The sequence below is a fragment of the Rana temporaria genome, chromosome 3 (assembly GCF_905171775.1).
Source record: "Rana temporaria chromosome 3, aRanTem1.1, whole genome shotgun sequence".
Lineage (NCBI taxonomy): Eukaryota > Metazoa > Chordata > Amphibia > Anura > Ranidae > Rana > Rana temporaria.
This window is the reverse complement of record NC_053491.1, coordinates 48,594,402-48,666,490: the sequence shown is the minus strand read 5'-3', so window position 1 is coordinate 48,666,490 and position 72,089 is coordinate 48,594,402. Positions and strand designations below refer to the sequence as shown.

Genomic DNA, 72,089 nt, shown 5'->3' with positions numbered 1-72,089 from the left:
AAAAAACACACTTTCTTTATTACATAATAACAATGATAAAAAAAAACATGCAAGATGGTGAATGAATGAATGAATGAAAAAACTTATATAGCGCGGCACATGCGAACTGAATCGCTTCTGGGCGCTTGATGTTTCGTGTCTCATGACAATTCAATATTAAAAGTCCATATAATACACTACAAACATTTTCCATGTTTTAGAGGTTGTATGAAGCTCTCTCTAAGGAATGGCAATTTAACATATAGAAGGACCCAACACGTTTCGAACACTTGTCTTCTTCAGGGGTATATGTGATAGCTTATATATATTAGGGAACATGAAGAATCTTGACCATGTGAATTAAAAAATGTATACACTGTCGCCTTAATGATCCACCACAGAGCCCCCAAATCCTTAACCACTGGGGGACAGCTACACGGGCTGCTAATGATGCCAACAATTGGACTCAAGATATCAATCCAAGGGATCCAATATTCTATAAATGTCAGTTATAAATTGAAGGCTAGCACATTTGATCATATGAGAAGGGTAGACACAAGCTCATATGACTAAGATAAAATACTTGTTTCGTCAGTCCACATCAACAAGGGTGCCTTGTCCAAAGATCATTAAGGTGACAGTTCACACATTGCTTTATTCACATGGTCAAGATTCTTCATGGTCCCTATGTAATACATCACATATACCCCTGAAGAAGACAAGTGTTTGAAAGCCGTTGCGTCCTTCCATGTGAAATTATCATTCCGTAGCAAGAGCTATTTACAACCTATATGATATAGAAAATACTTGTGGTATTATGTATGGACTTTTTATGTTGAATTGACCAAGCTGAATGTTTTTATTATTATTATGATGATATAAAGAAATTGCATTTTAGGCTTATTTTTTTTTAATATTGTTATCAAATTCATTGTTTATGTGCCCCCAAAAAATAATGGTTATATTTATGGGCATTTAGAATTCTTAGATATTAATGGAGCACACTTGCATTGACGTCACAGTGCTTGTCGTCCATAGAATACTTCATCCAACCCCATAACCAAAGGTGCATGTCTCTGTATGGACTTGGGGCCAGAGGAATAGTCTGCAGGAGTCCATGCATTGCACCCATAATGCATTAATTGCAGTTGCAATGTTTTGCATGCTTCAATTTAAATAAAAAAAATAAAAAAATGTTTTTTATATAGTTGCATTTATTTATCTTTATTTTTTGCAAAATGTGGGATATGCCTCTAAAAGGTGTGCTTAGAAAGCAGTTCTAACCCTTGCAAAGTGTTCCTCACACGCGCCTGCTAATATGTACTCAGCCAAATGGCTCAACTGCTGAGGGGTTCCCCAGCAAGGACTGAGATTAACAATAACACAGTGGGGACAACCCCATTTCCATAGCTGACCTAGTTTACTGTAACATGCAACTGCATTAAATTACACTTAGAGCTCCACCTACAGGTGAAATTTGGTATTCTGACAATATTCACAAATAATGTTACCATATGGGCCAAATTATATATGAACAGTCAGACTTCAGTCTGTCAAACATTGTAAACTACAGGGTGGGTTGTCTAAAGTTGCAAGGAGGCTATGGGGGACAAAAATAGTGAGAAGATTTTTGCTTTGCCTGTGCCTTTTAACACTCACCGAGAAGCCCACAATACGTTTATGGAATGCCGAAATTACCTTCACAGCTACTGAAATTTGAAGCAGGCTTGGAAATTCCAGAACGCTTGCCAGTTATGTAAGCGCTGATAAAATGAGAGCTCCCTTGTACTCTTCCTGGACAGAAAACTCCCTTGATATACTTAGTGTTAGTTTCCAACTCGGATCATAGAAATATAAAAACCTATCAAGAAAGAACATCACATTAATCAGCATTCTTTAGTCAAAATTTAGCGTTATTATGAAATCCGTTAAATTTTAATTTTTAAATTTTTTAATAGATATTGAAAAAAAAATGATTTTGTTATATACTGCTGCGTTGGCCCCTATCAATGAAAGACGATATACATTGGAAATATTCCCGTTTTCTTACAAATCGCAAGATCCCCCATGAGCATCTATACCAGACCCTCATCTAGGGTAACCATCTGCTATAGATGAAGAGAATCCCCTGCATTGTTTACAAAAAGAAGAAAGCAGCTGGAAAATGTCATTTAACACCAATTTAACCACTTAAGCCCCGGACCTTTAGGCAGCTAAATGCCCAGGCCAGGTTTTGCGATTCGGCACTGCGTCGCTTTAACAGACAATTGCGCGGTCGTGCGACGTGGCTCCACAACAAAATTGGCGTCCTTTTTTCCCCACAAATAGAGCTTTCTTTTGGTGGTATTTGATCACCTCTGCGGTTTTTATTTTTTGCGCTATAAACAAAAATAGAGCGTCAATTTTGAAAAAAAATCAATATTTTTTACTTTTTGTTATAATAAATATCACCCAAAAACATATCTAAAATTTTTTTTTCCTCAGTTTAGGCCGATACGTATTCTTCGACCTATTTTTAGTAAAAAAAATCGCAATAAGCGTTTATCGATTGGTTTGCGCAAAATTTATAGCGTTTACAAAATAGGGGATAGTTTTATTGCATTTTTATAAAAAAAATTTTTTTAGTACTAATGGCGGCGATCAGCGATTTTTTTCATGACTGCGACATTATGTTGGACACTTCGGACAATTTTGACACATTTTTGGGACCATTGTCATTTTCACAGCAAAAAATGCATTTAAATTGCATTGTTTATTGTGAAAATGACAGTTGCCGTTTGGGAGTTAACCACAGGGGGCGCTGTAGGAGTTAGGGTTCACCTAGTGTGTGTTTACAACTGTAGGGGGGTGTGGCTGTAGGACTGACGTCATCGATCGAGTCTCCCTTATATGAGGGATCACTCGATCGATACGCCGCCACAGTGAAGCACGGGGAAGCCATGTTTACACACGGCTCTCCCCGTTCTTCAGCTCCGAGGGAACCCGACCGCCGCATGTAGCGGGGGGGGTCCCGATCGGACCCCCCACCCGCTAGAAGGCAAGGACGTACATGTACGCCCATTTGCCTGTACGTGCCATTCTGTGGATGTACATATACATGCGGCGGTCGGGAAGTGGTTAAACACACATTTTTTCTTTGTAAATATCAGTTTTCCCCCAGGCACATTATTTAACCATTTCCCGAGCACGCTATAGCTGAATGGCAGCTACAGCGTGGTCGGCCAGTTCTGGGAGGGCGTCATATGACATCCTCCAGTGATCGCATCCACTGTGGCACGCTCTGTGATCACTGTGTCCTAGGGACACAGCTGATCACAGATGAGGGTAAAGAGCCAATTACAGCAGCCCTTTACCATGTGGTCAGCTGTGTTCAATCACAGCTGATCATGCTGTAAACACAAGCCGGTTATCGGCATTCCTTTCCTCACGCTGACTGACTTGTGTGAAAGTGACATCTACTGTACACTGATAATCAAGGCACTGATTATTAGTGTCTTGATTATCAGTGCAGCCCCAACAATGCCCATAAGTGCTGCCTATCAGTGCCTCCTTATCAGTGTCACCTATCAGTGCCGCCTACCAGTACCCTTCAGTGCCACCTATCAGTGCCCATCAGTCCAGCCTCATCAGCGCACATTATTGAAGGAGAAAAATTACCTGTTTGCAAAATTTTATAACAAACTACAGTATGAAAAACATATTTTTTTTTACATTTTCTGTCTTTTTTTTAGTTTATTTAGAAAATAATAAAAAGCCCAGTGGTGATTAAAGTGGAGGTTCCATAAAAAAAAAATACATTTTTTTTTTACTCATCTGGAAATGCCTGTTGCTATGCGGTCCCATGAAATCTGCCTTTGAAACCACCTAGGATTCTGACATCATCTCCCTCTAATGCTCCTGGGAAATGTGTGTCATCATTTCCCAGGATGCAGTGCGCTACCCAATTATCACTCCCCATCCAAGACTTCCAGGAAGTAAGTGCCTGTAGGCTTCACAATGCCCACAAGCAAAATGACAACGATGTAGATATAGTTTTATAAACTATCTTTTTTGAATATCTATGTGGATCGGCGGCGGATTGTAAAATAGTAAGTGACCAGATTTATATTATAGAAACGCAGGATGAAAGGACATACATTTAAAAAATGCTAATTGTGGTTGGAACTCCGCTTTAAAGCGAAGTTCTACCCAAAAGTGGAACTTCCACTCATTTGTCTTCTCCCCCCTCTGTCACCTCTCGGGGGGGGGGGGGGGGGGTGGAGCAGATACCTGCCTTTGACAGGTGGCAGTAGCATCCAACAGCTGATGGAAACTCCAGCTGTGGTGCTGACATTGCTTGACTCCAGGACAGATAAGTGTCCTACTATTAAAAGTCAGCAGCTACAGTATGTGTAGCTGCTGGTTTTTAATTTTTGCAGCGATGGGCACACCTCCACTTTAAATACCAACAAAAAAAGCTCTATTTGTGTGAATAATAAAAAAATCATCACTTTTTTTTTATGATTGCGCAATTGTCATTCAAAGTTTGGCAGTTCTGAAAGCTAAAAATTGGCCTGTGCAGGAAGGGGGGTAAAAGTGCCCAGTAGGCAAGTAGTTAAAGGAATTTAACACTGCCCTTTAAGCAATATTAACCACTTCCATACAGGGCACGTATACACCTTCCCGCCCAAGCCAATTTTCAGCTTTCAGCACTGTCGCACTTTGAATGGCAATTGCGCGGTCATGCTACACTGTACCCAAACAAAATTGGCGTCCTTTTTTCCCCACAAATAGAGCTTTCTTTTGGTGGTATTTGATCACCTCTGCGATTTTTTTTTTTTGCGCAACAACTAAAAAAAGACTGAAAATTTAGAAAAAAAATTACGTTTTAATTTTTTTCTGTTAATTTTTTTGTAAATAAGTACGTTTTCTCTTTCAATTACGGGCACTGATATGGCGGCACTGATGAGATGGCACTGATGGACATCGATGAGGTAGCACTGATGGGCACAGATAAGGTGGCACTGATTGGCGGCGCTGGTATGCGGCACTGATGGGCACACATAGGCGGCACTGATGGGCACATAGGCGGCACTGATGGGCACATAGGCGGCACTGATGGGCACTCAGGCGGCACTGATGGGCACACATAGGCGGCACAGATGGGCACTCATGGGTGGCACTTATGGGTGGCACTGATGGATACTTATGGTTGGCACAGATGGGCACTGATAGGTGGGCACTGGGCATGGATGGGCACTGTGGGGTGGCACTGATGGACACTGTGGGGTGGCACTGATGGACACTGTGGGGCGGCACTTATTTTTCCTATGTTGCCAGTCAGTGCCCATTTGTGGGCACTGATTGGCATCTTTTTTTATTTTTAATGGGTTTTTTTTTTTTAACTTTTTTTTTTTTGAGACTTTTTTTTTTTTTTTGCCCTTCCCTGGTGGTCCAGGGTGGGCTTCCCTGGTGGTCCATGTGGCAATCCGAGGGGGGGATGCGCTGATAAACAATCAGCGCGAACCCCCCCTGTCAGGAGAGCCGCCGATCGGCTCTCCTCTACTCGCGTCTGTCAGACGCGAGTGAGGAAGAGCCGTCGACGGCTCTTCCTGTTTACATCGTGATCAGCCGTGGTTGGACACGGCTGATCACGTGGTAAAGAGTCTCCGTGGACTCTTTACCGAGATCGGTGTTGCGGGGTGTCAGACTGACACCCCGCAACAACGATCGCCGCGATGCGCGCCCCCGGGGGCGCGCAGCGGCTTAGAATCCTGAGGACGTCATATGACGTCCAGTCAGGATTCTACAACCACTTTGCCGACGTCAATTTGTCATTGGCGGGCGGCAAGTGGTTAAGCTCAGTGCTCCCTGACATACAGATTTTTAAAAAGAAAATGTATGCTGTCCCCCAATGCAGTGCCCAGCCCCCCATTTCATTTGTTTGACAATACTTGCCTAATAGCCAAAAAAACAGTCATTTGATGACCTAGACTTCAAATTGTTATACTGGGACGCTGGATTGCTTTTACATGCAGCGGGTGGGGACGCCCCCCTCCTGTCACCTTCTGCAGGTGATCACAGAGACCAACAAAGACTGAAACCGCTTTGTTCATCTCTATGATTTAGGGAACCGTAAAAGATGAGCTTACATCACTTCCAGTTTACCCAGATGTAAACGGTGCCATTTTTAACCGGACCCGGACCAATATGCAGGTTAAGGACCTGGCCCCTTTTTGCAATACGGCACTGCGTCGCTTTAACTGACAATTGCGCGGTCGTGCGACGTGGCTCTCAAACAAAATTGACGTCCTTTTTTCCCCACAAATAGAGCTTTCTTTTGGTGGTATTTGATCACCTCTGTGGTTTTTATTTTTTGCGCTATAAACAAAAATATAGCGACAATTTTGAAAAAAATGCAATATTTTTTACTTTTTGCTATAATAAATATCCCCCAAAAATATATATAAAAAATATTTTTTCCTCAGTTTAGGCCGATATGTATTCTTCAACATATTTTTGGTAAAAAAAAATCACAATAAGTGTTTATTGATTGGTTTGCGCAAAAGTTATTGCGTCTACAAAAAAGGGGATAGTTTTATGGCATTTTTATTAATATTTTTTTTTTTACTAGTAATGGCGGCGATCATCAATTTTTATCGTGACTGCAACATTATGGCGGACACATCGGACACTTTTGACACAATTTTGGTACCATTCAGTGCTATAAAAATGTACTGATTACTGTAAAAATAGGATTTTTTGTACTCACCGTAAAATCCTTTTCTCTGTCGTCCCTGGACGGACACAGCTCCTTAAATCTTGACAAGTGGGTTATGTTGCTGTTCACAGGAGATGACTAGTCCTCTCCTGTGAACAGCAACATAACCCACTTGTCAAGACTTGAGAAGGCTGTGTCTGTTCATGGACGATAAGAGAAAATAGGATTTTTTGTACTCACCATAAAATCCTTTTCTCTGTCGTCCATGGACGGACACAGCCTTCTCAAGTCTTGACAAGTGGGCTATGTTCCTGTTCACAGGAGAGGACTAGTCCGCTCCTGTGAACAGGAGCATAACCCACTTGTCAAGATTTAAGGAGCTGTGTCCGTCCATGGACGATAAGAGAAAATGACACTGGCAGTGAAGGGGTTAACCACTAGGTGGCGCTGTAGGGGTTAAGTGTGACCGGGTGAGTGATGCTTACTGTAGGGGGAATAGGCTGTGTGTGACATGGCACTGATCTCCGCTCCGATTACATGGATCGGAGATTAGTGTCATTGTTACTAGGCAGAGCGGGGAGATGCTAATGTAAACAAGCTCTATCTCTCGTGGCAGGGTCGGCACGCTCGCTACTACACGGTGGCATCTTAACTACCCCGGCTATTGTCTAATGACGGCCACAAGGTGGCTCTACAGGGGCGGGAGGCCGTCATATTGCGTCCTCTGGCCTCTGGCCACTGGGGGTACCCACCGCGTCACTCAGGTGCCAATGCGCATGCTTGGCGGCCGCGATGTCCTCCAGTTACCCACGATTGGCAGTCACAGAGCCAGGGACGTGGATCTCTGTGTCCTGTTAGGGAGAGGAGACCGATGGTGTGTCCCTTGTACATAGGGACACCCATCGGTCACCTCCCCCAGTCAGTCCCCTCCCCCCACAGTAAGAATCACCTAGCAGGGTACACATTTAACCCCTTGATCGCCCCTAGTGTTAACCCCTTCCCTGCCAGTCACATTTATACAGTAATCAGTGCATATTTAGAGCACTGTTCGCTGAATAAATGTGAATGGTCCCAAAAATGTGTCAAAAGTGTCCGATGTGTCTGCCGTAATATCGCAGTCCTGACAAAAATCGCAGATAACCGCCATTACTAGTAAAAAAAATAAAAATAAAATGTCATAATTCTATCCCCTATTTTGTTGGCGCTATAATTTTGCGCAAACCAAACACTATACGCTTTTTTCGATTTTTTTTACCAAAAATATGTAGAAGAATACGTATCGGCCTAAACTGAGGAAAATAAATAAATATTGGGATATTTATTATAGCAAAAAGTAAAAAATAGAGTTTTTAAAAAAAAAATTGTCGCTCTTTTTTTTTCTAGCGCAAAAAATAAAAACCGCAGAGATTATTAAGTACCACCAAAAGAAATCTCTATTTGTAGGGGGAAAAAAGGACATCAATTTTGTTTGGGAGCCACATCGCACGACCGCGCAATTGTCATTCAAAGCGTAACAGTGCTGAAAGCTGAAATTTTGCCTGGGCAGGAAGGGGGTATATGTGCCCAGTAAGCAAGCGGTTAAAGGGGGCGTACCTGTACGCCCATATGCCTGTCCGTGCCATTCTGCCGACGTAAATAGGCGTGCTGCGGTCCTTAATAGGTTAAAGTGAAGGTGCGTGTTATATGCCGATAAATACGGTATACCCAAATAACACGCCTGAGCTCATACTTAGTGCTGAGCAGCGCCAGGGGATTTGTATTCGTTGGGGGCCACAATATATATATATATATATATATATATATATATATATATATATCCAAATAACACACCCAAGACCATCTCTTCACCTCACGCATGTTCAATTCATCAAATCTGGCTTCTCTTTGAAAAAAAGTTTGGACACCCCTGGCCGTGCATAGGCCATTCAAGTACCTCATGAATCCTGACTGGAATACCCCCAGAACGTTGCTGAGTGAGGCCTAGTCATTACTGCTCACCTCAATCACAGAAGTGAGCTCTCAAACTCGGAACTCAGAGCCACTGCATCAGGGAATAGAGAGAGCATGTGAGGGGGTTTGAATCAGAGAAAAATCTCGCTCTGGAGATGGTGATGGTGGGCAGTAACAACTAGGCCTCACTTAGCAACGCCCTGGGAGTATTCCAGTCAGGCTATGGGAGATATGTAAATGGCCTACACCTATAGCAAGGACATTATTCGACTTTAGTCAGAGCTGCACAGTTTGTTTATATCTTCAGATGTCCCTTATCTGTGTAGGCAGATTTTTGGTTACATTTTGATGATGCACATGATTTACAGCTGAACGCTAGACAAATATACTGTAAAAGACACAATTTAATGTGATACGATCATTTTCCTGTGTTAAAATAAACAAGAGGTTATACTTACCTGCTCTGATATTACACAGGGCAGTCCCTTACCTCCTCTTTCGCAGACCCCCGCTGGTGTTGTCTACTCCTCTTTTCTCCGGGTTCCTCCTCAGTAAGCCGGGTGATATGGGAGAAGTGAGAGACACCAGGGAGTGACAGGAGAGCGGTGCTGCAGCCGGGACAGCACTGGAGCGGTGAGAGGAGCCAGGTAAGTGTTTAGCGGATGGGTGTGAGGTGGAGGGGAAGAGGGGGTTGATTAGAACAGGTAGTGGGACGTATTTAACCTTCATGCAGGGCATATCGCATTAACCACTCCAGAAGATTTTTTTCGATAGGACACTGAGTTACTTTAACCTCTTCCCGCACGGTCAGGGCCGCTGATAGGGGGGACCACCAGTCCTCCTGTAGGGGGCCCGGGCACACAGGGGGGCCCAAACAGCAGGAGGAATTAGTGTGGTTTGGCGAAGGGGCAGTAGTATGCCCTGTGCAGCTCTCTGCAGCAGCTGAAAGCCAATTTCTCCCCCTCCTGCCGGCTTTCAGCTGCTGGCACAGGGCATCATTCCTGTAATTGCTTCCCCGACACTGATTCCCATCCCTGTTCTGCTTGCTTCTGATACCCCCCGTGTGTCCTCACAAATAAAAAATGTCTAATTCACACACGTTCTCTGCTACGTTTGTGTCTACTAATAATGATTTTAGTGTATTTTTTGAGAAAATATGGTCTTGATATATTGGGGGGGGGCCCTGCCATGTAGGCTGTACGGGGCCCCGTGATTTCTAACAGCAGCCCTGCGCACGGTCAATAGCAAATTGACGTCCGGGAAGTGGTTCTGTTATCCTGACTGGAGGTCTATTGACGTCCAGCAGGATAACATGTCGGCGCGCGCTCGTGGGGGTGCGCAGCGTGGCGATCAGTGGTGCGGGGTGTCAGTCTGACACCCTGCATCTCCGATCTCGGTAAAGAGCCATGTCCAATCACGGTTGATCACGATGTAAACAGGAAGAGCCTTTGATCGGCTCTTCCTCACTCTCGTCTGACAGACGCGAGTAGAGGAGAGCCGATCGGCGGCTCTCCTGATAGGGGGGTATACGCTGATTGTTTATCAGCGCAGCCCCCTGCGGATGCCTACACTGGACCACCAGGGAAGCCTCCAGGACCACCAGGGAAGGGGGCAACATGTGGATGGCCAGGTATATACCCCATGGCCATCCACATATTAAAAAATATTCACAGTAGATGCCAATCAGTGCCCACAAATGGGCACTAATTGGCAACATGGGCACTGACTGTCAAAAATATAAAACAAGTGATGCCCAGCAATGCCACCATCAGTATTATCAGTGCCCATCTGTGCCACCCATCAGTGCTACCCATAAGTACCCATCAGTGCCACCCATAAGTACCCATCAGTGCCGCCTATAAGTGCCCATTAGTGCCGCCTATAAGTGCCCATCAGTGCCGCCTATGAGTGCCCATCAGTGCCGCATACCAGCGCTGCCTATCAGTGCCCATCAGTGCTGCCTATCAGTGACCATCATCAGTGCCACCTCATTGGTGCCACATCATCGGTGCCTATCAGTGCAGCCATATCAGTGTCCGTAATTGAAGAAGAAAACTTACTTATTTACAAAAAATAAATAAAAAATCGCAGAGGTGATCAAATATCACCAAAAGAAAGCTCTATTTGTGGGAACAAAATGATAAAAAAATTGTTTGAGTACAGTGTTGCATGATCGCGCAATTGTCATTCAAATTGCGACAGCCCTGATAGCTAAAAATTGGCTTGGGCAGGAAGGTGCGTAAGTCCCCGGTATTGAGTGGTTAACTGACATTTGCGCGGTTTTAGGCATTTTAGCGCTAGAAATAGCACCTGTAAAGCGCCTGAAAACCGCCTCCCATTCATTTCAGTGTGACTTTTCACACTCGGCCGGAGCGCTTGCGGGATATTATGAAAAAGTCCAGCAATCAGCATCGCTGGGGCGGTTTGGGAGCGCTGTATTTAGCACTCCCAAAATGCCCTGCCCATGGAAATGAATGGTAAGCACCTAAAACAGCGCTTCAGGAGGTGCCGCAACACGGATGCTTTTAACCACTTCTTTGGCCGCTAGCGGGGGTTAAAAGCGCCCTGCTAGCGACAAAAAAGCAGTAAAACAACGCTCGTTTTAGCGCTAACGCATGGCAAAAATACACATATAATATAATACATCCAAAGATAAGCAGAATCATTGTTGGAAAGATTGTTAGGGAAGGAATATAATAAAATAGGACACAGGGCACTAGGTGTGGGTATGAAATCTGCTGGGCACAAAGCAGAATGATGGTGGAGCCGAGTTTAGAATGTTTTCAATGACAAGGAGAATTGCTCTTGTGTTTGTAAAGCTCCTAAGGCTCCTATGACAACGGTGACGTGTTGGGACATGATCAGAAGAAGTGTGATTTTCTGCCCCCTGCTGGAAAGTGACTGGAAATTCATCTTCTACTGGAGCTCAATTCACTCTCAGAAATACTGGCAAGAGATAAGCAGAACTTGCTAAATCCACTTCACCGATTCGCCCTTGTGAGCCAATTAGTTATAAGAAAGTCAGTGGTGACATTTTATGAAAATGCAGAGAAAAGTCTATGGGGTTTGCACCTTAACTACTTCAGCCCTGGAAGGATTTACCCCCTTAATGACCAGGCAATTTTTTTGCGACAGGGCACTGCGTCATTTTAACTGACAATTGCACGGTCATGCAACGTTGTACCCCACAAATAGAGCTTTCTTTTGGTGGTATTTGATCACCTCTGAGGTTTTTATTTTCTGCGCTATAAACAAAAAAAGACTTACAATTTTGGAAAAAAAAACACTGGGGTAGATTCAGGTAGCAATTACGCCTGCGTATCCATAGATACGCAGCGTAATTGCTAAGTAGCGCCGGCGTATCAACTTTCTGTATTCAGAAAGCTCGATATGCTGACTGTAGCCTAAGATACGACTGGCATAAGTCTCTTATGCCGTCGTATCTTAGGGTGCAATCTGACGCTGGCCCCTAGGTAGCGTTCCCTTGGTGGTCAGCGTAGAGTATGCAAATTGCATACTCACGCCGATTCACAAACGTACGCGCGCCCGGCGTTCGAGTTTTACGTCGTTTGCGTACGCTGCTTCCGTCGTAAGGCTGCTCCTGCTATTAGGAGGCGCAGCCAATGGTATGGACATCCATGGACGGCCAAAGTATGGACGTCGTTCCCGCGTCGCGATTTTCGAAATTAGCGTTGTTTGCTTAAGTGGATCGTGAATGGCGCTGGACGCCATTTACGTTCACGGCGAAGCAAATGACGTCCTTGCGACGTCATTTACCGCAATGCACGACGGAGCATGCGCAGTACGTTCGGCGCGGGAACGCGCCTAATTTAAATGATCCACGCCCCATACGGGATCATTTAAATTACGTGCGCTTACGCCGGCCCCTTTTACGATACGCCGCCGCAAATTACCGAGCAAATGCTTTGTGAATGAAGCGTAGCTCAAGTAATTTACGGAGGCGTAGCGTAAAAACGATACGATGCGCCGCCGTATCAGTGCGCGCCCGTACCTGAATCTGGGCCACTATTTTTTACTTTCTGCTACAATACATATCCAAAAAAAATATATAAAAAACTAATTTATTCATCAGTTTACGCCAATATGTATTCTGCTAAATATTTTTGGTAAAAAAAACACCACAATAAGCGTATATTGATTGGTTTGCGCAGAAGTTATAGCGTCTACAAAATTTAGGGACATTTTTTAGTTTTTATTATTGTTTTTACTAGTAATGGCAGGGATCAGTGATTTTTAGCGGGACTGCGACATTGCGGCGGACAAATCTGACCCTAAATTACACTTTTTGGTGACCAGTGACACCAAAAGAGTGATCAGTGCTATACAAATGCACTAATCACTGTATAAATGGCACTGGCAGGGAAAAGGTTAACACTAGGGGGTGATCAAAGGGTTAAGTGTTCCCTAGGGAGGTGCTTTCTAACTGTCAGGGGGACAGGCTGACTGGGAGTAAAAGTAAAGAGAGAACATACGGACACCGGAAGTGACTTCCTGGCCACGAGCTTGCTGCTCGTTTTCTATTGTGCGTGTTTACATATTTTATATGTGAGTATCTTAATGTTTTGGCTATTACTATAAATAAATCGCTATACCGAACATATTACACTATAGAGGCCCCCTGTTTTCTCCGTATTTCCCTTCCCTATGCCTGGCTTATCAACCTGAGTGGATTTTTGCTGACCTAACCCTTATAGGAGAAGAAAACATATAGGGCTAGATTCAGCATACATTTACGGCGGCGTATCACCAGATACGCCGCCGTAATTTCAAATCTGCGTCGTCCTATCGTTACGCCAATTCTCCAAGGCAGATACGTCTAAAAAATAGGCTTCCTCCGCCGACGTAACTTGAATGCAGCGGCGTATAATTGTGTGCAATATTACGTTGGCCGCTAGGGGCGCTTCCGTTGTTTTCGGCGTAGAATATGCAAATTACCTAGTTACGTCAATTCACGAATGTACGTGCGCCCGGCGGTCGTTTTTTAAGTCGTTTGCGTAAGGCTTTTTCGGCGTAACGTTGCTCCTGCTATTAGGTGACGCAGCCAATGTTAAGTATGGACGTCGTTCCCGCTTCGAAATTTGAATTTATTACATTGTTTGCGTAAGTCATTCGCGAATAGGGCTGGGCATAATTTACGCTCACGTCGAAAGCAATGATGATTTGCGTCGGAATTTCGAGCATGCGCACTGGGATTTTTTCACGAACGGCGCATGCGCCGTTCGTAAAAAACGTAAAATGCGCGGGGTCAACCTAATTTAAATAAAACACGCCCCCTTCAACATCATTTGAATGACGCGCGCTTACGCCGGCCCCATTTACGATACGCCGCCGTAAGTTAGGAGGCAAGTGCTTTGTGAATACAGCACTTGCCTCTCAAACTTACGGCGGCGCAGCGTAAATACGATATGCTGCGCCGCCGTAAGAATTTAGCCCATAGGATGCATTTATCAGGCTATAGATAAACCGGAATCACCAGGAGGAAACTCTGAAGGGACCCCTTTGACCATCCATCCTTACTGTTATGCTGATTACCTTACAGCAGTACCCGTGGGTGTGAAATACACAGAAAATTTTAAAAACTGAAGTCACAGTGCCACTTTTTGTTGTTACTCAGCATTTTTTTTGCACCAAACGTTCTGCTTTTTGAAGATTACAGTTCTTTCGGACTAGATTTATTAGTACACTCTTTTCACTTTATCAATGTATGGACTATTATTGAACTAAACTGCATGTTTTACATCAATTTATTTTGGATCTTCACATATGACTATTATGATTTTTTTAGATTGTTGACGTATCTCCTCCCCTGTCAGAACAAGGATTTGCCTTGTTTACATAGGCAGATCCCCTTTCCGCCTCTCTTTACCACAATCACGGGTGGCCGGCGGACGCTGTATCTAATGCATGGACAGATGTATAGGTATGCCGGCGTAGTGTCACATTCCGCTCCCCATCACAGATTGCTCCGGAAGTGACGTTTCGTCGCCGCCATCTTGCTACACCCCACACCGTTGCACATTAATGATAGAGTGAGAAGGGGCAAGCGGACATCTTGTTACACCCACCGGAGTTTTAGATTTCATAGTTTTTTTCAACACAAAACGGAGCTTATATGGTTAAATAAAGTGTTTGTAAATCCGACGGACAGTTTACATGTTAAATGTGAAAATCAGAGGTCTTCTGTCACATTAGCAACCATGTAAGGTCAGCAGGTTTGCTGCTGCTTTAAAAATTTAACATGTAAACCTTTCCGTTGGATTTCCAAATACTGGGCAAGATTCACAAAGAGATACGACGGCGTATCTCCTGATACGCCGTCGTATCTCCTGATACGCCGTCGTATCTCTGAGATCCGACGGTCGGATTTATGCGACTCATAAGAATCAGTTACGCATAGATCTCCCTTAGATCCGACTGGTGTAAGTGACTTACACCGTCGGATCTTAGGCTGCAATCTTCCGCTGTCCGCTAGGTGGCGTTTCATGTTTTACTTGCGACGAATATGCAAATGAGAAGATACGCCGATTCAGAAACGAACGCCCGTCGCTTTTTTTTTACGTCGTTTGCGTTCGGCTTTTTCCGGCACATAGTTACCCCTGCTATATGAGGGGTAGCTAATGTTAAGTATGGCCGTCGTTCCCGCGCCGAGTTTTGAATTTTAACGTCGTTTGCGTAAGTCGGACGCGAATACGGATGGCCGTAATTTACGTTAACGCCGAAAACAATTTACGAAAACGCCTAGCGACGTCATTTGGAGCATGCGCACTGGGAAATTTCGCCGGCGGCGCATGCGCAGTTAAATCGGCGCGGGGACGCGCCTGATTTAAATTGTACACTCCCCCTAGCCGCGGAAGTTTGGAGGTAAGTGCTTTGTGAATACTGCACTAGCCTTGCAAAATTGCGCCGGCGGATCGTAAATCACATAGATTACGCGGATCTAAAGATCCGCTAATCTATGTGAATCTAGCCCTCTGTATTTAACTATATAAGCTCCGTTTTGTGTTGAAAATAACTATGAAATCTAAAACTCCGGTGGGTGTAACAAGATGTCCGCTTGCCCCCTTCACACTCTATCATTACTGTGCAGGAGTGTGGGGTGTAGCAAGATGACGGCGACAAAACGTCACTTCCGGAGCAATTTGTGATGGGGAGCCGAATGTGACAAGACACCGGTTTGCGCAGCCAAACCGCCCAGCCAACAGTACATGTGCGGTGGGTGGTCTGGAAGTGGGTAAAGTGTTCACCTTTAGGCCTCATATACACTGGACGTTTTTTACAGCTGCTCTTTTTGGCTTCTGGCATTTTTTTCTACAACCAGTAAACTCCCCAGCATGTTATCCTATGTTAGGTTGACCAGACATTCCTGGTTTCCGAAGACAGCCCCCGGATTGAGGACACTGTCCCCGGACCAAGTCTGTCCCCTGTTTTGTCCCCAGATTGGATTTGAACAGGGGGCTGGGACAATTTCAAAGACAGACAGTGCAGAATAAAAAAATAAAAATCTGAATTACACCCCCCCCCCCACTCCGCCACTCCTACTAGCTTAGGAGGGTGTATTTTTTCCATTATCCTTTCTGATGATCATGTGCTGGTCGGAGCGGAGGGAATATTTCTTCCGTTTCAGGTACATGCCCATTCAGCTCCGCTCACATGTTCTTCTGCCTTGGCTCAAGTCCCGGCCAGTCGCCTGCCTTCTTATCTCCTTGCCTTCCATGGCGGAGTGATCTTCCTCCGCTCCCCACCCAGTAGTAGCCGGGGCCCGGAGAGTAAGGCCTAGTACACACGAGAGGATTGATTGTACTAACCATGAGATCAAAATCCGTGCGGAATTCCCTCCACGGTGACGTGTCGTGCCGTCGCCGCGATGATGACGCGGCGACGTGCGCGACGCTGTAATATAAGGACTTTCACGCATGCGTCGAATCATTACGACGCATGCGAGGGATGGATTCGGACGGATTGATCCGGTGAGTCTGTACAGACCATCGGATCAATCCGCTGGACTGGATTCCAGCGGATCGATTTCTTAGCATGCTAAGAAATTTCGATCCGCTTGAAAACCACCGGCCCGAAAAATATCCGCGGATAAATATCCGCTGGGTTGTACACACCAGCGGATCTATCCGCTGAAAGTGATCCGCGGATAAATTCCAGCGGATAGATCCTCTCGTGTGTACGGGGCCTAAGACTCGACAGGGTGTGAGGCGGGCGCAGCGGGCAAGAGTTGCTGAGTGCCGCCATTACTAGTAAAAATTTACGTTTACAAATCTGGTCACCTTACCATATGACCTTTAGATACTCTTTGGGTTAATAACTATCTTCATCTTCATGAATTGGGTACTTCACTGACTATAACTGATGTTTGTCCTTCAGAGTACTAATTATACTCAGGATTGGCATGGAATGAGTCTTTGAAGCTGTTGCCCGAGGGTTAGCTTCAAATACATCCATTTTCTGGCCTTTCCAGCTTCTTCAGTGAAGCATAGCGTATTTGTTTGGTCATGTGTCACTAATATGCTTACCCATCCATTAGAATGCAACTCATTTCTCCCATACATGTTGTCATTTCTGAAGCACGTTTACATTGCAATAGAAGTTGGTGCAACGTAATCTTATGCAGAATGATCAGCCTGCTATGGTGTGGTTTATCAGTGACACCAGACAAGCTTGGCTGTCACATGTTTCCGGATAAAGCTATGATAGCCAGTGGCGTCACTAGGGTTGGTGTCACCCGGTGCGGTAAAACATGGTGTCACCCCCCTCTGTCTAGGCTGCCCAACACTAAGCAGGCAGCGCACGGGCACGGGGCGCACCCCAAACCAGCCCCTGTAAATGATAGTATAGGGCAGTATAGTGGCAGGTTAGGGTAGTATAGAGTGGTATAGTGGCAGGTTGGTGTGGTGGGGTGGTATAGGACAGGTTAAGGTGGTATAGGGCATGTTGGGGTGATATAGGGTAGTTTGGGGTGGTATAGGGTAAGTTAGGGTTGCATAGGGCAGGTTGGGGTGGTATAGGGCAAGTTAGGGTGGTACAGGGCAGGTTGGGTGGTATAGTGCAAGTTAGGGTGGCATAGGGCAAGTTGGGATGGCATGGGAAAGGTTGGGGTGGTACAGGGCAAGTTAGGGTGGCATTGGGCAGGTTGGGGTGGTATAGGGCAAGTTATGGTGGCATAGGGCAGATTGGGGTGGTACAGGGCAAGTTAGGGTGGCACAGGGCAAGTTGGGTGGCATGGGAAAGTTTGGGGTGGTACAGGACAGGCTGGGGTGGTACAGGGCAGGCTGTGGTGGCACAGGGCAGGCTGGGTGGTACAGGGCAGGCTGGGGTGGTACAGGGCAGTTTGGGGGGGTACAGGGCAGGCTGGGGTGGTATAGGGCTGTTTGGGGTGGTACAGGGCAGGCTAGGGTGGTACAGGGCAGGCTGGGGTGGCACAGAGCAGGCTGGGTGGTACAGGGCAGTGATAGCTATTCTTTAACCACTTCCATACCGGTAGGCAAGTAGTTAAAGGAATTTAACACTGCCCTTTAAGCAATATTAACCACTTCCATACAGGGCACTTATACACCTTCCCGCCCAGACCAATTTTCAGCTTTCAGTGCTGTTGCACTTTGAATGACAATTGCGCGGTCATGCTACACTGTACCCAAACGAAATTTTTATCATTTTTACCCACAAATAGAGCTTTCTTTTGGTGGTATTTGGTCACCTCTGGGATTTTTATTTTCTGCAATTTTTTTTAAAAATGACCGAAAATTTAGAAAAAAAAAGTATTTTTTTGTTTCTGTTATTAAACATTGTAAATAAGTAAGTTTTCTCCTTCACTGATGGGCACTGATGGTATTGCACTGACAGGCACCGATAAGGCGGCACTGATGGGCACCGATGAGGTGGCATTGATGGACACTGATGATGGGCACTAATATGCGGCACTGATGGGCGGCACGGATGGGCACTGATAGGCGGCACGGATAGGCGGCATGGATGGGCACAGATAGGCGGCACAGATGGGCACGGATAGGCGGCACGGATGGGCACAGATAGGCGGCATGGATGGGCACTGATAGGCGGCATGGATGGGCACTGATAGGTGGCACGGATGGGCATAGATGGGCACTGATAGGTGGCACTATTGTATGTGTTGTACTAATGGATGCCAATCAGTGCCAAACAATGCCTGCCAATAAGTGATGCCCATTGTGGGCACTGATTGGCATCCATTGCGGGCACTGATTGGCATCCATTATTTGTGTCATTGTCATCCCTGGTGGTCTAGGGTGGCATACCTGTGTTTTGGTTTTGCATGCCTGGTGGTCTAGTGGCATCCCTGGTGGTCCAGTGGGCATCCCTGGTGGTCCAGTGGGCATCCTCTGGGGGGCTTTGCTGATAATCGATCAGCAAAAACCTCCCCTGTCAGAGGAGCAGCCGATCGTCTCTCCTCTACTCACGTCTGACAGACGCGAGTGAGGAAAAGCCGATTACCGGCTTTTACTGTTTACATCGTGATCAGCCGTGATTGGACACGGCTGATCACGTGGTAAAGAGTCTCCGTGAGAGAATCTTTACCTAGATCGGTGTTGCGGGGTGTCAGACTGACACCCTGCAACAACGATCGCTGCGATGCGCGCCCCCTGACGTCCACTCAGGATATTGAAACCACTTTGCAGATGTCAATCTGTCATTGGCGGGCAGCAAGTGGTTAAAGAACCATGTTCCAGGAATCCAGTGCAGTTCTAAAGAACGTGTCTGTCCATGTTGCTCACAACTACTTATAATACCGTGGGCTCTAAAGGGAACTGCCTCTATATTTCTTCTTTGAGCACTCATTTATTATGCGGTTCAATTCAATACAGGTTTTCTGTTTTTATCTAGTATCATGAGAGTGTGTAGTAGAGTCTCAATTAGACTGCACTCATGTGTATGGCGCCTTAAATGTAGCATTTGGGTGTGAAAGAATTTTATGAGCGTTTTAATAGCAATATTTTAAACTCTAAAACGCTGTAAAAATGCTTCAGTGTGAAAGGGGTCTAAGAGTTTCGGGCAACCCGCCCTTCTTCAAGTTCATAAGTGGAATATATACTTATATACAGTGGCCCACAGGGATGGACTGGCCATTGGGACTACAGGGAGTTTCCCGGTGGGCCGATGGCTCAGTGGGCCGGCATCAGTGACAGCGGACCGCCGCCCGCCTCCGCTCCTCTGTCTCTCCCTCCCCGCAGCGCTCACCTCCTCTCCCTCCCCGCATCGCTCACCTGGGGGGAACAGAGAAGCAGAGGGAGGACCAGAGGAGCAGGGGGGACGACAGAGGAGCATGGGGGAGGGGACAGAAAGCTGACTCAACATCTATGGCCTGGGAGTTTCTCACTTCTGCCTAATCTTGTCCCATAAGGGGGGCACCGTACTGATTCTTTGCCCCGGGTGAAATAATGTCTAGCTTCCACACTAGTACTGCCTATAAGAGTACCAGTACCAGCCGTTCTACTCTAATAAAGTAGAATGGCTAGTGGCTAGGGGGAGAGGGGGCTTGGGTGGCCAGGGGGGTGCGGGAGTTGTCCGGCCGCCATAGGAGAGACCCGTCGAAGTGGTCCAGTCTGGATGAAGTCCAGGGCCAAATTTTTGTCCCAGTCCAGCCCTGGTGGCCCATCTTCAAGAAGCAATTGCGCCTGTGTAACCATAGGTTACACAGCGCAATTGCTTACTTGCCCCGGCGTTACGAATGCTCCTGATTCAGGAACATTGTAACGCAGACTGCAGCCTAAAATCTGCGTGGCATAAGGCTCTTATGCCACGCATATCTTAGGCTGCATTCTTGCGATGGCCGCTAGGGGGCGCTCCCATTGTGCTCAGTGTATAGTATGCAAATTGCATACTAACACCGATTCACAATGTTGCGCGAGCCCTGCGTACGCAATTTACGTTGTTTCCGTACGGCGTGTTTAGCGTAAGGCTGCCCATTCTAATAGCAGGGGCAGCCAATGCTAAAGTATACCCGTCGTTCCCGCGCTGCGACGTTCGATTTTTACGTAATTTGCGTAAGTGGTTCGTGAATGGCGCTGGACGCCATTCACGTTCACTTTGAAGCAAATGACGTCCTTGCGACGTCATCTGCCGCAATGCACGTCGGGAAAGTTTCCCGACGGAGCATGCGCTCTACGCTCGGCGCGGGAGCGCGCCTAATTTAAATGATTCCCGCCCCCTACGGGATCATTTACATTAGGCGCTCTTACGCAGGGCAAGTTTACACGGCGAACACGCAATTTACGGAGCTACTGCTCCGTGAATAGCGGGTAGCGCAGGAAATTTGCGGGGGCGCAGGGCAAAAACGCTGCCCTGCGCCTCCGTAACTAAGGGGCAAATCTACCTGAATCCGGGCCAGTATATAAAACATTTCATTTTAACAGAGGTGAGGGAGTGGGTCCTAAGGAAAGCTCATTGTTAGGGTTTCCATACACATTAAGTGACTCACCATCTGAAATGTAATACCCATTACTTAGTCCTGTAAGTCTCAGGGCAATAGGATTTGACCTAATAGGTTTTGTAACTGCACCCCTGTGGTCTTGTATATGGCTTTTTACAATGTGTCGGGTTTTACCCACATGTAGTAGAATGTTATTTACTGCAAAATGTTAACATGTTGCAATATTCATGAAGTTGAAAGAACTGTACATAAAATATGCATTAAAGCTTGTGCTTTGTTCAGGTGATCAATGAAATTTACTTTGTTTTTTTACCGATCTGGTGTAATGCAGGAAACCCCAGTTGTATTGGACATTTAAGGTCTACTAGGAATCTGGATGCCATCAGCCACTTTGAATTGTTTATCACCCAGCAGGACACCCGGGTACTGAAGAGGAACGGTGGTATTAAAAAAAATAGACACTCGGCATGTGCAGTAAGTTTGAATGCAATATTTTCTTTTTGATTGCTTATATTATAAACCGGCAAGTTTTGACAAGACAATTGCATACAATTTTCAGATAAACCAATATATTACTTTTTCATCATTTGGGAGCAGAATACAGTCTCCATGCAAACAATATTTACACCAATAAATGGGACTTAACAGTAGGGAAGCAGAAAAAGGCAATCAAGCTGTCTCTGAGAAAAACAATTGTAGAATTACAATGATGGTTCATTGGAGACTAAAGCTGCATAAACGCTAGTAGAAGCTCCTTAGAAAGTTTTTATTGTAAGAATGTTCATTCAGTTTTCTAATTGTTGGTGGGGCCGGGATGGAAAATGTTTCTAGAACAAAGAAATTTCTAATGCCGCGTACACATGTTCGGAAATTCCGACAAGAAAAACATGGATTTTTTTCTAACAAAATTTTGGCTCAAACTTGTGTTGCATACACACGGTCACACAAATGTTTTCTGAAATTCCGACCATCAAGAACGCGGTGCATACAACACTACGACGAGCCGAGAAAAATTAAGTGCAATGATTCCGAGCATGCGTAGGATTTTTGTGTGTTGGAATTGCATACAGACAATCTGAATTTCCGACAAGAACTTTTCCCGTCTAAAAATTTGAGAACCAGCTCTCAATTTTTTGCTGTCGGAAATTCAGACAGAAAAAGTCAGATGGAGCCTACACACGGTCGAAATTTACGACCAAAAGCTCACATAAAGCGTTTCTTGTTGGAATTTCCGATTGTGTGTACGCGGCATAACAGTGTTTGTGATTTTTTTTGTTTGGTAAAATCCACTCGTTTCAAAAATCAAATGTAAAATTTTGAAATTACGAAAGACATTTGTCAAACCGTAAAATGTATTGAGAATTTTCGTACAATTTTTTGTTTGAAAATCTACTAGAGTTTTGTGTAAACTGTCTTTTTGTCTTTTGTCTTTTTACCTATTTTAAGGCTGCTCTGGCCCGCTCATGTGATCCCTGTGTTCTTGAGCAGAGGCTGCAGGGGAGACGAGGGAACATTGAAAACAGCTGGCACATGGGAGCCTATGGGTGACATCACAGCTCCTGCAATTCTCAGTCATTGTCAAGCACTCCTCTACCTTGCAGCCGCCAATCACAGATACGGGGGATCATGGGCCATTGGAGTGGACTAAAAATAAGTAAGTATACACATATTTTTTTACGCAGGATAGGAATGGGGGGGGGGGGGTATCATTTTAAAGCGGGAGTTCACCCATTTCTTAAAAAAAAAAAAATTTCCCCCTTAGATTTCTGCTCGTTTGGTCTAGGGGAATCGGCTATTTGTTTTAAAATATGAGCAGTACTTACCGTTTTCGAGATGCATCTTCTTCCGTCGCTTCCGGGTATGGGTCTTCGGGAGCGGGCGTTCCTTCTTGATTGACAGTCTTCCGAGAGGCTTCCGACGGTCGCATCCATCGTGTCACTCGTAGCCGAAAGAAGCCAAACGTCGGTGAGGCTCTATACTGCGCCTGCGCACCGACATTCGGCTTCTTTCGGAAAATCGTGACGCGATGGATGCGACCGTCGGAAGCCTCTCGGAAGTGCTCTCGGAAGTGCTCTCGGAAGTGCTCTCTAAGGGTGAACCACCGCTTTAAGTATAGACAGTATTAGGCTGGAATTTCACTTATTTATTAATAATTCTACATTATTTTTTTTTATTAACTTTTCATTTATAATTTTAGTTTTTCTGTAAAGATGTGATTGTAGCCATATTAGTGCACTTGCAAAAAAAAAAAAAAAAAAAAATACTGTCCGTGATCCTTTTATTTGTACATGCATTACAATTTTCAAGACAAGCTTTTGGGGTATATATTCCCTTCTTCTAAGATTCAAACAGTACTAGGGCCGTAGAAGAAGAGGGTACACCCTGAAAACTTGTTAGGGCTTTCTGTAATAATCGGCATTCATTTTTGTAATAAAGTCCCTCTGTCCTCATTTGTCCCTCATTTTGGTTTGATGTATAAAAATGCACTATTTATCTATCAAAACAATTTTAAACCTTTCATCCAATTTCTAAATTTGTGCATTTGTACATTTTAAAAACCGGTATAAAGAAATACTAATGACAACAAAAAAATTAGGGCTATTACTGATTAAAATTTACGTGTTCGATTAATCGATTAACATACAGTTTTTATTATATATATATTTTTTTAAATCTCCCCCCATACTGTAATATCCACATCCCGCCGTTATGTCCACATCTCCCCACATACTGTAATGTCCACATCTCCCCCCTGTACAGGACGCCAGGGTTGGGTCCTGGATGGACGCTATGTTGCGCCAATATTTGGAGTGTGGTCCCTTTAAGGCAGTGGTGTAGGGTTCAGGAGGTCACCCAGAGGGGGTGAGAAATTCCGGCAAATTAAAAGTTGATCCGAGAGGACGGGCGTAATTACAGTCCTCTCTGTCCTTCTTAATGTCATTTGGGGCCCGGAATTTCGGAGGCTCTAAAGCATGGGTGCTCAACCTGTGGCTCTCCAGCTGTTTCAGAACTACAATTCCCATGAGGCATTGCAAGCTACTGACTGTTACAAGCATGACTCCCAAAGGCAGAGGCATGATGGGACTTGAAGTTCTGCAACAGCTGGAGAGCCACAGGTTGAGCACCCATGCTCTAAAGTGACGTTCGGGAGGGAAAGAGCCTCCTCTCCTGACCCCTGGCTGTCAAGCACACAGGGGGTTAAGAACTTCCAGGAAATCAGCTTAAAGGACAGGAAGTGCTGATAGAGGGTGTGGAGGAGTATGGGAGAGGACCTGTCTGCAGAAGCTGTGCACTGCTGAGAAGGACTGGAAGTTCTGCCTAAACCGTATGTGCCTTTGTTTTTCTTTATTTGCTGTGCTGAAGAAAAACAGACTTTTTTCATTTATGCTGGAGACAAGCAGGACTTTTGCTTTAATGTTTTTACTGTGTGCTGAAGAAAGCTTTGTTTTTGGTTTGGTCACAAATAAGAACCCTTTTTGTTCACCGCTACGGTTTACGCACTTAAAGGGTCACTAAAGGAATTTTTTTTTTTAGCTAAATAGCTTCCTTTACCTTGCTGCAGTCCTGGTTTCATGTGCTCATTGTTCGTTTTTGCTTTGATGTTGCTGTAAATCCTCTCTGTTCTGGACACTTCCTGGTTGCCTGTTTCCTGATAACCACAGTACTGGGAGATTTCTCACGGTGGTCACTAATCAAGGAGCTGTGTGTAAAACGAAACTGGATTGGTGCTGAGGAGTTTTAGACAAAGTATCACTGCTCTCTATTGGCTGACTGCCCTCTAGTGGCTCTCTGTACATCAGAGAACCAGGAAACAACAGCAAAAACAAAACTAAACTGCAGGCACATTATATGATTGTTTTTTATCTATTTTTAATCATTTTTAAAAGGAATCAGTTAACTATTATGTCTCTATGCCCTGTAAACAGTCATTTCAGCTAAAATTTTTTTTTCCTTTAGTGACCCTTTAATCTCGCAGAGCTAAAGAACCCCCAAAGTTCACACCCCACATACTGTAATATCCACATCTCCCCCGTAATGTCCACATCTCCCCACATACTGTAATATCCACATTTCCCCCGTAATGTCCACCCCCCCATACTGAGATATCCACATCTCCCCCATAATGTCCACATCTCCCCCCATACTGTAATATCCACATCTCCCCCATAATGTCCACATCTCCCCCCATACTGTAATGTCCACATCTCCCCCATAATGTCCACATCTCACCCCATACTGTAATATCCACATCTCCCCCGTAATGTCCACATCTCCCCCATACTGTAATATCCAAATCTCCCCTGTAATGTCCACATCTCCCCACATACTGTAATGTCCACATCTGCCCCGTAATGTCCACATCTCGCCCCATACTGTAATGTCCACATCTCCCTGCTCTTACCAGAATAGAAAGCACAGCAGGCAGCAGACCTGTCCGCAGACGACACAAGCAGGCGGGTGATGATGACATCAGTGCGCCGCTACTAGGCCGCCACCGGGTGTACCAAGATTGCCGCAGCTCCGGAGCTAGGCTGAAGCCGCGGCCTTTCCTATGGGCGAAAACCGCGGATCATCCCGATCAAAATTTTAAAAAAAAGATCCATTACCATTTACCACCAAATAAAAGCCCAATTTGTCCTGAAAAAAATGGATGCACATAGTAGATGATTATGTACAGTTTTACTAACACTTGTCAAAATTGCAAAATTGTGCTTAGGCATTAACATTAGGCGTAGCCGTGAAGGGGTAAAGGATAAAACAAAAACTATTGCATGTAGCTCATCCCCAAGCCCCCCCCCCTTATACTTGCCTGAGCCTCATCTCGATCCAGCACTGTGCCTGAGGGAAAAAGCTCTCTCCGCTTTCTCCCTCCTCTTGGCCTCACAGACATTGGCTCCTGCTACTGTCAATCACAGCCAGTGATGAGGAAGCGGGAGGCAGGGCCGAGCCACTCCCTGTGTGTCTATGGACACGCAGAGATGGCTCGGGAGTGAGCCCTTACGAGTGCCCCTATAGCATGCGGCTTGGAGGAGCCAGGATTGCCAGTGGGGGACCACAGAAGAGGAGTATTGAAAACAGGAGGAGTGTATGGAAATAAAAACTATTGCACAAAGAAGGTAAGTATAACATGCTTGGTATTAAAAAAAAATATATATGATCTTTTACAATCACTTTAAATCGCATTTTCAGTTTGTGGTGCTCAGATACAGTTTAGTTCCACTTTAAGCATTTGCCTAAAAATACAACTATAAGGTTATAGTAGTAATATGCTCATGCCATAATTTACTGGTGAATCTGGCAGAAATGACTAATAAACCAATCACAATATTGTCATCTAAAGACAAAAAAAAACCAATTCATATAAATGAGTGGTTTCAAAAAGAAAACATTTGCAGCTATGGGGAATCATTTAATGGTTTACAGACATAAAACATAATTGCAATATTGCTCAACAGTTAATGCAATACATTATCCAGTACCGTTGTGAATACCATATCTGAGAATTGATTATCACGCAGTATAGCTGTAAAACTATAAGAATGCAATATTTGTTTAATACCTTTTTCAGAGGGACCTATTTGATAACATCTCTATTGGCCTCACATGTACATTATTTTCTACTAAACAAAATATTACTTTGTTGCTCAGAACCATGCTATGCATTATACAATACTCACTTCTGAAGTGCAAGCCAAACTGGGCATTGGAGGAAAAACAAATGAGGATGTTTGTAATAAAGACATAACATTATTGCAGAAAAGTGGCATAAATAGTTTAGATTGCTGAAATGTTCTGTTATTACATGGCCTGTTTACTGATAGTTAGTACTTTATTTAATACAGGTATTTATACAGTGCTGACAATTTACGTAGCGCTTTATACGAGGGCTGTGCCGGAAAAAGTGGGAATAACTTGTTTTTATTCATTTACATAGGTCATTTACCGTAAGTTTCACATGTTGGTAGAGTAACTTTTCCACTACAGTAACTCTTCTTCTTCTTCTGTTGCTCCTCCTCTTCTTTACTCCTGCAGACTGTTGCACCCAGGACTCCTCTCCACAGTAAAATTTTGTGCAGGCGGACTCGATGATGTCGGCAGCGGCGTATATAGTGAATATCTCTTAAACTGTGCACGTTTAGGAGATATTTACAGTACCTAGTCCTACAGGTAAGCATTATTATTGGCTTACCTGTAGGTACAAGTGGTGTAACAGTGTTTACAACCACTTTAAGAAGTAATGGCATCGCAAACGCATCCTGCGTGTTGCAGCGATTCTGGAATTGCTGTCAGAATCGTGTTTCCGGAACGCCCAGGTGTGAATGGAGCCTAAGCAATTACACTGCCCAAATCACAAGGGCCAAAAAGGCTGATCTGCACTGGAACTAGTATAGTATCTACGATCTATCAATCTGCTTCAGCTGCCCACAGTTAAAATGGCTGCAGCCAGACTTAGTGGAGGGAGATTTCTGCAGCATATTTGACAAGTACAGAATTACAGTATATATAAAATAATATGCAAAGTGGATGGAGAGAAGCTTCAGAATGGCAAAGATGTTTTTATTACAAATTATGTGAGCAGACTGCAGTTCCTCTTTAACCACTTCCTTACTGGGCACATATACCCCTTCCTGACCAGGTGAAATTTCAGCTTGTGGCACTGCGTCACTTAAACTGACAATTGCGCGGTCGTGCGACGTGGCTCCCAAACAAAATTGACGTCCTTTTTCCCCCACAAATAGAGCTTTCTTTTGGTGGTATTTGATCGCCTCTGCGGTTTTCATTTTTTGCGCTATAAACAAAAATAGAGCGACAATTTTGAAAAAAAAACAATGGCCCAGATTCAAGAAGCACTTGCGCCCGCGCAACCCATGCTTACTTGCTCCGGTGTAACGAGTGCTCCTGATTCAGGAACCTCGTTACACCGACTGCAGCCTAGGATGTGACAGACATAAGCCTCCTTATGCCTTCACATCCCAGGCTGCATTCTTGCGTTGGCCGCTAGGGGGCGCGGCCATTGTGATCGGCGTATAGTATGCAAATTGCATACTACCACCGATTCACAAAAGTTGCGCGGGCCCTGCGCACGCAAGGTACGGAGTTTCTGTACGGCCACTTTAGCATAAGGCTGCTCCTGCTAATAGCAGGCGCAGCCAATGCTAAAGTATAGCTGCGCTTCCCGCTCGTGAAATTTAAATTTCACGTCATTTACGTAAGTGAACCGTGAATGGTGCTGGACGCCATTCACGTTCACTTAGAAGCAAATGACGTCCTTGCGACGTCATTTGCCGCAATGCACGTCGGGAAAGTTTCCCGACGGAGCATGCGCTGTTCGCTCGGCGCGGGAGCGCGCCTAATTTAAATGATTCCCGCCCCCGGCGGGATCATTTACATTAGGCGCCCTTACGCAGGGCTATTTAGCATATCGCCCGCGCAATTTACGGAGCAACTGCTCCGTGAATCGCGGGCAAAGCGCAATATTTGCGTGGGCGCAGAGAAAATTTTTTGCTCTTTGCCCACGCAAATATTGCGCGATTCTACCTGAATCTGGGCCAATATTTTTTACTTGTTGCTATAATAAATAGCCCAATTTTTTTTAAAAAAACATTTTTTTTCTCAGTCTAGGCCGATACGTATTCTTCTACATATTTTTGGGAAAAAATAAAAATAAAAAAAATCGCAAGAAGCGTCTAGTTTGCGCAAAAGTTATTGCGCTTACAAAATAGGGGACAGAATTATTATTTTTTATTTTTTTTTTACTACTAATGGAGGCGATCAGCATTTTTTCCGTGACTGCGACATTATGGCGGACACTTTTGACACATTTTTGGCGCCATTCACATTTATACATCGATCAGTGCTATAAATATGCACTAATTACTGTATAAATGTGACTGGCATTGAAGGGGTTAACACTAGGGGGTGAGGAAGGGGTTAAATGTGTACCCTAAATTGTGTTCTAACTGTAGGTTGAGGGGGGGGGGTGCCTGGGGGAGGTGACCGATGCTGTGTCCCTATGTACAAGAGACACAGATCCGTCTCCTCTCTCCCCTGACAGGACATGGATCTCTGTGTTTACACACAGAGCTCCACGTCTTGTCCCTGTAGCCGCCGATCCCCTGGCGGACATCACGGCCGCCAGGCACTCGCATCGGCATCTCAGCGATGCGGCGAACGCACGCGCCCGCGCCACTGGATGCGCGCGCAGGCCGTAAAAACACGGCCTGTTAGAGATTCAGAACCACCCCGCGGCCGTATAAAGTCGTACGGCCGTCGGGTAGTGGTTAAATAGCCAAAGTCATACAGGCAATGTCTCTACAGTACCCTGTATTTTGAAGGACATACCATAACCAATGCATGTATAGGATTTTTAAATATTATATATGAATACACCAACAAGGAATGTGCTTTTAGCATACACAGCAACACTTCCTCCAAAGAGGGTCTTGAAAAAGCAGGTAGCTACCATGATGCTGAGGCATTGATCATTTGGCCTACCTTATTTCTGCATATCTATAGGCCACTCCCACAGTCATTCAAGCCTGTGACCTCTGTGATAAATAGCAACAATACAAATGAAAGTGAGTCATGCAGTTAACCAAAACCATTATATTTACTCCTTCAATGCTTGTACAGCTACTAAACTACTAATAAATATCTCTTCCAAACAATAAAGCTGTGTGAAGTCATCTGTTATATTTATTATTGTGTTGCTTTGTACATACAGCGGGTAAAATAAGTATTGAACTTGTCACAATTTTTCTAGGTAAATATATTTCTTAAGGTGCTCATGACATGAAATGTTCACCCATAGCTCCCAAATGTCCCTGATTTTGAGGGACTGTCCCTGATTTGGAGCAATGTCCCTCTGTCCCTAATTCCCCCTCATTTGTCCCTCATTTTTGTCTGATCTATATAGTTGAATATAAAATGCATTTTTTTTTTTCAAAAGGTGTTTCCCAATTCTAAACCTTTCATCCAAATTCTAAATTGCTGCATTTGTACATTTTAAAAGCCAATATAAATGAATAGTAGTGGTAAAAAAAGATACGTTTGTTAGTATGTGTCCCTCATTCTCATCTCAAAATGTTGGGAGGTATGTGTTCACCACATGTCGGTAATGCAATCCATACATACAAAAAAACAAAAACTAATAATAATATTCAGAAATTAAGTTATGTGTAATTAAATGGAATGACACGGAAAAGTATTGAACACGCTAACTGAAATGTATTAAATACCGTATTTATCGGCGTATATCGCGCACTTTTTTCCCCTTACAATAAGGGGAAAATCGTGGGTGCGCGATATACGCCGATACCCGCTTCCCGCGCTCAGTTTGAATGCCTGCGCCGACATATACCGGGTGCAGTACACTCGGCTACATTCGACCAGGCTCGGCTTCGCTCGTGCTCACGCATAAACGTCAGAGCGTGAGCACGAGCGAAGCAGAGCCTGGCCGAATGTAGCCGAGTGTACTGCACCCGGTATATGTCAGCGCAGGCATTCAAACTGAGCGTGGGAAGCGGCGATTCGACGGGGAGACAGCGCGGGAGAAGCCGGGAGGACACCACCGAAGCCGCAGACGGACGCCAAGGCCGCCGATGGACGCCGCGCAAGACACCAAAACTGTAAGTACTACATTTTTTTTTTTGCTGTGCTCATCCCACCCTGTGCTCATCCCACCCTGTCCCCCTGTCCTCATCCCACCCTGTCCCCCTGTCCTCATCCCACCCTGTCCCCCTGTCCTCATCCCACCCTGTCCCTCTGTCCTCATCCCATGAAAATGACAGGACGAGTCTTTAAAAGGAAGGGGTGCGTCATATATAAAGTAAGGAGTGCGCGAGTTTCACCAGGCCTAGGGCAGCACAAAACCTTCGGTAAGATCGCCGCCTCCGCCATGTAGCAGCCGCTACCGTCGGTCTGTATCCGTGCGCCGCTCGTGTCCTGCCTGGCTCCCTCTCCCCTCCTCCTCCCTCACAGTCTGGAGCCACCAGGAGGAGGCCGCCCACCAGTTCCTGTAGGCTTTGTGTGCGTGGGGGGGCGGTTAGGGGGCCTCTATGTCCATTTTGCTTGGGGCACCCAAATTCCTTCAAATGGCCCTGGTTCTTTCCATAGATTTTCTATTGGATTCAAGTCAGGTTATTAACTTTGCCAGTCTAGCAGCTTTTTCTTTCTTTGAAACCAATTGAGAGTTTCCTTGGCTTTGTGTTTAGGATCATTGTCTTGCTGAAATGTCCACCGTCAATTTGTCTTCATCATCCTGGTAGATGGCATCAGATTTCTATCAAGAATGTCTTTGCACATTTTTCCATTCATCCTTCCTTCAATGATATAAAGTTTGCCAGTATTGTACGCTGAATAAACAACCCAAACCATGGTGTTCCCACCTCCAAACTTCACTGTTGGTATATTTACATAGTTGCATAGTTGGTAAGTTTGAATAAAGACAACATGCAAAAATATAGAGATGCGACTCACACTATGTGTTACCACATCCAAATGCTTACAAAAAGAAGGTACCACAAGTTGAAAAAAGAAGTGCTCACAAATGTATAAAAATTCACATTTTATTTAAACAAGTATATAAATAAAACATAATAAAAACATTATAAAGTTGTGTGTGCTAACAAGATATGTATCAGTGTTGCCAACATTCAGTATTTTTACTGGCAGTCAGTAAAAAACAGGCAAATTTCTTCTGCCAGTGAGCCCAGGTTCACACTGGGTACGATTTGGTACGATTTGAGATGCGATTTCACATGTCAAATCGCATCTCAAATCGGCGGCATCTGCCGGCAATTGTCGGCAATGGCACCGTCCTAATCGGTGCAACGCTGCATGTGCGGCGCTGCACCGATTTCAAAAAGTAGTTCCTGTACTACTTTTTGCGATTTCGGGCCGCGATTCACATTGAACCCTGCACAGATGTCTCTTAAATCGCGGCAAAACCTCAGCCGCGAAATCTCGGTAAAATCGCGATTTTTACCGCGATTTTTAATTCGCAGCAGTGTGAACCTAGCCTAATGCCAATAAAAGTAAAAGGTAGCCAGTAAAAAATCTAGCTGTGATGCTCGGCTTGGTCCGTTGATGGCTGAGACCATACGAGTGCCTGCAGTGTGATCGGGCGGCTCTGGTGGAGGCAGTGCCTGAGCATATTGTGTGATGTCATGGTGCAATGGAGCCAAGCAGAGCGGCCAGAGCCTTGGGTGTGGGCCTGCGGTATGGGAGCAAGGCAGGCTAGGACCGGGACTGTCAGTGCTGTTTAGACTGGAGTGGACTGGAGGGACCACTTGGCTTGGAGAGAGACTGTCACTGTGACTCAGGAGGGGACGTGTTGTGTCTTTGAGGTCTCATCCTCATCTGTGCTGGTACACACTGCTGTCAATGTCACTGTGAGAGTACATGTTATGTGTGTGTGCAGCCCATTCTAATTTTTTGGCCCTCCTGAGGCCTGTCCCTGAGCTACCTACTTACTATATCTAAAATAAAATATGTTTTTGCCTTATTATCTACCTTAAATAATATTGCTATTTGCATATTGTATTTGTTGGTAGCCTAAATACTCTAATTTGCACTTAAAACTGTAATTTTTAGAAATGCCAGTAAAAACTTGGCCGTGCCAGTAAATTTTGGGTGTTGTGTCAGTAAATTTCAATCTGGTAGGTTGGCAATACTGATATTTATCCCTCCCATATGTATATAGAAAACACAAGTTTTAATAGTAAAACCTGTGCAAGATGGCCCATTTTTTTCTGGTCCTCCAGTTCCAGCACATCCTTCTGAGAATTGGTGACCAGAACGCGACTGAATACTCCAGACGTGGCCAAATCAGAGTTTTTATAAAGTGGCAGGATTGTAGTTTTATCTCTGGTAGGGTTGTCCCGATACCACTCTTTTAAGACTGAGTACAAGTACCGATACTTTTTTTCCAAGTACTCGCCGATACCGATTACCGATACTTTTTTGGCACTGATAAAGCATTACTGATAGGTGGGACGCACTGAGAGGTGGCACGCACTGATGACTGGGCACTGATAGGTGGCACTGACTGGCTGGCACTGAGTGATGAGCACTGATAGGTGGCACGTACTGATGGCTGGGCACTGATAGGTGGCACGCACTGATGGCTGGGCACTGATAGGTGGCACGCACTGATGGCTGGGCACTGATAGGCGGCACTGACTGGCTGGCATTGAGTGATGAGCACTAATAGGTGGCACACACTGATGGCTGGGCACTGATAGGTGGCACGCATAGATGGCTGGCAGTGGCACTGGCTGGATGGGCACTGGCTGGATGGGCACTAACAGATGTCCCTGATTGTTGGCTGGCACTTATGGGCACAAGAGGATATATTTTTCTATGCTGCCTCTGCGACGCCCATCTTGGTACACCCTGTACTCGACCTCAATGAAGCAGCAGCGGACATCTTGTTACACCCAGCCTGAACTACATGGGCTGGGTGTAACAAGATGTCCGCTGCTGGCATACTGTGGCCGAGTGCAGGGTGTATCAAGATGGGCGTCGGGATTTTCAAGCACTGACTGTGTAACAGCAACACGGAGCATCACTTCTGTTACCGAATGTGACGGCTCCGGTCGCGGATGGATGATGCGGCTGCCCCCTACAAGCTTACCCGCCTGAGGACTCACGGCTCCGCTCTGCTCTCTGCTCGGCTGACTCCACCCGCTGACTTCCTCTCACCCATCCCAGGTATCGGCAAAGGCATCGGGAGCATTTGTGCGAGTACAAGTACTCGCGCAAATGCTCAATATTGGTCCCGATACCGATACTAATATCGGTATCGGGACAACCCTAATCTCTGGAGTAAATTCCTTTTTTTAATGCATGGTAATATTCTGCTGGATTTGCTTTCTGCAGCTTGACATTGCATGGTTTTGCTCAGTTTGTCTTCTACTAGGACCCAAAGATCTTTCTCCATTCTGGAATCCCCTAGGTGTTCTCTCCCTAGTGAGTAACTGAGTAATATATTATATTTTTACCCCCCAAGTGCATTACCCTTAAATTTACCAATGTCAAACTTAATTTGCCATCTAGTGACCCACTCTGTTAATTTATTTAGGTCCTCTTGTAATGTTTCTATATCCTACTGTGCAGTTATTGCCCTGCTTATTTTTTTTATTGTCAGTAAACACGGAGATTGAGCTATTTATCCCATCCTCTATATTTATTAAACAGAATTTGTCCTCAGACAGAGCCTTGGTGTACCCCACTAACCACTCTAGACCATTCTGATTACACGTTATTTATCACCACCCTTTGGATACGCCCCTGTAGGTATGGTAGTCCATACAATACGTCAGTTTGTAGATTAAGCGTTTGAGGGGGACTGTATCAGAGACTTTTGCAAAATTCAGATACACCACATCCAAATAGCAGCTCACTTCCTAGAATGTTAATAAGTTTGTTTGGCAAGAGCAACCTTTCGTAAAACCATACTGATTACTGCTAATGATACTGTTTTCATCAGCAAATTCTTGGATATGGTCCCTTATCTCCTCAAATAGTTTACAAACTACCGATGTTAGACTGACAGGCCTATAGTTTCCAGGAATGTATCTCTGACCTTTTTTTGAATATTGGTGCCATGTGAACTTTTTGCCAATCAGCTGATACCAGTGTTGACAGTATGCTGTCCATACAGATTGGGAATAGTGGTTTAGCTATAACCTGACTGAGTTCTTTAACCACTTAAGCCCCGGACCAATATGCTGCCTAAAGACCCAAGGGATTTTTACAGTTCGGGACTGCGTTGCTTTAACAGACAATTGCGCGGTCGTGCGACGTGGCTCCCAAACAAAATTGGCGTCCTTTTTTCCCCACAAATAGAGCTTTCTTTTGGTGGTATTTGATCACCTCTGCGGTTTTTATTTTTTGCGCTTTAAACAAAAATAGAGCGACAATTTTGAAAATAATGCAATATTTTTTACTTTTTGCTATAATAAATATCCCCCAAAAACATATATAATTTATTTTTTTCCCTCAGTTTAGGCCGATACGTATTCTTCTACCTATTTTTGGTAAAAAAAATCGCAATAATCGTTTATCGGTTGGTTTGCGCAAAATTTATAGCGTTTACAAAATAGGTGATAGTTTTATTGCATTTTTTTTTTTTTTTTTACTACTAATGGCGGCGATCAGCGTTTTTTTTCGTGACTGCGACATTATGGCGGACACTTCGGACAATTTTGACACATTTTTGGGACCATTGTCATTTTCACAGCAAAAAATGCATTTAAATTGCATTCTTTATTGTGAAAATGACAGTTGCAGTTTGGGAGTTAAACACAGGGGGCGCTGTAACATTTAGTGTTCACTTGGTGTGTGTTTACTACTGTAGGGGGGTGTGGCTGTAGGACTGACCTCATCGATCGAGTCTTCCCTATAAAAGGGATCACTCGATCGATGCGCCGCCATAGTGAAGCACACGGCTCTCCCCGTTCTTCAGCTCCGGGGAGCGATCGCGACGGAGCGGCTATAAACGAATAGCCGCGCCGTCGTCCCGGATCGCTCCCCGAGGCTTACCGACCGCCGCATGTAGCGGGGGGGGGGGGGGGGGGGTCCCAATCGTTCATGTGCCTGTCCGTGCCATTCTGCTGACGTATATCTACATGAGGAGGTCGGCAAGTGGTTAAGGACTCTCAGGTGTAAGCCATCTTGTCCTGGTGATTTTTTTTTTATGTTAATGTAGCGCCTGTGTACTTTCAGGTACCGGTGCTATTCTAAATTTAAGGGGGATGAGAGAGTTAGTTAGCTCTCATCCAGTTGATTTGTTCAAATTGGGTCTCTGCTTTAGCTGGGCTGTTCTGTGGGCTCATTCTGTTGTTGGGGTGCTATACCCCCCCGGAGCGAGAGGTGGCGCCAGTGGAGTCCAGGCTAGGGTGCCTCTTGCCAGCAGCCAATCAGGAGGGAGTTTCCCTTGTGGGGCATGCTGGGGGAGGGTACTTCTGGAGCAGACGCCATTGGGTGGGGTTCTTGTTCCTGGTGTGGCACCCACCTTCAGGGTGACCACACATCACGGCCCCCGGCGAGATGGCCTACCAGGGTGCCACGCGGTGTTCCTGGTTCCAGGACCATGTTGGCCCGGAGCAATTGAAGCTGTGGTGGGGCCCCAGTGATCGACTGGGTTCCCAAATTCTGAGGAAAAGATCCCAAGCGAGATAGCTGTTCGGTGGGGAGTCAGCCTGTTAATATATTTAAAACATTTCTTTGGATTTTTTTTACTCTCCTTTTTTTAGCCACTCTGATTGCGTTTTTACACTTCTTGTTGCATTCCTTGTCGTGTTGTAATGCTGACAATGACCCCTCTGCTTTATGCTTTTTAAAGGCCATTTTTGTCCTTAATATATTTTACATTTTGGTTCAGCCACCCAGGTTTAACCTTTGTACTTCTATATTTGTTATCCATTGGAATGAACTTGGTGATACTTTTAATATGTTCCTAAAGCACTCCCATTGTTCCTCCATGTTCAATGTTTCAAGGATTTTGTCCCACTTAATATCCTGTTCCATTAAGCGCGGTTTAGAAAAGTTGTCTCTTTTGAAATGTAGTGTTCTTGTTCTGCCCTCGTGCCTCCCTTTCCTATAATTTATGCTGAATTTAATAAACCTGTGGTTGCTCATTCCCAAGCTGTCCCGTATTGCCACATCTGCAATCAGATCGGTATCATTTGTAATTAATAGATCTAGCAATGGATAATTTTTTAGTCAGAGAATCCACCAATTGGGACATGAAGTTATCCTGTAAGACATTTAAGAAATGAAGGGCCTTTAATGAGTGGGCTCATCTGCCCAGTCAATGTCGCGATAGTTGAAGTCCCCCATCACAACAAGATTCCCTGCCTCACTGCCATTTCTAACTGTGAAAGGAGATCCAACTCCGCCTCTACCTTTAGGTTAGGGGGCCTGTAACATACCCCCACTATTAATTTACCGCTTATTTCCACTCTTTGGAGTTCCACCCATACGGACTCAAACTCCCTCCTTGCCCCATTACTGATGTCATTCCTCTCTTCTACCTGTAAATAATTCCTGATATATAGACACCCCCTTCCCCTCTTCTACCCTCCCTGTCACTCCTATACAAGGCATACCCCTGGATGTTTGCCAGCCAGTCATGTAAGCTGTCAAACCAAGTTTCTGTTATTCCCATGAAGTCCACATCCTCCTCGTGTAATAGCAGCTCCAGTTCCTCTATTTTATTGACTAGGCTCCTGGCATTTGTGAACATTGTCCTGAGTTTTGTACTGGTGCATATTTTTATCTCCATATGACTTCTCAGGATTCATTTTTGATTTGGTAACTCATTAACCCCCGGGATTAGATGTTGTGGATATATTATCACTAGTGCATCCACTGTTTCCCTCTGTCTTCTGCTCACTGCCGGCTATAGCTTCCTCTGAGCCCCCTTCTTGGCCATCTTTTTTCCCAACAGAGCTGCACCCTCCCCAATAAAGTGCAGCCTGTCTTTACTAAAGAGCCAGTAACTGACTGAGAAGTCAGCCCAGTTCTCCAGGAACCCAAAACCCTCCTTCCTACACCCGTTCCTCAGCCACTTGTTAATTTTCCTAACCTCCTACTGCCTCTCTGGTGTGGCTCAAGGTACCCGGCAGTATCTATGAGAATACTACCTTGGAGGCCCTTCTCTTCAATTTAGCTCCTAAGTACCTAAAGTAATTTTTCATGACGTTCCACCTTCCTCTTACTTTGTCATTGATACCAATGTGACCATGACAGCTGGGTCCTCCCTAGCCCCACCCAGTAATCTGTCCATCCGATCTGCAATGTGTCACACCCGAGCGCCCGGTAAACATACTGTTCACTGATCACAATCTTTGTGGGAATTACCCAATCTGTCCTTCTAATAATTAAGTCCCCTACCACCAGTACCTGTCTAACCTTGCCTTTATACTTGGCTCCCTCCTTACCAGAGCAGTCATTTCCCTGGCAGCTACAGCACTGCCACCCCTCATATTGTTTTCTTTGAAACAATTGTACCTGCTAATTGCAGGTCTTTCTGAAGCTCTCAAAAAGTGGTCCTTGGATCTTGAACATCTCTTCTGATAATTCTTTTCACTCCTCTGTCTGAAATCTTGCGAGGAGCACCTGGTGTGACCAGTTTATGATGTTTTTTTTCACTTCCGCATTATGACCTCATCAGTGCTCACTGGAACATTCAGAAGTTTGGAAATCCTTTTGTAACCAATGCCATCAGTATGTTTTGCAGCAATAAGGTTGCAAAGGTCTTGATAGAGCTCTTTGCTTTTACCCATCATGAGATGTTTCTTGCGTGACACCTTGGTAATGAGACTTTTTTATAGGCCGTTTTATATACAGTTGAGACTGAACCAGGTGATTTTAATTTGCACTGACAAGGGGCAGAATTGCTTTCTAATTACTGATAGATTTCAGCCGGTGTCTTGGCTTTCAATGCCTTTTTGCACCTCCCTTTCTTCGTGTGTTCAAAACATTTTCCCTGTGTCATTCCATTTTATTGCACATAACTTTTCTGAACTTATTTGTTTTGGTTTCTTTGTATGTATGGATTGCATGGGTTGTTGCTGACATGTGGTGAAAATTTCATATCAAGAAATATTTAGAGATATATTTACCTAGAAAACTGGTGATGTGTTCAATACTTATTTTACCTGGTGTATAATGATTCCTTTAGTAAATCCACCCTTTTGTCTAGTTGCTCAGTAAGATTGAATATCCAGTAGAAAATCATTAGGAGCATTTTTCTTAAATTCTCAGGAGACATACATCATTAGGATGGGAGAAGTGTTTTTACTATTCTTAACACTTGTTTTTCACATTACATATTGATGAACACAACTGAAAATACTTTAAATCAGAGCTAATGTAAACAGTATATTTTAACAACTATTAATCAGCAATAAGTGTATTATATGGCATATGTATGTTAGAAAGTCAAGGGGGTTGATTTACTAAAACTGAAGAGTGCGAAATCTGATGCATCTGATGGTAGCCAACCATCTTTTAACTTCAGCTTGTTCAATTAAACTTTGACAATAAAATCTACACAGAGCTGCACCAGATTTTGCACTAAGTTTTAGTAAATCAACCCCAAGGTCTTATGATGACCATACAATAAACCATTTAACCACACTTACAGCGGGGTTCCAGGCATATTTTTTATTTTTTTGCAAGCTAAAATGAATCACATTAAATAGTCTCTAAAACATATTAATAGCTGCCCAATCGTTCCAGAAATCATTGCAAACACTTGCCTTATATCCTCCAGCTCATGTTGTGGCCGTATCCCTCATATGTGTGGGCATGTGAAGCCCAGTTCCTTTTTCTTCCAGGTTTTCAGGGAGAGGTGCATGCTGGGCAATTTTTAGGCACAGTAATGCCCAGAGACTCCTGGGAAATGCGTGTCATAATTTCCCAGGAGGCAATGGGGTCTTAGGACAGGAAGTTGAACCACCTAGGACCAGGAACTAGGCAAATTACAAAATTTGCCTAGTAACAGCCAGATAGAAGTGAGTAAACAATGTTTATTTTTTATTTGTTTTACATTAAAGGCAAGCTGTTAATAGAAAGTTAATTTTTATGGTGGAACTCCGCTTTAAGGCATTTTTGATTGAATACTCACAACTTTCATCATTGGTTGCATGGAAATCAAAGTGTTCATTTGAATTTGAAAACGTGGATTAATATTTCAATTATTTTTCAGTTTACTGCTAAACAATTGTGTTGCAGAAACCCAGATCAAACAACGCTGAAATCCAGATCACTTTTTAATGGATTACTTGATGTTGTTTGATTACTCTTTGTACACAATTTAACCTCCCTGGCGGTATTATTTTTTCAGAAAAAAGATGCTGAAAGCGGTACCATTATTTGCAAGGAAATTTGGCGTTTTATACTATAGGTCTGTAATTTTTAGGAATAACTCACTTAAATCTGACCAAACAAGAGACTAATATGCATCCCGGGTATGACATTTTTTTAAAAACAAAATTATAAATTATAATATAATAAATAATTATAAATAATTATAACAAATAATAATATAATTCTAATAAAAATTATTCAATAATGTAATCAACTCAAAATCACTGAAATTTGCTCAGTTGCAGAATTGTTGCTGTCATTATTTTTTTTTTTTTATGACGAATTTCCCCACAAATCGATATCGCACAATTCTGCAAGTGATTATAATTTATTATCGCTGTTTTCTAGCTGATCTAAAACCATTTTTGACATAAAGGGACACTTTTGGTTGCTATGGACAATCTACAGTTTGCAGGCAGAAAGAACAGTTTTTATTATATAAAAGAACATGTAGGGCACTGGGCAGACCACTAAAGGGACAAGGGGGGGAGGGGGTGTATTTTTTACATACAGTACTGTAATCTATAAGATTACAGTATACTGTATATAAGGTGTTTGTTTACGTTTTTGAATTTGGCGCCGTTCTCCGCTCCCGTGCGTCGTAACGTCGCAGGGAACGGAGATCGGTGGCACAGGAGGACGCTGTGTGAATCGAGCGAGGTCCCGCTCGCTCACACAGCGCGGTGGCATCGCTGGATCCAGGGACAAGGTAAGTAACTTTGTCTGCTGCTGCAGCGAGGCGAGCCCGAGTCTGACTCGGGGTTACCGCTTTTGGTATGAAAATCTCACCCCGAGTCAGACTCGGGAATACCGCCAGGGGGGTTAAATTGATTAAATTACTTGTAGTGCTGACTCCTGTAGTTGGTGCTGGAAATTTGCCCAGATTCTTCCCCAGTGGATGCCCCACAGTCAGGCACACGATCTCAGACACTTTTCTCCTCAATAACTAGTCCAGGGGATGTTGTTTGTGTTGTTTTTATATTTGGGGAACTTGGATAAGGTTGAAGGAATTGAGTAGAGTACTTCAAAATAAAACCATATACATGTAGCGCCCCCTTTACTTTCAGTAAGGGCACTACACTAAAGTTAGTGGGAGAATGAGAGAGGTAAGTTGCTCTCATTCTTAATTATGTTAAATTTGACTGTCGCCAAATCTGGATTGTTCTGTGGGTCAGACTGCGTTCTAGGGATGCAGTTCCATCCCTGGGCGGCAGGTGGCGCCAGAGAGGTCCAGGCGGAGCCGCTTCTTCTCCGCAGCCAATTAGAGGAGTTTTCCCTCGCGGGGCATGCTGGGGTGGAGTATTTCTGTGGCAGAGGCTGTTGTTCTTGGTTTTTCGCGGGTTCCTGGTTCCGAGTGCGGCACCCACCTTTAGGGTGTGCGCACATCGCGGGCCCCACCACTATGGCCTACCTGGCCTGGGGTCGCGCGCTACGCGGAGTTCCATACTCTGGGCCCTCCTGGTCTGGAGCAACTGATGCTACAACTGGGCCCCAGTGACTTACTGGGTCCCCCTTCTACTGAGGAGATCCCAGGCTGTATGCCGTTCGGTGGGGGATCGGCTTGAGGAGAACCCGGAGGCAGGTTATCCAAAAGGGCTTGAACGAACCATCGGGGATCTGGTGACCGGAACATTGACAGGTACACTTGCACTGTCAACCGGTGACCCTAATGCTAATTACTGGGAGGATTTGCTAAATCATTTAGCTCATCCAAGTACTAGGCCTGTGGCAGAGGTCTCCCTAGAGCCAGGCCGGTGGCAGAGGCCTGCTCCTCCCAGAAACCTTAAAGTGGCACTCCGGCTGCCAGGCCTGTGGCAGGGGTCTGTCCAGGGGCATTTCGCCCACTCTGACTGGAGTGGCAACGAACTGTACTACTACTGAAAGCAGGATTGCTTTCCTTATATCCAAGGCCTGATACCGCAAAGTTCTTTCACTTCATCAACCTTTCCTGTCTACCTCAAGTTGATGTTGGGCCAAGAAATAAAGCATTCAGAAAACCTTATCTATGAATTGGACATTCGCTTACTGCTCTACTCACTACCTTCACCCCTAGACAACACATAGAGGTAACTCAATACGCCGATCCCAAAACAATCAGCGGCTCCTGAGGGGGTATCGCTACATACAGAAATTAAATCAAAATCAATTATATGGTGCCTACCACTGTATGATTTAATACTTATATCCCAATATAAGACTAAGTCAACCAATATGAAAACTCAAAAACAAGTGACTAATGTAATGGAACGTCCCACACGCCTGCTTCCGTTGTATACCGCTTCCTCCAGTCTGAATATATGATATTATAGCTGCATATTACAATCAAGAACTAGGCAGGACTCGTTTGGCTGCATGGCTGGAACATGAACTGTTTGTTTGAACACAGGTACAGAGATATACACTCAGAGGACAAACCCTCCTCCTTTGCATAATGACACAGGGCGGGGTAGACTACATTCAGTAACAGATACTCAGGTGTATTCAAACTTCTCATCAGTAGACTGTCCTATCAGCAGGAAGAGCTGTTGGGGGAATCCCCCCCTCCCTCATCACAGCTAATCCACATATACATCAAATAGGTTGCTCCCAAGGCAGACACAAACAATAGAACAATGGGATACAACCACATCTCAAACGATCTAGTACAGAGTCTACAACAGTATATATATATATATATATATATATATATATATATATATATATATATATATATATACACACACACACGATATTGCAGTGTGGTTGTATTTCTGAAGGGTGGAGGATTCACTGAACACTGTGGTGTGGTGGAAGATACTGAGGAAGAAATCAACACTTATGAACTGTAGATCTTTTGTCACCTTTAAACACTCGTTTATTCACGGGTTTTGATTGATTTTTCATCCGTCCAATTATTTGTGTATGTTCTACACTTAAGAGTGTTGTGGTCATCACTACACCTTTATATGAACATTTATTTATTTATGTATTTATTTGTTATGCACTTTAGTTATGTTTTAGTTATTTAAGCGCTGCTTAATATATTTAGTCACACATTTTCCTTGAAATAGGTGATAGTGCACTGTTATATTTATTTTGTCAAACTTCAAAATTAGCAAGTTTTCCAAAAAATCCGACTGTGTCTACGCTCCATCGGACAAACTTTTTCGGTTTTCATCGGACAAAGGTTTGCTCTGTAAACGGACAAACTTTTCGGCAACAAAAGTCCGATGGTGCAAAGTCTGACCGTGTATACATAAATCCATCGGACTTTTGTCCAAAGTACAAATACGCATGCCCAGAACCAATGTTAAAATCAACCAACAATAGCAGAAGTTGACCAAAGGGTGGCGGTAAAGAGCAAAAAAAACATGTGATGTTGGGAAAGTTTTAGGAAAGTTTGCAGAAAAGTCTGAGTGTGTGTATGCATGGGTGTGCCCAGCCAACTCCCTTCGGACAAAAATCCACGGAAAAGTTTGTTTGAAGTCCGATCGTGTGTACGAGTCTTAATACTCACTGCGCAACATCAACAAGAAAAGTACTCTAAAGGCCTGTACACGCGATCAGACTTTTTAACAAACCTCCGACCTGTTTTTGCAGACAATCCGACCGTGTGTACGCTCCATCGGACAAACCTTTTTTCTTTTTCATCGGACAAATGTTCGCTGTGAGAACAGACAAACTTTTCACGTATGGGCACCCTGGTTGTACAGAAGTGGTTCTGAACTAAAAAATATACCTCACATATGGGCATGTCCACCAGATTTCACTTACAAGAGAAACATAACTTGAAGGCCCACCGACCCTTTCAAATCTGTTACTTTAAAGTGGTTGTAAACCACAGTCATGAAATCTGAACAAAGCACATATATCTGTAGTGGTTACATACCCAAGGTCCGGCGGATCTGGGCTTGAGTCCCGGAGCACACTGCTGGAACAAGTTCCAGTACTGGGCTCCACTCAGTTGTGGCATCCTTAACCTCCCTGGCGGTATGATTCTGTCTGGAATTACGTACCAAAAGCGGTACAATTATTTTGCAAGGAAATTTGGCGTTTTATACTGTAGGCCTGTAATTTTTAGAAATAACTCACTTAAATCTGACCAAGCAAGAGTCTTGTAGGCATCCCGGGTATGATTTTTTTTTTTTTAAAACAAAATTATACATTATAATATAATAAATAATTATAAATAATTATAACTAATAATATAATTATAATAAAAATTATTTAATAATGTAATCAACTCAAAATCACTGAAATGTGCTCAGTTGCAGAATTGTCGCTGTCATTATTATTTTTTTTTTTTATGACGAATTTCCCCACAAATCGCTATCGCACATTTCTGCAAGTGATTATAATTTATTATCACTGTTTTCTAGCTGATCTAAAACCATTTTTGACATAAAGGGACACTTTTGGACAATCTACAGTTTTTAAGCAGAAATTACATTTTTTATTTTTATAAAAGTACATGTAGGGCACTGGGCAGACAACTAGGGACAAGGGGGGGTGTGTATTTTTTACATACAGTACTGTAATCTATAAGATTACAGTATACTGTATGTATAGTGTTTGTTTACTTTTTTGAATTTGGCGCCGTTCTCCGCTCCCGTGCGTCGTAACGTCGCAGGGAACGGAGATCGGCGGCACACGGGGAGACTGTGAATCGAGCGAGGAGGTCCCGCTCGCTCACACAGCGGGGTGGCATCGCTGGATCCAGGGACAAGGTAAGTAACTTGCCTGTGGATCCAGCGAAAGGTAAGCCGCGCCGCTGCACGTCCACCCCGAGTGTGACTCGGGGATACCGATCTTAGCATTGAAAACCAACCCCGAGTCACGCTCGGGTTTACCGCCAGGGAGGTTAATGGGTGCAATCTGTGATCTCACACACTGCACCCTATGAGAACTCCTAACAGCACGGAAACCACCAGTGTGCAGCTCTATGTTTCTCAACTCCGCCCCCCCCCCAACTTCGGCTCCCCCTTTTTATCTCCAGGCCGCTCCCGAATCCTGAAAGCGGCCAGACGCATGAAGGGGGAGTGGCGGTGTTTTGTCAGAATAGCGGTTGCGGATAGAGCCTTGAGGTGACAGCTGTCGATAGAGGGGGCGTCATTTCGGCCCCCAACTTCGGCTCCCCCCTGAAAGGGGCCGGACGCATGAAGGGGGAGTGGCAGTGTCCTGTCAGAATAGCGGTCGTGGATAGAGCATGGGGGTGACAGCTGTGGATAGAGGGGGCATCGTTTCGGTGCCCTGAATGGTTTGGGCCGCAACTGTGTATTACAAAGTTTGACCTAATTAAAATTGTAGCACTACACCCTTTTTTTTTTTTTTGTAGTACCTGTGTGGTATTGCTGTGATTTTCAGAAGCAGGAGAATTTATTTTGTGTTGTCCTTTGCTAGTAGGTTATGGTATTTTGTGCCAGTTTTTCTTTCAACGTTAAAAATCAGGAGATATCCATTGCCATTAGCCAACAAATAAATGTCTAATTTGTCCTGAAAAATAAAACAAGGTGTAATTAACAGTATAGCAGTGCTGTGAGAAAGTGTTTGCCCTCTTCCTTTTTTATTTTTTGGGATATTTGTTAATATGATTCAGACTATCAAACAAATTTTAATATTACACAAAGATAACCCAAGTAAATGCAAAATGCAGTTTTTAAATTATGATTTCATTTAGTAAGGGGAAAAAAAGCTGTCCAAATCTGCCTTTTGTGATTTTGTATTTCCTGGGGGTTCATCTTTGTGTAATACTGTATAATTTTTTTTTGATGATCTAAATCATTTAAGTGTGACAAATATGCAAATAAAAATAAAAAATCAGGAAGGGGCGAATACTTTTTCACAGCACTGTAGTTGTGATGGTATGTACAGTTTTACTAACACATGTCAAAGTTGTAAAATTGCGTTCAGGTTTTAAGATTTATTTTACCCTCATTATGAGTATTGTACGTTTCTGAAGTATATCAAAAGACTAAGGTACATATCAGCACTGTACACATAATACATTGTTTCATAACACTTGTTCTTGTTCCTTTAATCTAAACCTCTTGTAATCTACCATTTACTTTAACCACTTGAGACCCGCACTATAGACGAAAGACGTCCACAGCGCGGCTCTCAAGTGCCGGGTGGACGTCCTGCTATTTACATTCCCCGTGTGCGCCGCTGAGGGCGTGCAGCGGGGAAACACTGTGCCCGGCACATCGCTAAGAAGCTAATGCGTGTGCCTGACGGCCGCGATGTCCGCCAGGTTCCCGCGATCGGCGGTGACAGCAGGGACGTGGAGCTCTGTGTGTAAACACAGAGCTCCACATCCTGTCAGGGAGAGAGGAGACCGATGCTGTGTCCCTTGTACATAGGGACACAGCATCGGTCACCTCCCCCAGTCAGTCCCCCTCCACACACAGTTAGAATCACTCCCAGTTTACACATTTAACCCCTTCCTCGCCCCCTAGAGTTAACCCCTTCACTGCCAGTCACATTTATACAGTAATCAATGCATCTTTTAGCACTGTTCGCTGTGTAAATGTGAATGGTCCCAAAATAGTGTCAAAAGTGTCTGATGTGTCTGCCGCAATATCGCAGGCCTGACAAAAAAAAAACGCAGATCGCTGCCATTACTAGTAAAAAAAAATAATCATAAATCTATCCCGTATTTTGTATAACTTTTGCGCAAACCAATCAATATACGCTTATTGCGATTTTATTTATTTTTTTACAAAAAATATGTAGAAGAATACGTATCGGCCTAAACTGAGGAAAAAGTTTTTTTTTAGAAAAAAAGTAAAAAATTGTGTTTTTTTTTTTTCCAAATTTTCTATCTTTTTTTGTATATAGCGCAAAAAATAAACGCCAAAGTGATCAAATACCACCAAAAGAAAGCTCTATTTGTGGGGAAAAAAATGATAAAAATTTAATTTGGGTACAGCATTGTATATACGCACAATTGTCATTCAAAATGCGTCGGCACTGAAAGCTGAAATTTGGTCTGGGCAGGAAGGGGGTTTAAGTGCCCAGTAATGAAGTGGTTAAATGAAGAAATATTCACACAACAAAGGTTCTGTCATTGCAATACTGGATAACAGAATGAATATCTTCCATATATCCAAGTGTTTTGCTTCTGCTTGGTTTGTAAAATAAATCTGAGTTATAAAATAATGAGAATCTGCCCCTGGCCATAAAACTGGCAGCAGTGATATCAGCATAGATATCTGCCAGGACCCAACATGGCTCATTGCCACTTGCTGCTACATTGTGCTCTTTATCCCAAACGTAGGATATTTCATCTGGTGCCAGAGACAAATTTAACAAATTCTACAAATATTCCCCCGGAGAGAAAAATCAATACACCTCTAACTGTAGCTGCGAATGCTGTAACCTGCTTATTGGAAATATTTTTTATACTACTGATATCTCTTAAACTGCAAATGTTTCATATAAGTTTAACTATCAATTCAAAATATTCTAAAGCCCTATACACACGATCGGATATCTGATGTAATCTGATCCGATGGATTTTTTCGTCGGATATCCAATGAAGCTGACTTTCATCAGTCTTGCCTACACACCATCGGTCAAAAATCCGAACGCGGTGACGTACAACACTACGACGAGCCGAAAAAAATGATGTTCAATGCTTCTGAGCATGCCTGAATTTTTGTCCGATGGACTTCCACACAGACGATCAGATTTTTCTATTGTTTATTTATCCATAGGAAAAATTTAAAACATGTTCTATTTTTTTTCACCGATGGGGAAAAAAAAAACGATGGGGCCCACACACGATCGGTTTGTCCGGTGAAAACAGTCCTTCGGTCGGTTTTCAGTGGATAAACCGATCGTGTGTACAGGGCTTTAATGTTTTGTTTACATATTTCATAGCTTAACCTTCATAGCGGTATTCCCGAGTGTGGCTCGGGGTGGAATTTCAGTACCATTAGCGGTAACCCTGAGCCACACTCGGGATTGCATTGCAGGATCCTGGTGCAGCATACTTACCTTGTCCCCAGGATCCTGCAATGTCTCCCTGCTGTGTGTGCGAGCCGCCGTGTCTCGATCGAATCACAGTGCCGAGCTCCGTTCCCTGCGAGCTTTGCGACGGAGTTCGGCACCAAATAAAAAAAAAAAAAACACACACACACTGAAAGTAATGAAAGCGACAATTCTGCAACTGAGCAAATTTCTGTGTTTTTGATTTGATTACATTATTTAATAATTTTTATTATTATTATTTGTTATAATTATTTATAGTTATTAATTAAATTATAATTTATGATTTCGTGTTTCAAACTTTATCATACCCGGGATGTCTACTAGACTCCTGTTTGGTCAGATTTAAGTGAGTTATTCCAAAGAATTACAGGCCTACATTATAAAACGCCAAATTTCCATGCAAAATAATGGTACCGCTTTCAGCACCAAAAATCAGAAATAATTATACCGCCAGGGAGGTTAACTGCTTGCCAACCAGCCGCCACAGTTTTAAGGCGGTAGGTCGGCTCTGCTGGGCAAGATCACGTATATCTACGTCATCTCTCCCAGCAGCCATTAGGGGCACCCGCGATCGCTCGTTACAGAGCGAGAACCGGGAGCTGTGTGTGTAAACACAGTTCCCGGTCCTGTCAGGGGAGAAATGCCTGACCGTCGGTTCATACAATGTATGAACAGCGATCAGTCATTTCCCCTAGTGAGTTCACCCCCCTTCAGTTAGAACACACCCAGGGAACATACTTAACCCCTTCCCCGCCCCCTAGTGTTAACCCCTTCCCTGCCAGTGGCATTTTTATAGTAATTAGTGCATTTTTATAGCACTGATTGCTATAAAAATGCCAATGGTCCCAAAAATGTGTCAAAAGTGTCCGAAGCCATAATGTCGCAGTACCGAAGAAAAACGCTGATAGCCGCCATTACTAGTAAAAAAAAAAAATATTAATAAAAATGCCATAAAACTACCCCCTATTTTATAAACGCTATAACTTTTGCGCAAACCAATCAAGCGCTTATTGCGGTTTTTTTTAACGAAAAATATGAAGAAGAAGAATATGTATCGGCCTAAACTGAGGAAAAAAATAGTTTTTTTTATATATTTTTGGGGGATATTTATTATGGTAAAAAGTAAAAAATATTATTTTTTTTCAAAATTGTCGCTCTATTTTTGTTTATAGCGCAAAAACTAAAAACCGCAGAGGTGATCAAATACCACCAAAAGAAAGCTATATTTGTGGGAAAAAAAGGACATCGATTTTCTTTGGGAGCCACATGGCACGACCGCGCAATTGTCAGTTAAAGCGACGCAGTGCCGAAAGCTGAAATTTCGCCTGAGCAGAAAGGGGGTATATGTGCCCAGTAAGCAAGTGGTTAAGGGGCGTGGAAAGGGGTGTGTCCTATGCCTGCATACTTTTGCTCATAGGTGTCCCTCATTCTCATCTCAAAAAGTTGGGAGGTGTGCTCCAGCTCTCACTGGCGAATCCCTCTCCCTATGAAGTGTACACTTACCAGACCTTGGCAAGTAAAGAGCCTGGATGGATGGTCCCATCAATCCTCCTTGTAGGCTGTTAGTGGATGATTATTGGTTAGGTGTGTCAGGACATCAGGGAATGATTGGCTCGTCCCGCTGATCATTCAGTCTGTGTTATCCACCGCCCGATCGTCCTCACTCAGAGATCCCAAAGATGATACTGTGGTCTCATAAAAACAGATAGCAGCACCATAGCGTAATTCCAAAAAGTCATATATTGATAAACTTTTTAAATCGCATATGCTATGTGCATAGGTTCAAAGACTTGGATCGATACAAAAAATGTCAGCACGAACACCGAATGATAGGGTTTTCGCTATGCGCTCTCTTATTTCCAGATGATAGCTGATTAAAACCCCGTCTCGTCTCTCCGGCACCCTAGCTGACCATGAATAAATGCTGCGTGCTTTATCCCTGACAAGTTCTTCGAACTGACTTCATCTGAGGTTAAAACAACCTTTTTATTAAAGAAAAGGAAAACTAATGCAGACCTCATCAGGACTGTAAACTGTAATGACTTACAATTTTGTTCTTTGGCTTAGTTATCCTTTAAGAAGTTGAACTTCCACCTGATGGTAATCCCAAAATGAGATGATTTAGAGCAGTGGTCTTCCATCTGCAGCCCGCAGGGCAGCCATCAGGAATTATGGGGCCCTTTACACAGCTTCAGGCATGGGCCCTCCTGGAGCAGAGAACCGGGGGGGGGGGGGTGCTGCCGCCTGAAATTGAGAAGCGGAGGGGGGCTGCTGCAAATTAAGAAGCGGGGGGTAGCTCTTTAATAAAAAGAAAAAATAAATTGAAAATATATATATATTTTTTTTTTAAAAGGGGGGTTGCCATCTGGGGCCCTGGGGACCTCTGGGCCCTTTAATAAAAAATATGTATATATAGATATATAAATCTACACTTTTTCTCCCACTGACACCAATGATGATGAGGCACTATTCCTTTTAGTTTAAAAGATTTGGGTAATAATCCATTTAAAAGAGGGATATATAGCTCGCTGGCGCACCTGTAAGGTGTGGTCTATGCCAATGATGAGGCACTATTCCTCCCACTAATACCAATGATGGAGCACTACTCCTTATCCTATTGACCACAGGCATTATGTCATTTTTTTTTTACTTTCACTGATCACCAAGCCCCAGGCATTTCCAGAAGGCCCTAGAAAGAACAAGAAGGTCTTAGTGATGCTGCCTGTGAATCACCAGCTGCTAACTTTGAGACGCTCCCACCCTTCACAAACCTAGAACAAACAGTCTGCTCAACCTCTTGACCACTGGGCACTTAAACCCCCTTCCTAACCAGACCAATTTTCAGCTTTCGGTGCTCTCACAATTTGAATGACAATAACTCAGTCATACAACATTGTGCCCATCTGAAATTTTTGTCCTTTTTCCCCACAAATAGAGCTTTCTTTTGGTGGTATTTGATCACCTCTGGGTTTTTTATTTTTTGCACTATAAAAGAAAAAACACTGAAAATTCTGTAAGTGCATTTGTCACAGATCCAGCCACAGCAGCTGCTGCTGCTTCCGCTCTCCCCCCTTTCCTCTCACACTGTACCGATCGGTACAGAGAGGAGAGGGAGGAACCGGCGTCATGAAATGACGCCGGTTTGTTTACAAGTGATCGCTCCGTCATTTGACGGAGCGTTCACGTGGTAAACGGCCGCTATCAGAGGCAATTTACCGCGATCTGTGATGCGCCGGGTCTTCTAGACCCGGCGCTCACAATTGATTCCGGGGGCGCGCGAGTGAAGGATTCTGGGAGGACGTCCTCCCAGAATAACTCCACCGCGCTGTAGACGTCTTTTGTCTATGGCGTGGTGGGAAAGTGGTTAAAGCGGAGTTCCAGCCACAATTTCACTTTTTAAATATAAATACCCCTGTAATACATAAGCTTAATGTATTCTAGTAAAGTTAGTCTGTAAACTAAGGTCCGTTTTGTTAGGTTGTTACAGCATTTAGACACTTTATAAAATAGAAATTGACTGGGGCCATCTTAAGTGTGGGCATCATGAAGCCAGACTGTATGACTTCCTGGATTTCAGCCTTGCAGATCTTGCACATGCTCAGTGCAGCACAAGCAGTGTAATAGGTTTCAGATCAGGTTTCAGCACCTGTACTGTCCAAGTCACATGATTCTTCGAGACTGAGGAGTGCACAGACTCCTGGAAAGTTACACCCACTACATTCCCAGGAGTCTGTGTGGTGTAGGTTAGGAAGCTTAAGCACCTAGGTGCAGGAAGAGGGAAGATTATCTATTCTGCCTAGCAACAACACTTTGAAGGCATATAAAAAAAGACTAATGACATTTTTTTAAAACTACTGATGTAATGTTATATTTATGGGTGGAACTCCACTTTAAATTTGCCTACACTACCAAAAATTGTAACCTCTAGCACCTACCGATGTGAAGCATGCTAAACTAGGTTGAGCACACTATGCTGCTATACCCATATATGATAATGGGACACTTTAAAGCCCAACGCCGGGAAATCTGAAAATGTATTCTAGGAGAGAGTAAGGACGTATTTACATGTGTGGTTAACATAGCCCTCCTCTGTAAAGTGATCCATGGAGCATTTGATAGGCAGTGAGGTGGCAATAAGTCATCTTCTCAGTGTCTGTTTTAATCCTCAAAATACCAGACCACCACAACCATGTGCATTTCATGCTGTTACATGGCAGTCCTAGTGCAGCCCCATTCGCTTTGGGTACCGCCAGCTGAACATGATATGCTGCTTAATTTTTGTTGCTGCTGTGGCATGTGTACTGTCCTGAGCGGGTGTATGCCCTTGTTCAAGTGATTTCTACTGCTTCCAGGACTTTACCCAATCCTCCACTTCCCTGAGAGTCTCTCCCAGTGGTGGACTGTCCCTCAGCATCATTATGTCCAGTGCCAAGCTATGGGCCCTGCATAAGTCTTAATGTAATGTTTATAGCCTTATGCCCTGTACACACGATCGGTCCACCCGATGAAAACGGTCATGTCAGAACGCGGTGACGTAAAACACAACGACGTGCTGAAAAAAATGAAGTTCAATGCTTCCAAGCATGCGTTAACTTGATTCTGAGCATGCGTTAAATTTAAAACAAGATTGATTTTTTTTAACCCATGGATAAATAACCGATGGGGCCTACACACGATCGGTTTGGTCCGATGAAAACAGTCCAGCAGACCGTTCTCATCGGTTTGACCGATCGGGTGTACGCGGCATTAGACTGCTGGAGCATGGGGGAAAAGCCGCTGCTAGAACCAGTCTACTAGTGCCATGGAGAGAAAGTATCAGTTGAACAAATCTTCTTTTTCTACGCCACCTAGCTTTAAATGAGCAGTTAACCCTTGCAGTGCTACCACAAGAATGTTCAAGCTTTCTGGAGTTACATAGTAGGTGAGGTTAAAAAAAGACACAAGTCCATCAAGTCCAACCTATGTGTGTGATTATATGTCAGTATTACTTTGCATATCCCTGTTCCTATCCCTATTCGTGTTTTGAAATTATCTATGCTCCATGCTGAAACCACTGCTTGTGGAAGAGAATTCCACATCCTTACTGCTCTTACAATAAAGAACCCTCTAATTTAATGCTCGTAATCTTTCCTCATAACTAAGGTCCTCCAGTCCCTTTGTTAGTTTTGTTGCCCTTCTCTAGACAGTCTCCAGTTCCAGCACATCCTTTATGAGGACTGGTACCCAGAACTGGATGGCATACTCCAGGTGCGGCAGGACCAGAGTCTTGTAGAGTGGGAGAATTATCGTTTTATCTCTGGAGTAAATCCCCTTTTTAAATGCATGCCAATATTCTATTGGCTTTGCTTGCAGCAGCCTGGCATTGCATGCAATTGCTGAGCCTGTCATCTAATAGGACCACCAGGTCCTTTTCCTTTCTAGATTCCCCCAGAGGTTCACCCCCTAATAAGTAGATTGCATTCATATTTTTGGCACCCAAATTTATTATTTTACATTTTTCTACATTAAAATTAATTTTTCATGTAGTTGCCCACCCCATTATTGCTTCTTCTTGCAAGGTTTCCACATCCCATGGAGAAGTAATTGCTCTGCTTAGCTTAGTATCGTCCGCAAATACTGAGATTGACCTGTTTATCCTATCCTCCAGGTCATTTATGAATAAATTAAATATTAGTCCCAGGACAGATTCCTGGGGACCACATCTTTCTACACCGGACACTTCCGAGTATTTATCACTTCCCTCTGAACTCGCCCCTGTAGCCAGTCTTCAATCCATGTGCTCACCCTATGGTCCATGCCGACAGACCTTAGTTTGTGCAGTAAATGTTTATGGGGAAATGTCTTTGCAAAATTCAGATACATCACTATATCTATGGACCTTCCTTTATCTAGATGGCGGCTCACCTCTTCATAAAAGGTTAATAGATTGGTTTGTCAAAAATGAGCTCAAGGGGTGTTAAACCCAAAACCCCAAATGTATTATATTGCAGCTTACCAGCCATTACATGTAGCGGCTGCATTCGTTTTCTTTTTTTTTTGGCTTTTTTCCCATCTGTTTTTACCCAGTGATCTGGCCAGCACCACACCTCCTGTATTAGTGAGACACAACTCTGGAGGAATGAATACAGGAGGCACAGCAGACAACAGCATTGTCAGTTTGGGGGCAGGGGAGTATTAAATTAATTCACAGATTTAGATACTGTGACAGACCCAACCAGGACAGGGGCTTTTGGAGGGGACTGCATGATAGCCTCTTGCCTACTGACTACGGGCCCTGGCATTTGAGGGAGCTACAAGAATTCAGGAAGATGTCCTGTTATATAATGCAAGATGACATTACCACATTTAACAGTCAAGGAAGCCATGATGGTCTCTGCCAACCTGAAACTCAGTGAGAAGATGGATGTGAAAAAGCTGGTTAATGAGATTTGGACATCCCTGGGTCTTCTTGAATACTGGTACTGAACTGTCTGGGTGGGCACTGACCTGAATCACCTAGGTTTGTCTAGGTGACTAGTTGTTAGCTTACTTTTTAATTAGCTTACTGTTTATGTTATGTTAGGTGTTCATTAGATGCAATACAGTTTACTGTTTGCATTGTTTAGGATAATGTGATCAAGCTCTTACCTGATTTTGTGTGGTATATATTCTGTGCAAATGTACAATAACGTGGGTTCCAGTTGCACCTAAGCTAGTGTCATCTAGTTCTTGGGTGCAATACTGAGCTATGATTCCTGGTTTCAGAGTGGAGGAAGCTGTATCTTGGAGGAAGTACCCAGACGGGTGCTAGGCAGTCCGTTACAGATACACTAACTAATTGAAGCCAAACTGCAGCCACACTTTATAATCAGTTACAGCACCTTTTTCCTATTGAGATAAAGGTTTTACATAAATAAATAAATAAAAGCTGATTATTTGAATCACCCCTTCCAGTGTTAAGTGGTTTGTTTCATCCATATAAACCAGGGTTGTCTGGCCGTGGGAGCCCTCTAATGTGGCCTGCAACCTCCTGTTTTGGGATGGAGGGTCAGCAAGCCCAGATCGCCACCCACTATCCCAGAGCATCAGTGTTCTGAGTGGAGCAGGGACTAGAGAAAGCGCGGCTGTGGAGCCATTGTGATACCAATTGGGACAGCAACAGCCAGCAATACCTGTAGCCAGGGAGATTCCTGAATGGAAGATTATTATTATTAAAGGTCAGTTTATATTATAAAATCACAGTGTATATATGGGCATATCTGTTCTGCAGTGGTTACTCCAGGCTGCTTTTTAAACTAATCTGCAGGTGCAGAGCATTTTACCTGCGGGTTACCTGCACTGAGCCATAGACTTCTGTTATTACCTGCGGGTGTGGTGCACTTTTTGAAAGCGCACTAAAACTCCTGAATGCACTTTCAAAAAGTGCACCACACCTGCAGGATATGATAGAATTCTATAGCAAAGTGCAACTAACCCGCAGGAATGCCACAGGTGCGCTGTGCTGCACCGACGGTCCGGGTAAATCGCAGCACATCAGTGTGAAAGAAGCGCCCCCTTCCCTCTGAGTCATAGCGCGCGATGTAGGAAGCAACGTGGTGTAAAATCCAAGCCTCGTTTTAGGATGGAACACAAACGAGGGGTGTGTGTTGTATCCACGTCCGCACCATCACGATGCGGAAGTGGAAGAGTATAGACCGGGACTTGAGTGTCACGTGATGATCACGTGTATGTACACCAAGCCTCGGTATGGAAATACAGGAAAATAAATGTGTAGCGCTTAAAATGACTGTCAATAATGAAAATCAAATACCAATAAATGTGAAAATATAACACACAAAACAATTATGAATAGAATGTGCATCAATCGTATATGAGTCCCTTTCCCTAAGGAACAAGAAATGTACCGCTGGCACGTGATGCAAGGTGAAATGTTGCACCTGTTGATTGGTAACAAAACACAAAACTGATATGATCGACTGCTGTTAGATGAAAAAGTTTGCATACATCAAAAAGTCAATCAAGTGAATGAGTGAATGGATGAAAATAAGTGACTTCTCCAATGTGATAATCCCACCACCGAAAGCAATGCAGGCTTACCGGAGCACGTTGATTTAAGATGACATATGCCACCGAAAGTCAGAGAAGGTTTATAATGACTGATGTCATAAAGGATCCTTGGCAGAGTCGCACGTTAGCCTGTCATCATATCTTCTATAGGATGGGTGAATGGAAAGAAAGAAATCGCCCCGAACCTTTTTCTAAGTCGGAGCGACATGCGTCGCTCCTATTAGAACGGTTCTATTGCATAGAATGGGACGCAACTCGTCAGGCGGCTGAGCCGTCTGACGAGTCGCCCCAGTGTGAACCGGCTCTTACCTCCACTGTGCAGCTCGTTTTGATAACGTTTTCTGGGGTCCCCCGGTGGCTTTCTCAGCTCCTCCCCACATTAGATAACCCCCTCTGGGAAGCGCTCTCCCAAGAGGGTTACCTCCTGAGTCCTGTATTTGGCATCCATAGCTGATGAGTACAGAAATCTGCCCCGCCCCCCAGCGCCCACATCATTGTATTTGATTGACAGCAGGGCGAGCCAATGGCTGCGCTGCTATCAATCTATCCAATGAAGAGCCGAGAAGCCCAGGCAAAGGAAGAGCGTGTTCGCAACGCGAGACTTTCCAGGGCTCAGGTAAGTAATAGGGGGGGGCTGGGGGGCCGGTGATAGTCATAGGATGCATCAAGGTGAAAAAACATGAACCTTTACAACCCCTTTAAAGCGGGGGTTCACCCAAAAAATTTTTTTTAACATTACATTCAGCCAAGTTGTCCTAATGACAATCGGCTGTTTTTTTTCCCCCGTACATACCTTATTTCACCGCCGCTTCCGGGTATGTCTTCTCCGGGACTGGGCGTTCCTATCTGATTGACAGGCTTCCGACCGTCGCATACTACGCGTCATGAGTTGCCGAAAGAAGCTGAACGTCAGTGCGCAGGCGCCGTATAGAGCCGCATCGACGTTCGGCTTCTTTCGGCAACTCGCGACGCGTAGTATGCGATGGTCAGAAGCCTGTCAATCAGATAGGAACGCCCAGTGCCGGAGAAGACATACCCAGAAGCGGCGGTGAAATAAGGTATGTACGGGGAAAAAAAACAGCCAATTGTCATTAGGACAACTTGGCTGAATGTAATGTTAAACATTTATTTTTGGGTGAACCCCCGCTTTAAAGGGGTTGTAAAGGTTCATGTTTTTTCACCTTAATGCATCTTATGACTCTTTACAACCCCTTTAAAGCGGGGGTTCACCCAAAAATACATTTTTAACATTACATTCAGCCAAGTTGTCCTAATGACAATCGGCTGTTTTTTTCCCCCGTACATACCGTATTTTCACCGCCGCTTCCGGGTATGTCTTCTCCGGGACTGGGCGTTCCTATCTGATTGACAGGCTTCCGACTGTCGCATACTACGCGTCACGAGTTGCCGAAAGAAGCCGAACATCGATGCGGCTCTATACGGCGCCTGCGCACTGACGTTCGGCTTCTTTCGGCAACTCGTGACGCGTAGTATGCGACGGTCGGAAGCCTGTCAATCAGATAGGAACGCCCAGTCCCGGAGAAGACAAAATAAAATGTGTATGGTGGAGATGAAGTGGAGCTTTTTTCCATGTACTGATAATACTGAAGACTCTCCGATGATCAGAGCTCCTGTTATCCCTGCAATGTGTTTCTGCAGAGACAGATCGTTGCTAGCACCATGCCTTGCAGCAGAAGAAATGCAGAGTAGTGGAGTGCTGTGTGGCCCCCCATTGGAGGGATGGGATGGATCACAGCTCAGGCGACGAATCGCACTTTTGCTGTCTTCCCAGATCCTCTTCTAGCTCACAGCGGGAGGGGCCCTAAGAGTTTAAAAGCAACTTGTCCGCCGGGCCCCCCAGAGTTCTCACCAGAGAAGAGCAGCGAGAGGAGCGAAGAGGAGACACCGCTCATCGTGCGATCCACATTCAGCACCATGGAAAGCTCCTCGCTCCTCATCCGACTCCTGGGTGCCAGTGTCCTCCTCTTCTGCCTCTGCCAGGGCCAATCCTCCCGGGAGCTCTCCTCCGAGGACTTCGAGGTCAAGAAGATGCCCACATCCTCCGAGAAGGAGCTGGTCAGTCTCCCCTCCACCCCCCACATATTGTACTCACACCTTCCCCATGTAGACAAAATAGAGTCAGTGAGTGCTCAGATTGTTCCTGCTGCTGATACCTGCTGATTGAAGTGTGTGTTCCCTATAGGTAGAGGCAATGGAAGAGCTGCTGGGGAAATTCCAGGACAGGTACCCTCTGTATCAGAAGAGAGCCCAGATCCCAATGGTGAGCTTCTTTTATTACATTGTACTTATTAGAAATGAGACACAGGGAACAAAATCACACACAGATTCTGTTTTATAAAGTAAATGCAGTGTGAAATATTAGTCCAAATACATATCATATTTACACACTCACTGAAATACATATAATATTTATTTACATACTCACTGAAATACATATAATACATGCTTTTAATAACTTAAAGATTATATATATAAAAAAATATTTTAGAGTGTGTGAATGGACATGTATTTATGATATATTTTGCACATAATTGTCCATATACTATCTATATTATATTTATTTAATATTTTATGTACGCACACATTATTTATATATATATATATATATATATATATATATATATATGTATATGTAAATATATATTTAAGAATGTACGTTAAATAATCTATATATAGTGTAAATATATATTTAATATAATGTAAATATATATTTAAGAATGTACGTTAATAAATAATATATTTTATTTATATATCTATATATATATATATATATATATATATATATATATATATATATATATGGAACAACATCACATAGATTCAATTTTATAAAGTAAATGCAATGTAAAATATTACTCAGTCCAAAGTCCAAATACATATAATATTTATTTACATTTATATATATATATAATTTTATTTTAGTGCTAGTTCACACCAGATGCAGTTCCGTTCAGTTCCGTACGATTTTTTCTGCACTAAAAATGCATGCACAGTGTTTTCCATGTATTCCAATGGCTCTAGTTCACACCATGCAGTCAGTTTACAGTGCAGAAACTGACCGGAAACAGACTGCATGGTGTGAACTAGAGCCATTGGAATACATGGAAAACACTGTGCATGCATTTTTAGTGCAACAAAAAAGCGCACGGAACTGAAGGGAACTGCATCTGGTGTGAACTAGCACATAGAGCATGGAAATGAACATTTATTTATGCTAGATTATATTTTGCACAGTATTTTCTCTCTCTCTCTCTCTCTCTCTCTCTCTCTCTCTCTCTCTCCATATATATATATATATAGTTAAAATATATATTTAGGAGTGTGTGTAAATTAATATAATATTTATTATATATTTATAGTTACCAACCTGCACATTATTGCAGGGTGCAGGTTGGTTACTATAAAGGGCAGGAATGCCTGAAGTTGCTATGTTACTGGCTATAAATATATACTTACTGTCCTGTAACCTCTTAGCATTATATATTTATTATATAGTTGCTGTTTTTTTTGGGGGGGGGGGGGGGGGGGGGGATCCGCCTGGTTACTTGTATAGATGATGCTGTTCAAATGTTAAACTATATATATATATAAAACAAAATATGTCTGTGTGTGTGTGTGTGTGTGTGTGTGTATATGTTCTTCAAATAGTTTCCACGCTTTTTTAAACTCTATTAAAAAAAAGGGGGGTGGAAACTTTTTGAAGACCCCTATATATATATATATATATATATATATATATATATATATATATATATATATATATATAGTGTGTGTGTGTATATAATCTGCTGTCAAAAAGGTGGACTGCACATCCTGTGTGTCGGGTGCTGGGAACAGGCAGGCTCCAATCTGCCACTACTATTCTATACCAATGAGGCACCACACTCCAAAAAAGTTCCTTGTTTAGTATTTACTTGTTTTATATGTAGCGAACATCTTCTGACATGTTCATGATGTTTACTACTATTAAATTATGATAAAGAAAAAAAGAATAATAGTACATAATAATAAGAAAGTACTGAGAAAAAAAGTTTTGAGAGTACAATGACTCATTGGTGTGTGTGTGTGTGTGTGTATGTATATATATATATATATATATATATATATATATATATATATATATATATATATATATATATATATATATATATATATATATATATATATATATATATATATATATATATATATATATATATATATATATATATATATATACAGAAATAAAAGGGGCTGCAGTAAAAAAGAGAGCTTTATTTATTGCTCACACACCAGTGATACTTCAGGCATCCCTGCCCTTTCTGAAGCTTGAGGAAGGGCAGGGATGTTTGAAACATCACTGTTGTGATAAATGTATGTGTGAGTAATAATTATAGCTCTCTTTTGTACTGCAGCCCCTCTTTGTTTTTTTGGTGGTTACAGAGATCTACCTGGCTGCTTCTGCATCACTGCTATTTACCCTTACACACCATATATATCATGAAAAATATAAAATGTATTTACACCTCTTAAAGTATTGAATAAATGCCAAAAAGCAAAAGTCTGCACTGATGCAGTCAGGAGAAACTGGTAAAAGTATTATTTCATATGGAATGTAATCAGCATAGAAAAGAAGAGACCTGACTACTATCATGAGCAGCTTTATCACCCTAAGAAAGGGAGTGTGTTTGGACTATACCTCCCTCCCTTCTCCATAACAGGGGAAGGTGTTTTATAGTCCACAAAGATAGCAGGAAATAAGGCTGGAAGGTATCAACTCACAAGATTTCTGGCTGGATGAACAGATATTTTGTTTTATTTTATATGCACTTGCCGAACAGCTATAAAAACACTTCAATGAGGGAGAAATTAAGATAAATGTATTGCAAGAGATTACGTGCACTTAAATAATTAAAGGAAAGTGCAGGAACCCATAAAACCAACATCATCCGAAAACACCTGGGAGTGCATTATAGTTGTTCCAGGGTTATCCAATTTATTCTACCATCACAGATCCAGAAATGTACACTATGTGGTTGATGTACTAAAATAGGCTGTTCACTTTGAAAGGGAATTTTCCCTTAGCGTAGTTAATATGCTGAAAATGTCATTAGCAAAGCATGCCCAATCATAGGCAAATAAAATAAACAGTATTTTTGTTTGCACATAATTGTATGATAGAAGTCAACAGAGCTTCATCTCTTTTACCAAGCAAAAGGACAATTCCCTTGCAAAGTAAAAATTCCCCTCCAGAGTGAACAGCCTGTTTGCTTTTAGTAAATCAACCTCATACTCTGTTGTATAAAATAAATGCAGTGTGAAATATCACTCAATCCAAATACATATAATATTTTTTTACATACACACATCCCTACCTCCTAAAGTATTTTGACGTTGAATATCTAATAATTTAGATGGTATCATAAGGCAAAGGGCCAGATCCACAGAGCAAGTACGCCGGCGTATCTACTGAAACGCTGGCGTACTTTCAAATTTCCCGCGTCGTATCGTTGTTTTGAATCCTCAAAACAAGATACGACGGCTTCTGGGTTAGATCCGACAGGTGTATGTCTTCGTAAGATGCAATACTTCGGCGTCCGCTGGGTGGTGTTTTCCACGTCGGGTATGCAAATTAGCGATTTACGACGATCCACGAACGTACGCGCGGCCGTCGCATTTTCTAACGCCGTCTGTAGTCGGCCTTTTCCGGCGTATAGTTAAAGCTGGTATTTTGCGGCGTATAGATAGAATTGCCATGTTAAGTATGGCCGTCGTTCCCGCGTCGAAATTTGATTTTTATTTTTGCGTAAGTCGTCCGTGAATAGCGATGGACGTAACTCACGTCTAAGTTCAAAAAATGACGTTGTTGCGACGTCATTTCACGCAAAGCACGGCGGGAAATTTCTGGACGACGCATGCGCATTTCATTTGGCGTGGGGACGCGCTTCATTTAAATGAAACCCGCCCCCAACCCGCCCAATTTCAAATCCGCTGACATAAATACACTACGCCGCCGTAACTTACGGCGCAAACTCGCTGAGGATTCGAAAATGCGCCAGGTAAGGTACGCCGGCGTAGCGTATCTCTGATACACTGCGCCGATCGAAATGTATGTGGATCTGGCTCAAAATGTCTATTGCTAGCTTGTAAGGTATGATTATACGTGTAGTTCACTAATTACATCAGTACAAAATTTGTTACCAGAGAAAAACAGAATTCCTTTTCTTTTGGAACTTTCTTTATTGGCTTAAAAAAAGCAACGTGCTCTGTGTAAAGTGCAGAACCCATCACACTGATTTTATGTTTGGTCCAATCTGGGTGAACACGTCATTTCAGGCATCTCATCCAATAAATATGCAAATATGAAAAAGGTTTGAAGTGGGATTAAAATTGAATTAAAAATAAAACCACTATGTATCTCCATTTCTGGTGATCTCACTGGAAGGATTCCAGTTAGTCAGTAATTACAAGATGGTATTTTTCAGATGACCAGTGGTGAGAAGATGGTGTATTTTCCCACCATGTTTTGCCAACAATGGCTTCCTCAGGAGATTACAGGCCACCAATAAATATATGGAACCCAAAACACCACCGGGGGGATCACCAGCTGAGGTCAACACCGATGCGGAGATGAAGCACCATGCAGCCACAGAGGACACATAACTACCAAGCTATATCTATCCATACTTTTGGAAATAAGCCACTCTAACTGCAGGCGCCCTCCTGTGTCTATTTTGCAATCTAACCCCAACTTTGTCATTATGTGTCCTCTGTGGCCGCATGGTGTTCCCTCTCCGCATTGGTGTTGACCTCAGCAGGTGATTCCATATATTGGGTTCCATACCGTGTTTCCCCCGAAAATAATATTATATTAATTTTGGCAACAAAAGACACAGTAGGGCTTATTTTAGGGGTAGGTCTTACCATGTAACGTGCTGTCTTCCCCCCCCCCCCCTTTCTCTCCCTGCCTGACAGGAATTCCTGGTGTGAATTGAGTTAAAAATCTTGTAAAATCCTATAATTTACTCTATTACACTAGTATATACTGTAATGTAAAATGTTTTTTTTTTCTGTAATATATTTGTGCCAAATATCTCCATTATAGTGCCGTTCTACACTTCTGTGACCTGCCGGTGCTCTCTTCCCTGGAATTATATTACAGAAACACACACATTGTACACTATATACAACTGTAATCGAGTGGATTATAGGATTTTACAAGCATTTTAAACTAGGGCTTATATTTCAGCCCTCCTGGGAAAAAAATGATGTGTCTTAATTTTGGGGTAGGTCTTATTTTCAGGGAAACACAGTTTTATTGGTGGCCTGTAATCCCATGAGAAAGCCATTGTTGGCGAAACATGTTGGGAAAATACACCATCTTGTCACCATTGGTCATTTAGTAATTACTGACTAATTGGAATCCTTCCAGTGAGATCACCACAAATGGAGATATATAAGGATACATAATAGTTTCATTTTTGATTACATTTTAATCATGTTTACTAAAACATTTCATGTTTTAAATATTTCATGTTCTCATTTTTTTGTAGGCACCGCTATATTTCCTACATTTCCATAGCACCAATATATTTCCAATACACCTGGGAGTTCATTATAGCTTTCTTGGGATTATCCAATTTATTCTACCATCACAGACCCAAAATGCATACCAAGTTCCCACAACTTGAGTAAGGGCTGACATTGCCTTGAAACACTGTGCATCTGTGGACCTGCGGTGATAAAAAAAATCCTGCAAAGGCTGTGGTGTGATAATAAGGGATTGGCACATAATGGAACCCCCGAGCTGCCACTGACTATCACGTTAACTGATTACATTATTTGCCTAACCCATAGCAAACAATCAGTTACCCTTCAATGCTCTGTTCTGTCTCCACTTAGACTCGATTCACACCTATGCATGTTGCTTTTGAGCGTTTTTGCGGTGCTTGCTGCGTTTTTTGACGTGCGTTTTTACCGCGATTTGCGCTTACGTTACATAGCACCGCACCTCTGGACCCCTTTACATTACACAGCCTCCCACAGTTTGTTACACAGACACCCCCTAACAGTTCTGGACCCCCTGCATGTTACACAGACCCCCTCCCTACAGTACAGACCCCCTCCCTACAGTACAGACCCCCTCCCTGAAGTACAGACCCCCTCCCTACAGTGAAGACCCCCCTACAGTACAGACCCCCCTACATTATAGATCCCCTCTACAATAGAGACCCCCCTACATTACAGACCCCCTCTACAATACAGACCCCCCCTACATTACAGCCCCCCCTACAATACAGACTCCCCTACATTACAGAGACGTGACATGTGGCCCGCGGCCCACCGGGCATATGCCCGGAATGCATTATGGCCAGTCCAGGCCTGCTGGACAGAATGAGCAGTTAATCCGTGCAGTGGAGGCACAGCCCCACTGAATGTAAGCACTTTTTTTTGCTCGGAAATGGGCTTTAAAGTGGTTGTAAACCCCACTTTTTTGACTTTATACCTACAGGTAAGCCTTATTATAAGCTTACCTGTAGGTAAAAGAATATCTCCTAAACCTGTACGGTTTAGAAGAAATTTCCCTCGCAATGCACCACTGATTTCAGCGGCGCATGCGCAGGGGGGATCCTCGGCTGAAGGGCCGGCCCTTGCCGGCCCTTGCCGGAATGAAATCTCCCGTGCGCATGCGCAGGAGTGACGTCATCGCTGCTCCAGCCAATCACAGCGCTGGAGTGGCAATACCCGGAAGACACGCCGAGTCAAGATGACATCTCGCTCGGCGTGGACCAGGTAAGTTCTCTTCTCCTCGTTCCGAGGTAAGTATTTCATAATGAGCTACCATGAGCTGTAAATATAAAACATTCCGTGAGACCTTAAAGCGGTTGTAAACCCGCATATACAATTTTTTTTTTTTTTTTTACACCTGCAAGGCAAAAGCCATAATGAGCTAGTATGCACCACATATTAATGTGGTGCATACTAGCTCATTATGGCTTTTGCCTTGCAGGTGTAAAAAAAAAAAAAAAAATTGTATATGCGGGTTTACAACCGCTTTAAGGTCTCACGGAATGTTTTATATTTACAGCTCATGGTAGCATGATTGGTAAGTTGTAGAAAGTTTTGAATAAAAGACAAGAATGTAGCATACCTAGACTACATCCTACATTGATGCTCATTGTAGGCAGGAGACAAATTGGTGACTTCTCAAGAAACCCTTAACATCTGGAGCAGTGTTTCCAAACTTCATTCCCCCAACAGGCTATGTTTGGAATTTTCCCTTTAGATTAAATAGCTGTTATAAATACTAAGACATTGACATTGACATAAATAACCTGTGCAAGGTGAAGGAAATCCCCAAAACATAATCTGTTGGGGGCAGTTGTGGACTGAGGTTGGGGACCACTGCTCTGGAGGGACCCTAAAGTTCCAGGAAGTCCTGGTTGAGAAAGCCTGGTTTAAATGAATAACGCATTGTACACGCTACTAGTTTTTTTCTTTCTGTTTAACCCAGCAGGGCTGAATGCAAAAAAACAGACAGCTCAGGAAGAGCAGCTGTACTAACCATGCAATGTTAGTACAGCAATTTCTCCTGCTGTGCTATTGTGTTCTGACAGGGGGACGGTCCCCCTGTCAGAACAGTCCGGTCTGCGTTCTCAGTCATTGGCTGAGTGCGCTGATTGGGAGCCAATCAGCAGACCTTTTTTGTTCATGCCCCTTCAATAGAAGCCGGCCAATGGCCAACTTCTGTCAGACTGACTGCAGTACACATGGGCTGAATGTCGGCCGGTTTCGCCTGACATTCCGCTTGTGTGTACTAGATCTAAGCCCAGGTTCACACTGGGCTGCGGGCGTGAAGCTAAACTTGCACAATTTCACTCCCACTGGTCAGTCCCGATTTCGGCTGCGATTACAGAGACATCTGTGCAGGTTTCTGCACAGATGTCAATGTAAACCACGGGCCGAAATCGCAAAAAGTAGTACAGAAGCTACTTTTTGAAATCGGTGCAGCGTCGCAGATGCGGCATCGCATCGATTAGGACGGTGCCATTGCCGGCAAATGCCGCCATTTCAAAATGCGATTTGACATGTCAAATCGCATGTCAAAATGCACCAGTGTGAACCTAGGCTAAGCCTGTAAATCTGATGCTAACGATGGGTTGTTGTATTCTGCCCTACTCTTTGCATTACCCTAATAATTAGGACTCTTTTACCATTAGAAATTATCATAGGTGTGTGCCTGGTGTTCCTTGGGACACTCTAATCACCTCATGTGGTGCAGACTTCCCCCTGCTGATATTTCACAAAAGCCCCCTAATGGGGCTCCAAAAAAAATGTATAAAAATAAAAAAAACTAACAACGTCCATTGCCCTACTGACACCAACCTCTGCTCTACTGACACCATCCACTGCTTTACTGACACCGTTCACTGCCCTACTAACACCGTCCATGTTTTCATACATTTGGGGTGCACACCTTAATGCAGTAACCTGCACACACATGTGTATATTATCTTGATGTACTTTATATATTTTTTGATAGGGTAACACATATTGCATGCTATTCTGGGACACATCTTAGGCCTCGTATACACGACCGAGGAACTCAACGGGCGAAACACATCGTTTTGCTCGTCGAGTTCCTTGTTAGGCTGTTGAGGAACTCGACAAAGCAAGTTTCTCCATTCCCGTCGAGGAAAAAGAAGACATGCTCTTTTTTTGGCTCGACGGGATCCTCGACAGTTTCCTCGTCAAAAAATGTACACACGACTGGTTTTTCGGGCAAAAAAAAAATCCCAGCAAGTTTCTTGCTGGTTTTTGCCGAGAAACTTGGTCGTGTGTACGAGGCCTTAGGCCTCGTGCACACGACCGAGTTTCTCGGCAAAAACCAGCAAGAAACTTGCTGGGAGATATTTTTTTGCAGAGGAAACCGGTCGTGTGTACATTTTCGTCGAGGAAACTGTCGAGAAACTCAATGAGCAAAAAAGAGAGCATGTCTTCTTTTTCCTTGACGGGAATGGAGAAACTTGCCTTGTCGAGTTCCTCGACAGCCTAACAAGGAACTTGGCGAGGAAAACTATGTGTTTCGCCCGTCGAGTTCCTCGGTCGTGTGTACGAGGTTTAAGACATAATTTTCACCAAGCTTAACGCATTTAAAATAAATATCATTATTCAAAGTGTGGTCACTTGAATTGATATAGCTTCACTTTTTCAGTTCTCATGATTACATCCAGGGATCCCTGTTGGCTCTTGTAACAACATTTCTGTTATGTTTGTCTGTCCCCATTCTCAGTGTGACATTGGAGAGAGGTGTGCCGTGAAGCAAGGTCCCAGAATTGGCAAGCTGTGTGACTGTTCCCGCGGATCGTCCTGCAACACTTTCCTGCTAAAGTGCATATGAAGAGAATACGTGTCATTTGCAGCCCTTGTGTTTACAGATCACATAGCACCAACCTTTGTAAAGAGATCAACAACTCCATTGCTTGCCTGTTTACACCGCTCCTGTTTACTTTAAAGCAAGCTCTTATTCAGTCAGTTCTAAAAAAGAGGTCTTCTTGTTCACAGCACACCAGAGGAAAAATGATGATCGCTGACATTTAACTAGTTTCAAGACTAGCATAATTCTTCTTATAGGTCATCTTCTATGTCAAAGATTGTAGATTATTTCCTAGTGAATTTATTATTATTTATTACACTTACCTTATTTTATCTTATATGTGCACTTTCATAAACATCTAGAATAAACTGTACAAGTAAAACTTTATTGCCTATGTTATTATTGCGTGCAATGTTATTATTGAGCTTGTTCATTGTTGTATCCCTAACATATAATTGCTCTTTTGCATATTGGTTATTTCTTCAAGCTTATCTATGCAATCTTACATCTAAACTGGGTTACATAGTTACATAGGACCAGACCCACATACATTTAGAGATACGCTACGCCGCCGTACCTTACCTGCCGCATTTTCGAATCCTCAGCGATTTAGCGCCGTAAGTTACGGCGGCGTAGTGTATTTCTGGCGGCGGATTTCAAATTGGGCGGGTTTGGGGCGGGTTTCATTTAAATGAAACGCGTCCCCGCGCCGAATGAAATGCGCATGCGTCGTCCAGAAATTTCCCGCCGTGCTTTGCGCGAAATTACGTCGCAACAACGTCATTTTTTGAACTTAGACGTGAGTTACGTCCATCCCTATTCACGGACGACTTATGCAAAAAAAAAAAATTCAAATTTCGACGCGGGAACAACGGCCATACTTAACATGGCAATTCTATCTATACGCCGCAAAATACCAGCTTTAACTATACCCCGGAAAAAGCCGACTACAGACGACGTTAGAAAATGCGACGGCCGCTCGTACGTTCGTGGATTGTCGTAAATCGCTAATTTGCATACCCAACGCGGAAAACGCCACCCAGCGGGCGCCGAAGTATTGCATCTTAGATCCGAAGAAGTACGAAGACGTACACCTGTCGGATCTAACCCAGAAGCCGTCGTATCTTGTTTTGAGGATTCAAAACAACGATATGACGCGTGAAATTTGAAAGTACGCCGGCGTATCAGTAGATACGCCGGCGTACTTGCTCTGTGGATCTGGCCCATAGTAGTTACATTGTAGGTGAGGTTGGGTCCTCCACTTGCATAAATCAGTAGGGAACCTCAGCAGAAAGATTGTTATACCTGTTTCCAGCTTTGCCAATCTGTGGAACCATTATAAAAAAGTGAATTACTTATTGCTTCAATTCAATGTAACATTACATAAGGAGTACACTACGAGGACTGAGATTACACGGCAGAATGGGGGAGATTATGTATGTATGTATGTATGTATGTATGTATGCAGGGGCGGACTGACAACTCATGGGGCCCCCGGGCAATAGAAGATTATGGGGCCCCCGGGCTTACAGATGGCCACCACACCAGGAGGCAGTGCAGAGGCGGGGCAGCTAAAATCTCTGGATTTTCACATCAAAAGCATGTCAGTTTCGGGCATATCAGGGACAGATGTAAAAAAAAACACAAATTTTTACATACTGTCCCTGGTTTTACTGAGCCTGGCAACCCTGATGGGGCCCCCTAGTAGCATGGGGCCCTCGGGCATTGCCCGAGTGACTCAATGGTCAGTCCACCCCTGTATGTATGTATGTATGTGTATATATATATATATATATATATATATATATATATATATATATATATATATATATATAAATACATCCAGGGATTGCTGCACTTAAAAAATTATTGAAAAATGAACAGGTTAAATGTTGTTCCACACAACAGTTTCCGGCTATAAAGCTTACGCCCTTCTTCAGGTAGGGACAGAATATTACAAAACTATTGTGTGGAATGACATGTAACCTGTTTATTTTTCAATACATAGTGCAGCAATCCCTGGATTTATTTGTATATATGGCCCTTGGAAAAGCCTGATTGCACCTTTTGTGCTGTCTACCTCACCTGTGAAATACATTATATATATATATATATATATATATATATATGTGTGTGTGTGTGTATGTGTGTGTGTGTATATATATATATATATATATATATATATATATATATATATATACTTTATATAAGAAATATATTAACCTATACTAAGATTTCACTTTGCATATCATAAAAGTGAAAGCATATTGGTTTCTATGGGTTATTATACAGTTCTTACACCATATTTAATAATGCTGAGAGATAAAGATGCCAATGGAAGATTCAACCCAATGGCATCCTCGTATATCTCAAACAGTATATTTGGCTTGAATAAACCCTTTAACTTTAAATTGAATGAACTCCATGGGCTACACCAGGGGTCTCCAAATGTTATAAGCAAAAGGCCAGTTTACTGTTCTTCAAATCTTTAGGGGGACTGGACTGTGGCCAGTGGGATTAGAAAATGTCATGGTGTCAGTGGAGGTAAACAGTGTCCCCTCTTTGCTGTAAGAGGGAGGACTAGTGCCCCATTATTTGTATTCAAGGAAGGAATAGTGTGTCATTCTTGGTATCATTATAGGGACTAGTGCCTCATCATTGGTTTTAGTGGGAGGAATAGTGTCCTATTATTGGTATCAGTGGGAGGAATAGTGTCCCATCATTGGTGTCAGTGAAAGGAATAGTGCCCGTTGCTGACAGTGGGAAGAAAAATACCAAAAGGGCCAGATAACAGCATCTGGCCCCCGTGCTGCACTTTGAAGACCACTGGGCTATACTGAAGGAAGATCATATTTAGTAGGATTATAAAGGCTCCTCTAGACCAAAACAGTTTCTCATACACATATAGGTAGATTCAGAAAGAGTTAGGCCGGCTTATCAGTAGAGTAAGCCGACCTAACTCACAATCTACGCCGACTTATGTTTAAGTGTATTCTCAAACAGAGATACGCTTAAACATATCTAAGATACGACGGCTTGCGCCGTCCTATCTTAGGTTGCAATATTGAGGCTGGCCGCTAGGTGGCGCTTCCATTGCGGTCGGCGTATAATATGTAAATTAGTAGATACGCTGATTCACGAACGTACGCCCGGCCGCCGCAGTACATTTACGCCGTTTCCGTAAGGCATTATCAGGCCTAAAGTTATTCCATCTAATAGATGGAAGAGTAATGTTAAAGTATGGCCGCTGTTCCCGCTTCGAAATTTTTACGTTGTTTGCGTAAGTCGTCCGCGAATAGCGATTTACGTAGTTTACGTCAACGTCAAAATCAATAGGCCCGTGCGGCGTACTTAGCCGCAATGCACACTGGGAAATGTAGGCGCCTGGCGCATGCGCAGTCTAAAAAAAACGTAAAAAACGTAAGGTCAAGCCCCATTAACATAAAACACGCCCCCTCAGACACATTTGAATTAGGCGCCCTTACGCCCGCCCGCTTTAGGCTACGCCGCCGTAACTTAGCAGGCAAGTACTTTGAGAATCAAGTACTTGCCTCGCTAACTTACGGCGGTGTAGCCTAAACACGCTAAGCTACGCCGCCGCAAAGTTGCGGCCATCTTGCTGAATCTAGCTCATTTTCTGTAATAAGCACAGATCAGCTTGTTTGCTTATAGTGCGCTCCAGCTCAACACATGGGTTTTCTCTTCAAACACCCAATTACGCCAAAAAGAATTACATCTGTTTACCGGTCTGTTTCACTTGAATTTGACTTTGAATTATACACAGTTATGTAGATCTGGTCTCTACTGCATTCTCCTTAATAATATACTGTATATACTTTGCAGGTTTTAGACCTTAGAGGAAATGCATTTATGATTTGCCCAGAAAGATATATAAAAAGAGAAAACGTAATTTGCTTTAGAGACAAATGTCTTCCATAGTACACTTCAGGGAACCCGGGGGATATGAAGAAATGTGTCCTGAAAATAAGCTATTGCATACTTTGTTTATCCACAAAATATTTTTTTTTCTTTTTTTTTTTTTACAAACCCTTTCAGGGACACATCCATATCTATTATAAATTCATTTGTAAAGGGTTTTAAAAGCACAGTTTGCTCTCTAGAAGCTAGGTCTATGTTATTTAAATCCCAAACTATAACAACATCTTTAAAGAAGAAAGTAAGGAATTGTTGACATGGGTATTAAAAGCAGGCAATTGAACCTCGGTATTATTGCCCCCCAACCACTCACCTAAAGAAGGGCAGGCAGCTGTTCAGGGCTGTACACAAATGAAGCCGCATGTTGCATTTCCACTGCCTAATGTGACCCATTTAAATATCTATCTATCTTACATACACATACTAGGGTCAATCTAGAGAGCATTGACATACCAGCACATCTTTGGAGTGTGAGAGGAAACTGGAGTACCTGGAGGAAACCCACACAAGCATAGGGAGAATATGCAAACTCCATATAAGCAGTATCCTGATCAGTATTTAAACCAATGGCCCTGTGCTGCAAGGCAGAAGTTCCAACCACTAGGCAAATATGTGAAACTAAGCAGCCTTAAAGATATGTGAAGGCAATGCAATACAGTAATAGTGGCCTGGTGGCTTTGTATCTGTCTAACCTATGGAAGACTTAGTAAAGCCAAACTAAATCTACTGTATCTAGTGGTGTTCCATGCCTGTTTTTATTTTTTGCAATATGGAAAATGTGGTCCAGATTCTCCAGATGATTGATGGGCTGTGTC

General features: G+C 43.4%; 1 protein-coding gene across 1 annotated transcript; it reads left to right on the top strand.

The window, feature by feature from the left end:
- The first annotated feature begins 57,686 nt into the window (after nucleotides 1–57,686).
- LOC120931266 (cocaine- and amphetamine-regulated transcript protein-like) lies at nucleotides 57,687–67,725 on the top strand. Its single transcript, XM_040342540.1, has 3 exons — nucleotides 57,687–58,037; nucleotides 58,165–58,242; nucleotides 67,255–67,725. Exons 1-3 carry the CDS (start codon nucleotides 57,702–57,704, stop codon nucleotides 67,360–67,362), a joined length of 522 nt encoding a protein of 173 aa, XP_040198474.1. The 5' UTR covers nucleotides 57,687–57,701; the 3' UTR covers nucleotides 67,363–67,725.
- The last annotated feature ends 4,364 nt before the right edge of the window (nucleotides 67,726–72,089 follow it).

Excerpts from the sequence above, each read along its gene's own strand:
- LOC120931266 (XM_040342540.1), top strand. The coding sequence starts at position 57,702 with ATGGGATGGATCACAGCTCAGGCGACGAATCGCACTTTTGCTGTCTTC. Across the intron at positions 58,038-58,164 it reads CATCCTCCGAGAAGGAGCTG|GTAGAGGCAATGGAAGAGCT; the intron begins GTCAGTCTCCCC and ends TGTTCCCTATAG. Across the intron at positions 58,243-67,254 it reads AGAGAGCCCAGATCCCAATG|TGTGACATTGGAGAGAGGTG; the intron begins GTGAGCTTCTTT and ends CCCCATTCTCAG.